The sequence below is a fragment of the Bombina bombina genome, chromosome 2, assembly GCF_027579735.1.
Source record: "Bombina bombina isolate aBomBom1 chromosome 2, aBomBom1.pri, whole genome shotgun sequence".
Taxonomy (NCBI): domain Eukaryota; kingdom Metazoa; phylum Chordata; class Amphibia; order Anura; family Bombinatoridae; genus Bombina; species Bombina bombina.
This window is the reverse complement of record NC_069500.1, coordinates 1,280,400,995-1,280,473,083: the sequence shown is the minus strand read 5'-3', so window position 1 is coordinate 1,280,473,083 and position 72,089 is coordinate 1,280,400,995.

Genomic DNA, 72,089 nt, shown 5'->3' with positions numbered 1-72,089 from the left:
ATATATATACATCGATTATTGCATTCTGTTTACCATGTATGTTTATATATCTACCGATTATTGCATTATACCTATATATCTTACTACATTTTTCAATTCTAGAAAGGACCCCTCCAATGTTAATATTATTTAACAGCATAAGTGTTCATTCACTATATTTTTATAGGTCCACTCACATTTCCCACTTTCCTCTCCTATAGTAAGTACAGAGGGTGCCTAAATACTAAGTGAGGAAACTCATCTTGTTCAGCATATGTATAGTCAATGTTGCTTGAAATATATCTTGTTAATCTACTTTAACATATACTTATAGAAAAGAGGTTCCTGACTCTTCCATAGTATAGCCTATGCTGCAGATCTTATTTATTTAGATGGAAGTAGTATATGTGAAATGTACCATTTATGCATGTTCTGTACGATATTATTTTGCATAAGCTGTATTGGTTTTTCGCACAACCTCAATAAAAACTTTAAAAAAAAACAAAAAAAATTCAATCAATTATGCCCCAATAAGGGCTAGATTACAAGTATCGCCCTAACTGTTGCACATGTGCGAAAAGAGGTTTAACATGGCTCTTTTCATGTGTCGGAAATAACAGGCATATTACGAGATGAAATTAAACACATTCACTTGAGCTTCGAGATAACTCAACTCAAGAGCTCCGGTTAACAGTTAGGCACGACAAAAAGGTTGCACATCAAAAAATACATTTAAAATACAGTAACACTCATAATAACAATAAAAGTAATTAAAAAAAATTGCAATAAAAACGTATCATGGCTCAAAGATATGAGGTCTCAGTCTTTAACATAGATATACATACATATACAGTATATGTGTGTGTGTACATATGTATTTTTATATTTAGAAATCTATTTACAGACATATATACAAATATAAATACATATGTATACTACATTCATAGACATATATATATAGTGCATTGGAGTCCTTTGCAGTCAAGTAGCTGAAAACATGAAAAATCATATTTATGCAATATTTATATTTAATTAAGGTTTTAATTATGTATCTAGTGTAAATATTTCACACTCCAATTTTCTTCACATAGGGGAATATGTTCCATGTACTTATAAATAGATATTCCTATATATCTGTATACATCTATACCTATATATAATTATATAGATACAGTATACAGTATCTCACAAAAGTGAGTACACCTCTCACATTTTTGTAAATATTTTATTATATCTTTTCATGTGACAACACTGATGAAATGACACTTTGCTACAATGTAAAGTAGTGAGTGTACAGCCTGTATAACAGTGTAAATGTGCTGTCCCCTCAAAATAACTCAACACACAGCCATTAACGTCTAAACCGTTGGCAACAAAAGTGAGCGCACTCCTAAGTGTTGTCACATGAAAAGATATAATAAAATATTTACAAAAATGTGAGGGGTGCACTGACTTTTTTTTTTTTTACCAAAAAAAAACATCATCAACATATTCTGCTATGTAAAGAACATTGGAATGTGAAATATTATTATTTTATGTCGGGTTAGCTTACTTAAGAAAACGCGATCAGGTTTGCACAACTTGTTGGATGTTAGTTTTTTCACACTCCATTGAAGTCTAGGGGTAATACGTTAACTCAGTTGTGAAATTTCAAGTTCGACTTTTTTTGTGCAACGGGTTAGCGCTTGTGCGAAAACATTTTACTTTAAACTTGTAATACACATGCTACCTGATGCATGCAAAAAGCTTTCTCCTAAGCGAGTGCAAGCACAAACTAACACTCCACTTGTAATCTAGCCCTAAATGTATTAAATGTCAAGAGGTTAGATCAAAAATTCTAAAATTTTGAAGACTCAAATTTCTTTGTTTCATCAGTTTCTTCTCTTAGATTTGGACCGGATTAAAGAGAAAAATGTAATACCATTTCTTTCCAATATTGTTTTGATCTGCCCAGGCGGGCAGAAGTCTTCATCCAGATGGCATCTTCTATCTTCATCCTTCCGACATGGAGCGGCTTCATATTTAAGACATCTGGCGCGGAGCATCCTCTTCTTTCACTGGATCTTGAAGAATGAAGGTTTGTCTGGGGTTGCTTTGTTCCTTGTTCAGAGAGGAATTGCCTGGTATTTCGGTGCTGGACTGACTGTAATAGGCGGGATCAGACTGATATACTACAGGAAAGTTCTACTCTGTGAAAAGCATTGCTGGGCTAAAAGAAGTTGCACCCAGGTGGTAAATCGCCATAGAACAGGCTAACAATGGTATTGAGCTGGTTGTTCGTTCCTGTGAGTGCATTTCTCTCTGTGTGTATTTAGTTCCTTTAAATGAAGTCATCCAAGATGGCTTTCCTTGAATTCCGATTGACTGATAGAATTCTATCAGCCAATCGGAATTAAAGGGTAAAAAATCCTATTGGCTGATTGGATTACGTAATTTAAAGGAACCTTCATTCTTCAAGATCCAGCGAAAGAAGAGGATGCTCCATGCCGGATGTCTTGAAGATGGAGCCGCTCCACGTCGGAAGGATGAAGATAGAAGATGCCGTCTGGATGAAGACTTCTGCCCTCCTGGAGGATGACTTCTTGCCGCTTGGATGAAGACTTCTCCTGGCTTTGTTGAGGACTTCTGCCTGCTTGGATGAAGACTTCTCCCAGCTTGATGAGGATAGATGTCCGGTCTTCAAAAACTGTAAGTGGATCTTCGGGGGTTAGTGTTAGGTTTTATTAAGGGTTTATTGAGTGGGTTTTATTTTTAGATTAGGGTTTTGGGCAATGTAAAAGAGCTAAATGCCCATCTAAATTCCCTTTTTAGGGCAATGAGGAGCTTAGGTTTTTTAGATAAGATTTTATTTGGGAGGTTTGGTTGTGTGGGTGGTGGGTTTTACTGTTGGGGTTTTTTTTTTACAGGTAAAAGAGCTGATTTCTTTGGGGCAATGCCCCGCAAAAGGCCCTTTTAAGGGCTATTGACAGTTTAGTGTAGGCTAGGAATTTTAATAAGTGTAGGTAGGTGGCGTTGACATTGGGGTGGTAGATTAGGGGTTAATAAGTGTTGGTAGGTGGCGGCGATGTTGGGGCAGCATATTAGGGGTTAATAAGTGTAATGTAGGTGGCGGCGATGTCGGGGGCGGCAGATTAGGGGTGTTTAGACTCAGGGTTTATGTTAAGGTGTCAGGTTTAAACATAAATTTTCTTTCCCCATAGGAATCAATGGGGCTGCGTTACGGAGCTTTACGCTCCTTTATTGCAGGTGTTAGGCTTTTTTTTAGCCGGCTCTCCCCATTGATGTCTATGGGGAAATTGTGCCCGAGCACGTAAAACCAGCTCAAAGTAGTGCTGATATTTGTGTGCGGTATGGAGCTCAACACTGCCATATTGCCCACAAATGCCGGTTTTTGGAAAACCTGTAATAGGAGCACTATTAAAGGTGAGCAGTGGAAATAACTTGCAAGTTATTTCCGAGCTGCTCATGACGCAAAACTCGTAATCTGGTCATGTATTAATAAATATGATCTATAAATCAGTTTTAAAGACTATACAGACACGTCCCAATTTAATTAAATATAGATCTTTGTTATTGAATTTGGCTATATATGTGCTTTATGTTTATGTTTAAGTGCAGGATGTTCTGAGTTTTCAGACTTTCTTTGTTTTTTTGTATCTACTTGTGTCTCATAGAGGCCCCGATATTCAAAACATTGACAGATTGGAAACTGCTTTGATGGCCTCGTCTGCATCACAGCCCGAATGTCAGAATATTCAAAAAAAGGGGAGTGTCCAAGCGATGCTGGCGAGTGTCAATGTCGCTCCCGAATAAGTAAATGGGAGAATGACATCACCGTCCACATCACCGACATTTCCGCTCGTCGGCCCTATTCGAAGTTGGCCTACACGGCGCAAACAGTGCGCTTACTGAAACAAAAAATAGTTTCCGTGTAGGCACACTTCAAATATTGCTGTGGGAACAGAAGATAGCTTGTGAGACAAACATGGCCGCTACCCTCCTTGTAAAATGCACTTTGCTGCTTTGAGCATATTGATCTTGTGTTGATGTGTCCAAAGAAAAGTGCAGGCTACTCTCACTAGCATGCCTTGCTAACCTCCCCTGAATACCTATATGTATGTCACAGCTAACCTACACTCCCCCTGCTCCGCCTCACTATCGCCCACTGACCGCCTATACCTACATCACAGCTAACCTACACCCTTCTGCACCACCAAGCTAACTACCCCTGACCTCCTACAACTATGTAGCAACTAACCTACACTCCCCCCTACTACCACCTACGCTGACGTAATGTCTAAGCTACACTCCCCTGAAATGCCCAGCTAACTGCCTAGTGTCAAACAATAACTCACTATAATAAACTAAACTATAAATCCTAAACCTCTCCATCATAACTATAAAGCTTTGTCACTAAAATTATCATCAATGTTTAAATAATGTATCACAGAGATGCGCTAAAAGGCTATAGATGAAATTCTTATCATCCAATATAAAAGGATAATTGGAATTTAAGTTTAAAAATGTTCTTGATTGGCTGATTCAAACCGGAATTAAGTCGCTGTGCCGCAGCGACTGCATGAAGAGGAGGACTCCCTGAAGAGAGCTGAAGAACATAGGATAGCAGAGAGGAGGTGGTGGAAGAGGCCACAGAAGTCAGCCTCTGCCCCTGTGAAGATGAGCCCCCAGCATCTGGATCTTGGATGAAGAGGACCCAACTTCAGACCAAGAGGAGCCGGAGTCCCCATCAACTGTGAGTAAAACTTTTTGGGTTATAAAGGGTTTTTTTGGGGTTGTTTTTCATTTTTAAGAATATGGTTTGTTATTTTTTAATTTTATTTTCTAGGCTAGGTTTTTTTTAGTTAGATTTTGTTATTTTGGGGGGTGGGGGTTTCTTTAATGTATGTGGGTATAGTTTTTTTTATTTTTTTTATTTTATGGGGAATTTAGTTTAGTGTTAGGTATAATGATTTTTTATTTTGAATACTGTAGTTTAATTTTTTTATGTAATAGCTTTTTTTTGTAATTTAGTGGGGTTAATTTAGAGGGGGGTTTAGGTGTTAGGTATAGTAGGGTTAGATTTCATTTGGGGTTTGACAGTTTTTTTAAACATTTTTACTTAGATTTTTTTTAAATATTTCTAACTTAGGTGGTTTAGTTTAGAGGAAGGGGTTAGGTGTTAGGTTAGTTTGCAATTGGGGTTTATGGCAGCATAGGGATTTATAGTTAGCAACATAGGGGTTAATAGTTGATTGCAGTGGGTATATGGCGGCATCAAGTTTAATAGTTTATCACTGTGTATGGTGGCATGGGGTTAATAGTTAGTTTATTTCTGTGGGTTTATGGCGGCATAGGGTTTTACAGTTGGTGACATAGGGTAATAGTTGTTTGTGATGGGTATGTTATGATTTAGAGGTTAATAGTTAGCAACTTGCGGTGGGTATGTGGTGGCATAAGGGTTAAAAGATAGATACTTGTGGTGGGAATGTGGTGGTTGTTATTTTTATTTATACAGTTTTAGGTTGCGATCATGGAGTACTTCGGTTTAAGGGTATTAGGATAAGCGGTTAGGCATACGTCAGTTTTTTTCTAGTGATCCTTTACTATACATTTTTGTTTTACCATCAAAAATGCAGTACAGCGATGGGGACAAAATTTGCCCCATCATATGCAAATATTTTTATGGGGCTGTTTGAAGATTGGTTTGGAATGAAGATAATGTTTTTAAAGATCATATCATATTTTACAAACGTTTCATTGACAACGTGTTTATGATTTGGGGGGGATCTGAGGTAGAGGCAAGAAACTTCTTAGAATACTTGAACTCCAATGAGTATAATATTCAATTGGTCAGTAATGTTCAGACCCAATGTATAGATTTTTTAGATTTAAGTATATTTATAGAAAATAATGAAATCTTGACCAAGAATTTTAGAAAAGATGTAGACAGTAATGGTTTACTCCATGCGAAGAGTGGACATTACAGTAAATGGATAAAAAATATACCTAAAAGTCAATTTACAAGAATTAGGAGGAATTGTTTGAAAATTACTGACTATAAACAAGTAGCTGATATTTTAAAGAATTTTTTTTTGACCAAGTCTTATAAAGAATCAGATATTTTCAAAATAATGTCTTCTGTTGAAATGAATGATAGGGATGAGTTACTAACAAATAAGGAAAAAGTTAGAGATTTGAACATAAATCCCCCAACGGTAAAATTTATAACCCAATATGGGGAAGGAGTGGGTAAAGTTAAAGGGGTCCTTAATAAATATTGTTCTATGCTCACAAGTGATCCACTACTTAATAAGGTACTAGATAAAAAAAACAAATTTAGTTTTTAAAAAGAATACAAATTTGAAGAATTTAGTGGCCCCAAGTAAACTTAGGGATGAAAGTACATTTAATAGAAATCCAAACAATAATAGTCAAAATAATTTTTTAAGATTAAATGGGACATATAAATGCAACAAATCACGGTGCCCAATGTGTAAAAGTATTAGCTCAAAGAGATCATTGATTAAATCTAATACAACAGGACAGGAATTTAAGGTAAAAATTTTTATTACATGTAAAAGTGTGTATGTTGTATACCTTTTACAATGTGGGTGTGGGTAGATTGTTAAGCTTTTTACGGCTTACAGATAGAGAGGGCGCCAAGGGCTAAAGGTATCAGACACCAATATAGTGTTAAAAATTATTTAATAGAAGTCAATATACAAACATAAAATCAACCAATATAAATAGGGACGTCTCCCTAGGTTTTTAAAATCCTATGTAACAGCTTATTGCTACAATGAGATAAACAAATGAGGTTCAGATTCAAGATATAGTGAAGGTAGATTGTTAAGCTTTTTACGGCTTACAGACTCTTGATAAAGCCCACAGGTGGGTGAAACGCGTCGATTACCTTGTGACTTTGTAGCAGTATACTAAGAGTGATTAAATTTCACCCTATCTATGAACAACATCGCTATTTTAACCCGGGTTAATTTCCTCACTACAACTCTTTTTCTTTTGCTCTCCAGATCTCGCTACATTTGGATACTTCTGCCTGGCTGTAGAACAAACAGTCAACCCCCTGTGAGCTGCACTTTTAAAGGCTACCAGATTTAAGTGTACTACGCTGAAGGGTATATTGTTATATTAACCCCATACTGGGCACAGAATTAGACACAGACAAAAAAGGACATTTTTAAGTAAGATTGATATAATTTATATGTGTCTATTAGTACTACTATTATACTGATTCCCTTGACTTTACTTTTATTAAGTGGATTTTATAGCGCTTCTAGTTTGTCTCATCTATTGCCAATATGGTCAGCAATGCTGGGTGCTGTCTAAGCCAGCCTCTGCGCTATGTCAGAAGTTTGGAATATTCCAACAAGCTCTCTCGACATAGTGGTGGACCCCTTGAAATATTTTGCTGCCTTATAGCACTTTTGATCATTGGGGCCAGTGTAAGACTTTAGTAAAGTGAGACAGGGAACACCCTTCCAACCATTACAATTCCAAAAGACATACTCATTTCCAAACTTCACAATCTCAATACAATAACTCAAACTATTTCCCCTCACAAGGGAGATCTTGGAATTCCAGAGGCTCCAGAAAATGACCTTGCAGAAGATTCTCTGTCTATAAGTCAACTATTTTCTTTTATTTCCCCAAAAAGTGGCATTTGCTTCTAAAAAATCAGCCTGAAATGAATGAGGGGTGACTAAATCTTATGACATGATCTGAGGTCATATGAGCTATCCAGAGGCAGAGGTAATGTGATCAGACTGGAGAGAGTTGAACAAGCCCAGGCTGAACCCACATCCTTGAGGGAATAGCAGTGATCTGCCATTGGTGACAGCTAGCTTTGTCACCACTAATTCAAACTTCGTGCTCAAATAAATGTGTGCCAAATTTTAGGTTTCTCCTGTTACTCTAATACATTCTTGAAGTCTGGTTATGCTTTGAAGAGCCCTTTTGTTTGTTGAATCTGAAAAGGTTTCCCCAGACTCTATCAAGAGGAGCAGACTCTTTTTTTAGCATGTTCTGGACTTTTGGTTTATTGATATAATCATCTATCTTTAATATATCTTTAATGTTGATTAATTTATTCTTGTTTCCACTTCAGTGTTGAATGCACAATTAGTCCATTTTTCTTATATCTCCTTAGCACCCCCTAGGAAACAGTGCTATTTGGGCATTATTTAGAATGATAAATCCCTGTATATCTTTAAAAATTAACTAACCAGAAATTTGAAAGTGAAAAGCTTACATAATGCTTATAGGTTCATGCCTTAATATATATGCATACTGCTTTAATATTTGTTGGATATGGCATATATTTTTATGCTGATCTTTATTTTCATCATTTTATCATTTAAATGCTCTCATTAATTTTCCTAGTTAAAAGTTAAACATTTGCTCAAAACATTACAATATTTTATGTCAGATCAAGTTTCAAAGTATGTCTTAAATCAGTTTTATCCAATGCCCAAAGCAATCTGTGCTGGGATGAACAGCCTGATAATTATGCTGACCTTGACATCTGTCATCATTATAGTGTTTTGTTAACAAAAAAAGTATTTAGATGAGGATGCTTTCAGATATTCTGGCATAATAGTACCCCTACTATTAATAGAACAAATGTATGTCCAATGACGCAATGGTTTTCATGTGTCAAATTGTAGTAATTGGTCTAAAGATTTATTTCTTTCAGTCAGCAAATGCTTGAAGATTGTGCTACACTACAACTTCATTCATTGTTATTTTGTGAGAATGCACCATCAGTTATTCTGTAACTTATCATTTGTTTTGAATAAATAAATGTATCCTTCAGTTTTACCTTACTGCAAGTATATTTTCTAACATTCTGTTTACGTTTTCTTAAATGTAGTATTATTGTAATGCTGCTATTGGGAATCGTGTCAGTATAGCTATACCGCAAGCATTTTAGCCTGTAACGCAACATCAATCCCACACTCAAAAAAATGACATTTTTGCGTGGGATTTCCATAGCGCCGGTATTACAGGTTGTGCGGTGAGGCTGAAATGCTTGCATTACAGCCTATACTGACGCAATCCATACCGCCATCTGAGAGCAGTAGTTATGAGTTTTGTGTAACAAAAATGTTTCTCAAAACTCATAACTAAACTGTTACAAAGTACACTAACACCAATAAACTACATATTAACCCCTAAACCGCCACCCTCCTGCATCACAAACACTATTTAACACGTATTAACCCCTAATCTGCCGCCCACCCACACCACGACTGTTAAATAAATGCATTAACCCCTAATCTGCCGACATGAATAAAAATTATTAACCCCTATTCCGCTGCTCCCAGACATCACCGCCACTATAATAATGTTATTATCCCCTATTCCACTGCTCCACGACATCGCCGACATTATAATAAAGTTATTAACCCCTATTCGGCCGTTCCCCTAAATCACTGCCACTATAATAAAGTTATTAACCCCTAAACCTCCGGCCTCCCACATCTCTGCAACTACATAAACCTATTATCCCCTAAACCACCGGCCCCCCACATCGCAAAACACTAAATTAAACTATTAACCCCTAAACCTAACACCCCCCTAACTTTAAATTAAAATTACAATATATCTCTATTTAAATAAATAAAAACTTACCTGTGAAATAAATATGAACCTAACATTAACCCCTTAAGTGCTAATGACGGCTCAGAGTTTCCCACTCAGGTGCTAATGATGGCTCAGAGCCGTCGCTAGCACTCTCCCACCTTGAGGGAGATCTGGGAGCTCCCACCCGCTCTTACCCCGTGTTGAAGACACGTGCAATGACGTGATGATGTCACCTCGCAACTTTATTAAAACAGACAATGACAAGTATAGGGAAAAGGGGCATCTAAGCAGCTACAGACCCCCAAGACCCACCGTTGGAAAGGTAATCGCCTAATCTGGATCTGAAAAAAAAAAAGTAAAAAAAAAATATTTAAAAAAATAAAAAATTTAAAAACCCTCAAATCAGCTTAGCACCCAGGTGGGAAAGTGCTAAACACTCAAATGGTTAAACTATAAATTAACCTAACATAACTAATCTAATAAAATAAAAAATACTACCAATTAAAATATCTAAATTACAAATTTAAAAGAACCTAACACTAAGAAAAAAAATTAAAAATCTAAATTACAATTAAAAAAAACAAATTGAAGAATTTTAAAAATCTATGTTTACCAAAAATAATTAACATTAAAATCATGAAAAATAAAAATCACTAAGATTACAAAAAATAAATGAAATTATTAAAAATAAAAACAATTACACCTAATCTAATAGCCCTATAAAAATAAAAAAGCCCCCCAAAATAAAAAGCTCCCTAGCCTACAATAAACTACCCCCAACAGTAATTCCCACCACCCAACCAACCCCCCAAAATAAAAAAACCTAACTCCAAAAAAAACCTAAGCTACCCATTACCCCTAAAGGGGCATTTGTATGGGCATTGCCCTTAAAAGGGCATTTAGCTTTTTTGCATTGCCCTTAAAAGGGCATTTAGCTCTTTTTCAAAGCCCAAAGCCCTAATCTTAAAAAAAAACACCCAAAAAACCCCCCCAAAAAACCTAACACTAACCCCAGAAGATCTTCTCATGGTTTCTGAAGTCCGGACATCCATCTCCATCCAGGTGGTGAGGTCTTCATCCAGGTTGCAAGGTCTTCATCCATACCGGGGGCATCTTCTATCTTCATTCCGGCGGTGGGGCGCATAGCGGAGCTATCCTGGAAGCCTAAGACATCCTGCGTGGAGCGTCCTCTTTAAATTCAAATCAGCCAATAGGATGAGAGCTTCTGAAATCCTATTGGCCGTTCAAAACAGTCATAACAATGGTATTGAGCTAGTTGTACGTTCCTGTTAGTGCACTTCTTTCTGTGTGTATTTAGTCTCCCTATGGGAAAAAGGGGCAACCAGACGTGGACGCCTTGCTCAGTGTGCTTAGAGGAATACTGCTACACCTCACTGATAAAGCCCAATGAAGGCTGAAATGATCGCCTGGGGTTGCTGTGTTCTTTGTTCAGAGAGGAGATGCCTGGTATTTCAGCGCTGGACTGACTGTAATAGGCGGGATCAGACTGATATACTACAGCTCTGTGAAAAGCATTACTGGGCTAAAAGAAGTTGCACTCAGGTGGTAAATCACCATAGAACAGGCTAACAATGGCATTGAGCTAGTTGTTTGTTCCTGTGAGTTGAGTGCACTTCTCTCTCTCTGTGTGTATATATATATATATATATATATATATATATACAGTGGGACCTCGGTTTACAAATTTAATCTGTTCTCCGGGACGTTTCGTATTTCGAAAAATTCGTAAACCGAAACACGGTTTCCCATAGGAATGCATTGAAAACCAATTAATGCGTTCCGGAGGTGAGAAAAAAAAGTCAAATACAGTATTTTATCTGTTCAAAACTCTTTATAAAGTGCACTTTAAAGGCATAAATACTGTACAGGGACATGATTAATCAAGCAATAACATTTCAAACATCCAACTTTATGTTTTAAAACATCACACATCAACTTTTAAAACATGGCAGACTGTTGGTAACATGGTACAGTACACTTTAACTGTACATAAATAACACGTCAACAGGGAAAACATGGAAAATAGCAAAACAATTTCAACACTGTTTGGAAGATGAGGAGGACGAGGGCAATTGGGCAGCACTAACACAAGCAGGTTCTTCTTCATGTCTAGGCTGTTTTTGTAGGAACCTTTCCATTGTCTGCTGCCTCTGGCACCTTTTAAGCATCCCTCGGAAAGTGGACATGATGTCTGTGTCAAAACTGCTCACAAGTCTGTGGGCTAGAGCCTTATCTGGGTGGTGCTGCTGTACAAAAGTCTGTAGGTTTATCCACATTTGGCATGCCTCCTTGAGTTCCGTGGAAGAGAGCTGTTCCTCACTCATTTCCTCCTCCTCCTCAAATGCGATCTGCTCCTCCATCGACTCCTTCTGCAATTCCACCAGCTCCTCGGTGGTTAGGTCACGGTTGTGTTCCTCCACCAGCTCGTAGACATCCTCCTCAGTCACCTCTAGGCCCATGGTCCTCCCCAACGAAACAATTTCCTCCGACACTGTTGACTCTGGTGCAGGTGCAGAAGCACTGGAGGCAGGTTTTACAACACAGTCTGGCCAAAGGTTGCGCCAAGCAGAATTTAGGTTTGTCTGGCTGATCAGAGCAGGAGCAACTTCTTGACCTCCTCCAGAACAGGTGGCCGTTTCTTGGAGACCCGGGTGACTCCCTTGGCTGCATCTCTCCCAGTAATCTTCTCTTTCATTTTTAGGATTGTACCGATTGTGGATGCACTCCTTCCATACTCTTTGGCAAGGTCAGTCAATCGCATTCCTCCTTCATGCTTCCTGATGATTTCCTTCTTGTCCTCAAGCAGAATCATCTCCTTCTTCCTCTTTCCAGCTTCCGCTGCTTTCTTGGGTGCCATGACACCACCGTCCCTAAGTATGCAAAAAAAATTAAAAATGCTTTACACCCACATGAGCTGGCATGGTAAACAACCCCACAATGCAAAAAAGGCATGCACAGCACATGAGCTGGCATGGAAACCACACTAAAAGGCATGCACAGCAGATGAGCTGTAACAGGCATGCACAGCAGATGAGCTGTAACAGCCATGCACAGCAGATGAGCTGTAACAGGCATGCACAGCACATGAGCTGGCATGGAAATCACCCCCAGAATGCAGAACACACAGTAAAAGGCATGCAAACAACCAAGCTCAGCTCCCTACCTTTCCACTTCTTGAGATGCACCAAAAAGGCTCCAAAACCTGCTCCAAAAGGCTCCAAAACCTGCTGCCAATGGCTCCAAATCACGCCTGGGGCAGGGGGCGGATCTATAAACCAGGACACTTTTTTTTCGTATTGCGGGAAAAATTCGTAAACCGAGGCATTTTTTCTCAGAAATTTTAATTCGTAAACCGATTTTTCGTTTACCGAGGCGCGCGTTAACCGAGGTCCCACTGTATATATATATATATATATATATATATATATACAGGTAGCCTTCAGTTTACGCCGGGGTTAGGTTCCAGAAGGAATGGTTGTAAATCGAAACCGTTGTAAATTGAAACCCAGTTTATAATGTAAGTCAATGGGAAGTGAGGGAGATAGGTTCCAGGCCCCTCTCAAAATTGTCATAAATAACACCTAATACATTATTTTTAAAACTTTGAAATGAAAACTTTAAATGCTAAAGCATTATAAACCTAATAAAATAATCACACAACACAGACTTCACTTGCATTTTTCGGCAAACAGTTCTTTCTATGCATTCCCATCTGGACTGATTTATATTTGTTCCTTTGAAATCTGCTCGATAGCTCAGGTCTGGTTAAACTGATTAATTTCAGCTTACTTGGCTTTGCTGTAACACAAGCAGACAGCTCCACGTACTGGCTATTTTAATAAATGCACTGCTTCTCAATGCTTTTCAATAGCAGTCACATGACTGGAAAAAAAGGTTGCTATTCTGAAACAGTTTAAATTGAACCATTGTAAAACGAGGGCTACCTGTATGTATATATATATATATATATATATATATATATATATATATTTAACACATATTCAGTGCAGGAGTGAAAAGCTAGATAACACATGAATCAACAAGTCAATGGCTTATCTACAAAAATCTCCATAGACTTTAATGTGATTTACTGTTAAAGATTATTAGATATATATTATTAAAGATTATTAGAGACTTTTTTTTTAAAAGAGTTGTGATTGACCCTTGTATTCTTAGTAACATTTTGGGGTACATTAGAGTAAACAACTTCAAATAAAATGAAGAGTCAATAAATGGTACTTTCTGATAACTATGAAAAAAAGGATTTGGAAATATAATCCACCATGTTAATTTGGACTTCTGATAAATCAATCACTCAAATTTACATTAAATGGTTCAACAGCGCTTCTTAATTCATTCAAACTAATAAAAAATACAAAAGAAATGTCTAAAAACAAAATGATGTACCACCTTCCCAGGTGTTTGGAACTTTATTCAACGTGAAAAATAATAATAAAATGTTTTATACTTTTTGCTTTTAAAATGATATGACACTATTTGAAGAAGACTTTGCATAATTTATTTAGCGATATCTTTACCTAATTGATGTTTTTTTGTGTGTTTACTCCTTTATAAATAAAATGTGAAAATTTGTTCACAGTGCTCAATTTGATGAATGATGTAACTTTTCTATCTTATTATCTTCTCACACCGAGAACATTTCCAGTAAAAATCTTGTTTAGGAACAACATGAAACTGACACACAGCATATGCATTCACAGATTTATTTTCCTTATTACAAAGTGATTCTCAGTTTTCATGTATCCTTTAAAATTGGTGCAGTATAAAAGCTTTTAGCATTTGGAGGATTGCATAGAAGTACCACATTTTTTATTTTATGGTGTTATTATCTTAATCTATTATTCAGCACATGGAAGTTATTGAGTAGTTGTGATAAAGTTTATTGTGTAGTACAGTGAGTGCAAATGAAAACATGTTTAATTGAAATTGGGTCCATGAGAAATAGGTTCATTAGATTTTTGTTTATGATTCATGTATCTAAGCACTTTCTTGATTATTTTATTAAAATATACTCTAGAATATTAAATGAGAGGCTTTAACTAACCATATAAGTTTTTTTTCACCCATTCAATTTTGATTAACAGTGCTGAAAAAAAAATAGAAATCAAGAAAAATGGTATTACCCAAAACTGTTGTACGTAAATGAAATGGTCTGAATTTGTTGCCATTTTTATACAATCTTTTTTTTTTTTTTTTTTTTAAATATATTTTTTATTGAGGCAATAAGTAATGTTTACATAACAAAGGTATATGTCCAGGCACAAATTGAAAATAGTAAAGGTAAACATACATTACACATACATAAAATGAAGTAAATCATTATCCAAACCTTAAAGGACAAGCATCACCATTACTGTTGTACTTAAAGCTATGGCATACCACATACTAAATATACCAAAGAGAGCTTCAGATATGTCACATCACAGGGTAATCAATAAGGGAGTAGTATCCGATAAATGTTATAAAATAAGATCTAAAGTTCTTGTTGTATTACTTGGGATATATTAAATTAAAGTTAGTATCTAATGTATGATTAGGATTAGTGTCTGGACATACCATCATGATGCCTCTATTTTGTTTTATTAGTGGTGAGAGTGGGTCCCTATACCAATCATATTGATTTTTTTTTTTTTTTAAATAAATCTTTTTATTAGAATTTCGAAAAACAAGGAAGATATACAAACATAAAGTATAAAAGTCTGTAGTGTTAACATATCGTGGTTATAAAAACTCCCAAACAAAGCCCCCATCGACATAATTTTAATAAGTTACATAGAGGGATCCCCAAGAATAATCCAGAGATGAGGGAAGGGTTTCTAAGGGCTTAAAAGGCCTCTGTATGGGTACAGCTAGAGAATTTCAAAGAGGTAAGATATGTATGGGGAGAGATATCGTTAGGGGTGAACTTAAAGACAGGAGGAGGGCATCATGCCCTCTTAACATCTCATATTCTTATGCAAGTAAGGGACAGCAGGGAAGCGGGGTTAAGAGGGGGGGACTGGGGGGAGTGGGGTTAGGGGGAAAAAGGGGGGGTGGTTAAGGCTCAGTCGAAGTCATGTTATATGAGTAGTAAACGTGGCGAGGGCACAGTCAATTGGCTACCCATCATGGGCAACAGCATTGGGTTTCCAGTCAGTATTGTGTAGCTCTTTCCAATCTGCCCAGACTAGCTCGAACAGATCAGTTTTATTCAATTTAAAAAAGATATCCTTTTCCATGGTGTATATATATGCCATGTTGTTACAAACTATCGACCAACTAGGAGGCAGCTTCTTTTTCCATGAACATGCTATGGAGTATTTAATAGTCATAAATAAGTAAGTACAAATATATGCGTGGTGTTTAGGTAGGGAATGTAGATTTAGGTGGAGAAGAGCTGAGGTAAACGATATAGGAAGCAGGATGCCAATCCCCTGTAAGACTGTAAAGCATTTTTGCCATAAAGGTTGGATCACAGGGCACTCCCACCAGATATGGTGAGCGTTGCCTCTATGGCCACAATTTCGCCAACACTCAGGGGACGCACTCGGGAAGATCTTCGCTAGCCTAGTGGGCACATAGTACCAGTGAGATATAAGTTTAAAATAAGTCTTGTACAATGTTGTACAATGAATGGCCTTCTGGGTCAAAGAGAAAGCTCGCTCCCATTCATCAGGAGGAACCTGCTTTCCTATCAATGTTTCCCATTGGGACAAATGGGCAGGTGTTTCCGGGCATTGTGCGCCACCCAGTAGCACATAATGAAGAGAGAGGGGCCTACGTAACCTATCTCCTCTAACCCAGGTCGACTCCCAGAGGGTTAGTGGCCTGGCAAGATTAGGCTTAAAACCCCAGCTGCTTAGGAAACTCTTAATCCTGTGGAATTCAAAAGATAAGTACGGAGGCATCTGGATATTCCCACCAATCTGGGACAGTTGTCTGAAAGAGTCTGGGGAAGTCGTAGACCAAAGGTCAGATACAAGATTAATTCCTAATTGGGCCCATTTATTGGGGTGGGAGTCCTGTAGACCCGAAAGAAGGCCTGCCATGGAGGTGACTGGAGAAGCGTGAGGGGCAATATGGGGATGATGCCGGATTCTATCCCAGAAGTCAAGACACTCACATACAACTGGGTTGATCAAGGCTAGTTCTCTGCGGCAATGTGGTGGGGTCCAGATTAGGTCCCGCAAACTAATTTGGTAGGGTAGGGAGGCCTGTTCGATGGCTTTCCATTTAGCATCAGAAGTCTTTACTCCCCATTGGGATACATGGGTAAGCATTGCGCCTTCATAGTACCGGACCACCGACGGAGAAGCTATGCCACCCGAAGTTTTAGGGAGTTGAAGTACTCTGTGTGCAACTCTAGGCGGTTTACCCATCCAGATAAATTTTGTAAACCTGCTCTGAAATTGTAGAAGTAAATGTTTCGGTATTTTAATGGGTAGGCAGCAGAATAAATAAGTAAGCCTGGGAGGATCGACATTTTCAGCGCCGTAATCCTACCAAGCCAGGAAACATGTTGAAGGTTCCAATCTTTTCGCAAGGAGCGAAGTGAGGTTAAGGGAGAGAGATAATTATCTTTAATTATTTGATAAAGGCTGCAGGAGAGTCGGACACCCAAATGCAAGACAGATTGACCTGTCCAAGCAAAATTAAAACTTTTAGTAAGAGGGGCCAATTGTGCGCTTGTAAATCCTTTTGTATACACTTGTGTTTTTGATAAATTCAATTTATAGTGGGAATGAGTGCCAAAGGTAGTAAGAACATCCAGAAGCCTGGGGATGCTTTGCTCAGGATGCAACGAGAAGAGGGTGACGTCGTCGGCAAATAATGCAATCTTGTGTGAAGTACCCAACAGCGTAACACCCTTGATTTGGGGGTCAGCTCTTATTTGCTCTGCCAAAGGCTCAATTGAGAGGGCGAATAGAAGCGGCGAGAGGGGACACCCCTGTCTGGTGCCGTTTGTAATGGGGAAGAGAGGAGAGTGAAAGCCTAGACCACTCACGGAAGCAGTGGGAGCCGAATAAAGGGCCTGAATGGCCACTATGAAGTCAGTAGGGAAGCAAAATCTCTGAAGGACCGCTCAGAGATATTGCCATCTGACACGGTCGAAAGCCTTCTCAGCGTCAAGAGAGATGACCGCGAGTGGCTTACGAAGTCTCCTCGTATTATCCGGGCCCTCTCGTTGGGACACAAATCCCACCTGATCTAGGTCAATTAGGGATGGTAGCAGATTGGCGAGACGGTTAGCTAAAATCTTTGAGTAAAACTTAATGTCAGTATTAATCAAGGAGATAGGCCTATAGCTAGCGCAAGAGGATGGATCCTTGTCGGGTTTTAGAATGGAAACTATATTAGCTTCTAAGAATTCCTTCTGAAAGCAGCCTTCTTTCCTGGCTAAATTATAAAATTGTAATAATAAGGGGGCAAGCTCTTGTGCGTAAACCTTATAGAAGATGACCGGGTAGCCATCTTGACCAGGGGACTTGAAGGACTTCGCATTCTTGATAACTCTCAATATTTCTGGAAGGGAGAAAGGGGAGCTTAAGATGTCTCGTTGTTCTGAGGCTAGTGTGGGGAGCGACAAAGTCTCCAGATAAGTCTGCAGAACATCCTGAGGCGGGGACCTAGGCTACTCAGCAGTGGCTATATTGTAGAGCTTGGCATAGTAGTCAGCAAACGCCTCTCCTATCTGGGACAGAATCTGAAGGAGGGAATCGGAGGACTTTATGGAGTGAATTCATGAGGCCCCCATCCTATTTCTAATTTTGTTCACTAGCAGGTTATCCGCCTTGTTGCTCTTATAGTAAAATAAGTGCTTTAGTTTAGTAAGGTTAATCTGGGTTCTGTGTAGCTCAATCTGGGAGATTTGGTCCTTGATTGTGATAATTTGGGAAGTGAGGTTTGCAGTGATAGTGCTTCTATTGTGTTCTTCTAGCTGCCTTAACTTAATGTGAGCTTGTAAAAGGGTGAGGCCGGCCTGTTTTCTAAGGTGTGCTTGTTTGGTAATAAGTAGACCTCTAATTGTAGCTTTGGCTGCTCCCCATAAGGTGTCGTCTCTAACAGATGAATTGTCATTAGTTTGTATGAAGTGAGTAATGTCTTTACGGAGTTCCTCCCTAAAGGGTACATCCCCCAGAATATGGTGAGGTAACCGCCATTTGGGTCTCACACGAGTAGCGTTAGTGGAGGTTATGTCAGTATGGACTAAATCATGGTCTGACCAGGCACAAAGAGATAACCAGGTCGAGGGTATCAGCTGTGGAGAATATGTAGTCCAATCTTGAGTATTGTTTGTGGGGATGTGAAAAGTGTGTATAGTCATGGTCGCGTGGATATAGGGCTCTCCAAATGTCATAAAGGCCTGAGGCTGACATTATTTGTCGGTATCTAGTGGATAGTTGTTTGGCTGGGGAGGGTGTTATATTTTGAGACGTGGATCTCTTATCTATTGTGTGGTCCCAAACCATATTAAAGTCTCCAGCAATGAGGACCCTGCCCTGCTGGACCTGAGAAAGGACATGAAGGATGTATTTAAGATATCTCGGCTGATTGGAGTTCAGGAGATATATAGAGGCCAGGGTATAAGTAACATGGTTTAATTTACAAATGAGTATGACATATCTCGCCTGAGGGTCTCTGATGACTTGTATAAGTTCAAAAGCAAGATGCTTGTGTAATAATATAGCTACTCCTCTGGCTTTTTTAACAAAAGAGGCAGTTTCGATATGTGTATAGGACTTGGAGGTGAGCCTGAGGGGTTCCTTGTCTAGCCAATGGGTCTACTGCAGAAATACAACATCAGGGTTATGGTGTTTTAGGAATTTAAGTAAAAGACAACGTTTATGGGGAGAGTTGAGGCCTCTAACATTATGGGTCAGTAATCTTATGGTGGACATAGCAGGTGAAAAGGATGAGGTGAGAGAACTCTATGACTCCCCTGGACTATGTCTTGAGTGAAGGGAGGTGTAGGGAGGAATATTAGGGAGGGGAAAAAGTGGGACTAGGAGGGCACAAAAAAGAGTACCCAAAAATGTGGTGGAAGTAGTCCACCTCAAAGAGTCCTGGCATGGACTTCTAAGTGGGGGCGGGGTAATAAAGCTAAAGTGCGCAGAACTGAGAACATCATCAGCCCCCCTCCGCAACATATATATACTCAAATACAAATGAATAACATAGAACTGGTCTAGAACAATAAAAATATGTAGTGCAAATATAGACCTTGCAAACGTGAGAACGTTAATTCAAGGAGTAGCTGTGGTTTGAGGTAATTTTGCCCTTTTGATCTTTTGATCTTTGACAGTCCACTCCGGTGCAGAGGCGCGTAGCTTAGGATGAGGAGGATCTCTTTGTGGGGGAGGCTCCAGTCTGAGTCCCCAGTTTGTAAGGAGAGCTAGGCCCTGGGCCAAGGTTGCTGCCACAAAAATGTTTTGATGTTGACTTGGTAAGCTTTCTGCCTGAGTGAGGCATGATGTTGGGGCTATGTGGTGGCAGTGGCCCGAAAAAGAAGGTACTTAAGGTATATTTGCAAATTACTATACAGTTCTGCTGAAAGAAAAAGGGTTAGCACATCACATGTATATAACAAGCATTACTCCAAAAAAACTGCAGGACGGGGCTGAATGATTTGTGAATTGTAGCAGTCACATACTAGGTGTCATCACCCATATCCGACCACCTTTTGAGATAGCGGGCTCCACCAAAGCCTATAAAACTGCAAAGACCCCTCTCGACTCAGGGATAAGGGATACGACCCAAAGGAAGGGGGAAGGGGGAGTAGAAGTGACCAACCTAGACTAGCTAGACCGGAAAGGAAGAGTCTTGAGGGGGCAGTGCTTAAACAAAAAAAAAAAAAGAAAGAAATACACTTCGACTCAGGGAAGAGGGATATGACCTGAAGGAAGGGGAAAGGGGAAGTGGAAGTGACCAGCCTAGACTAGCTAGGCCAGAAAGGGAGAGTCTTGAAAGACTAACACTTAGGCATACAGTAGTTTAATTTACAGCTGCGACTATTACTATAAGGAGGACCTGCAATAAATGGAAGTAGTTAGGCAAACAGTACAATAACACTACACTCCACTTTGGGCTAGAATCCCAAAGAAACATAAGCTAGTGCAGCAGCGATATTTTGACAATATGATAAACCACCGCTGGTGTAATAAGTCAGGCTATAGAGGCAGTAGAGCTAGATAGGCCTTACTTGGGATCTGTGTATTGAATTGTCCCAAAAAGACACTCTTCCACCCAACTACTCAAAGACAGTCTCAGAGGGTGCTGCTATGGCCTGGATTATAATGTCAGGGTAATTTTTAATCTAGCTTCCAAAGTTCAGAGCTCACAGACCCCTGTATAGGAGCAGGTGGTGAACGGCCCAAATGAGCCCACTAGAATATTGCAGTAATGGTTGAGTGTGGTTTATTCCCCTGTCTTTGGGAGGTAGCAGGAGTAGCCTCAGAGTACACTGTTATTTATCGTGTATCCCCAATTATCTAATAGTTATGTGTGGAGTGCTATGACACTGTCTCTTCAGCTCCCAGGAGATGCAAAGTGGTGCAGATCTCAGCTAGAGTATCCTCACAAGGACCGGCAACAAAACCCAAGAGGGAGAGGGGGTGCCTAATGAAGTGTTACAGGAGCTTACCGACGATCAGTAGACCTCCAATCCACAGTCTACCACAGTAAAGGCACCACCGGAATCTAGAGCCTGATGTGGGGAAAAAGCCAACCCCCCAGCGTCACAGGTCCCCTGAGGTCGGGTGGGCCCCACATAGAAATATATGAAGGCCCAAGATGGCCGCCGCTTGCGCCCTTTTCGGACGCCTTTAGGGTAAGCTGTGTTTTTACCTGGGCTTTAGGATGAAGCAGGGCATCCAGACTTGAGGCACTCCCAGAAATTCTGCTGCAGGTAAGCTGTTGGTCTTCGTCTGGGCCGTTCTATGCATGCCCGCCGATCTCAATCCGGCCCCAAGGGCACCACATAGGCAAAATGAACAGCCACGTGGGTTGCAGCCCGTAATCTCTCCGGCACATAAGACTGGGCTTCCGCTTAGTTCAACAGGCACGAGGCAGCAAACAAGGGCTCCGTAGCTGATCCCCGGCCCTCCGGAGCAGGATATGGTAGGTGACTGGCGGTAAGGCAGTGTCCGCAGCAGTAGGATATGTCCGGGAGCTCTGGGCATATGAAAACTGTCAGCCACACTCATGTATAGTCCCACAAAGGCTGAATCTTTTACCACAACCTCCGATCACCACCGGGGTGGACACCACAGCCTCCGGAGCGGAGCCCTGACCCTCCGGAGAGCAGGTCCCCCTGCTGTTTAGGTCAGCGTCTCTCAGAGCAAACAGGTAGCGTGAGGGCTGTACATAAAAAGTCCGCTGGAACTGCCAGCAAAGTCTCAAGAGGTCGGGGCTACAAGTGTAGATATTGAGCAAGCTAAATATATATAGATTTTATGACTTTATCTGCTTTTTATCTTAAATTTTGTAGAGTCTTGGATGGAGCTACTAACACACACATCTTGCCATTCCAGTGGCTAGTTCTGCCCCCTTTTATCCAATCTTTATCAACTTAGATAGTCCTAGATACCTTTCAATTAGAATTGCAACACAAAAACATGATAAGCAGTCTGAGTGTGTTTTTTATTCTATTGTTTTTAAACTTAGTTCAATCACTAAGAAAATCTGCTGAATTACACAGATGTAGAATTTTTTAATTCCAGACCCCTGTAAATCATAAAAGACCACATTTTTCTACAAGTAACATCTGTTGACATCATACTTTATTTTTAACATCTGCCTTGTACAAAGTGCAGTCCATTTATATAACCACAGGGCTGGAATATGATATCCGCCCTACGCAATCCATCTATCTTCATTCATATCTTCAAGTGCTCTTTCTGTGAATGGTATAATGTATGGACATAGATGAAGCATTCAAACTATATTTTAATTTAGAATGCATAAACTGTATATTGATAAGCAGCAGCACTAACGATTGTATTCAGAGCATATTAAATCATAAAAAGTGAGATGTGATATTGATTATAAAATAAAAATGGTACCTACCTCTCTTCCTAAGAGAATATTAACATGTACATAATGTAGTCAATAAATGTGCTTTGTGAACTGGATTGTTGGCCTGCCCTATTCATTCTATCTTTATGCTTTGCTCAATGTTCTTTTCACATAGTATAACATAATGAATGACATAGACTGATTATTCAAATTACTTTGTTATTTTGTTATTTTACCTTTAGAATAGTGTAGAGTAAGGCAATAATGATTGTGTTCAACGTATTGGCATTTGAAACATAAAGGTCTAGATTACAAGTGGAGCACTAAATTATCGTGAGCCCGCAAAGGATAATTAAAGGATTACTTTCTGTTATAATTTTTAAGCTAAACAACTAACATATTAAAGTTAATAAACATTAATTAAAACCTACTGACCTATATTTTCTCCAAAACGAAATTTCATAACGTTCTAAAAGTTATATCTTTTATTCGCCAATGATGTCACGTTATCCTGCCCACTATTTTCAGCACTGCATGTTCAAAATACTTAAACCAATAACTTTGCGTTTAAAGCGCCATTTTGAAACCTAGGTATTGTAAACGGATTGGTACAGAGCAAAGGGTTTGGAAAAAAATTAAATTTGCAAGATTTCTGATATACGGTAGAGATATGTTAATGAAATGCTATTGATAAAAAGCGTATTTGGGGTAGTTAGTTAGTAACAGGCATAGAAAATATTTACTTACAGTGGCCCTTTAACCAGCCAAGTGGCTGATTATTGCTAACGCGAGCTTGCGGTAGCAATTAAAGCTCAGAAAATTAACCAGAGATTTCTAAAAGTGCCCCAAATGCCCTAAAAATAGAGGGCATTATAGTTTTTAGTTAAAAAAAAATGTAGCAATTTTTTAAAAATGAAAAACAACTGCCCATGGTAGATTTTGGAATCTAAAGTCGGTAGCTGTGGGGTGCTAGAAAAAAAATGGCACTGAAAAGTCTATGTAACTGCGTGTTCCCAGTAAATATATATGTATATGATTATATACATATATATGTATGTGTTAATATGTGTATATACACATATTAACACATAAATATATATATGTATATATTCATATACATATATATTTACTAACTGCTGCCCATCGCTGCGCTACTTACCCCTTTGCTGCGCAAGGTTCTAATGCCGTCTCTTTCATGAAAGCAATATATAGCGCTCCACTTGTAATCTGGCCCCAAAGTGTGATATTGATATATCTTCCAGAAATATTATATGCAGAATCATGATATATTATGAGAATATTTAATAGAAGCCTATTTATGTATATAAGGTCAATAGTATTCATATAGCACTATTTGTAACATCATTTTAACAATGCTTCAAGAAGTAATATTGTCAGATTATTAAACTCTATTTTTTTTTGCACACTCAACAGCAATATGTGTTTAAAATCTATTTTAGTTAACTGTAGCAATTTTTAGGACCATGTTATATGTTGTATATTATCCATTTATAAAAGTTTTTATGAATGACTTTTATGATAATCATTTAATATAAAATAAGTTTTATGGATATTATGCTATAAGACGATATCTATACTATAATTGCGTTTGTAATGTCCGTTGCCGTCGGCAGTTGCGCACGCATCCTCAATGTAATGTTAGCAGCACGAGGACAAAAGAAGCTGCATCCAGGTGAATTCCGAAAATTGCAGGGTGGTGACAGAATCCACCGAAAGTGAATTCTTTCACCACCCTGCCATTTTCGGGATGCAGTGAAGGCAAACGGAGCATTACAAAAGCAACAACTAATTGCCCACATTAAAGTATTTAAAAAAAAACAAAAAACGCCTGCATCAAGTATTAAAAAAAAAAACTAACCGCCCGCATAAGTATTAAAAAAACCTACTGCCCGTACGAAATATAACAAAAAAAATCCTACACAAAGTATTAACTCCTAAACCGCAAAATGCCTATATCGCAATAAACTTATTTACCCTATTAACCCCTAAACCACAAAACCCCTACATCGCAATAAACCTATTTACCCTACTAACCCCTAAACCGCAAAATCCCTACATCGCAATAAACCTATTTAACTTATTAACCCTTTAAACCGCAAAAACCCACAATGCAAATAACTATTTAAATAACTAAGTACAGTGCACAAAACTAACACTCCCTAACCTAACAACCCCTAACCTAACACCTCATTAAATAAACCCAAATTACCTAAACTAATACATTCTAAAGTTAAAAAAAATAAAAAAAAAATAAGTTTACAAAAAATAAAAAAAGCTAACATTACAGAAAATAAAAAAATCAAATTACCAAATTTAACAAAATTAAACCTAATCCCTATGAAAATAAAAAAGACCCCCTCAAAAAACACCCCCTACTCTGATAATAAACTACCAGTAGCCCTTAAAATGACTTTTTGCAGGGCATTGCCCCAAGATAATCAGCTCTTTTACAAAATATATACAAAGTCCCACCTAACATTAAACCCGCCCACCCCCCAACATAAAAGAACCTAACACTAAAAAACCTAAACTACCCATTGCCCTGAAAAGGGCATTTCTTTGGGCATTGCTCTTAAAACTGCATTTAGCTCTTTTTCTGCTCATCCCTAATTTAAATAAAACAAATCCCCCCCAAAAAACCCTTAAAAAATTGTAAGTCTAACCCCAGGTTGGTACTCAAGGTTCCTGAGGCCGTTTCAGGCGGTAAAGTCTTCTTCTAAGTGCAACCTCTTCTTCTTCCCGGAACATCCTGTGCGGAGCGGAGCTGAAGACTGAAGACTGCGGAGCTGAAGACCGGTGACCCTGGAACTAAAGACCGGCAACCGCGGAGCCATGGAGTATGGAGGATCCTCTTCGTATGATCTCTGCCATACACTGAATAGTGAATTCAAGGTATGCAATTAAAGATGGTGTCCCTTGAATTCCTATTGGCTGATTTGATTCTTCTAATTCAAATCAGCCAATAGGATGAAAGCTACTGAAATCCTATTGGCTATTTAAATTAGCCAATAGCAAGAGAGCAAGTGAAATTCTATTGGCTGATTTGAATAGCCAATAAAAGTTCATTTGCTCTTATCCTATTGGCTAATTTAAACAGCCAATAGGATTTGAGTAACATTTATCCTATTGGCTGATTTGAATTGGAAGAATCAAATCAGCCAATAGGAATTCAAGGGACACCATCTTTAATCGCGTACCTTGAATTCACTATTCAGTGTAAGGCGGAGATCGTACGAAGAGGATCCTCCATGCTCTATGGCTCCGCGGTTGCCGGTCTTCAGTTCCAGAGTCGCCGGTCTTCAGCTCTGTGGTCGTCAGCTCCGCTCCACGCAAGATGTTCCTGGAAGAAGAAGAGGTTGCGCTTGGAAGAAGACTTCACCGCCTGGAACAGGACTTTCTCTGCCGAACTTCAGGAACCGTGAGTATCAACCTGGGGGTTAGACTTATTATTTTTTAATTTTTTTGGGGGGGGGGATTTGTTTTATTTTAATTAGGGATGGGCAGAAAAAGAGCTAAATGCCCTTTTAAGGGCAATGCCCAAAGAAATGCCCTTTTCAGGGCAATGGGTAGTTTAGGTTTTTTAGTGTTAGGTTCCTTTATTTTGGGGGGTGGGGAAGTTTAATGTTAGGTGGTACTTTGTATAATTTTTGTAAAAGAGCTGATTATCTTGGGGCAATGCCCTGCAAAAAGCCCTTTTAAGGGCTACTGGTAGTTTCTTATTAGAGTAGGGGGTGTTTTTATTTAGGGGGAGGTTATTTTCATAGGGATTAGTTTTAATTTTGTTAAATTTGGTAATTTGATTTTTTTTATTTTCTGTAATGTTAGCTTTTTTTATTTTTTGTAAACTTTTTTTTATTTTTTGTAACTTTAGAATGTATTAGTTTAGGTAATTTGGGTTTATTTAATGGGGTGTTAGGTTAGGGGTTGTTAGGTTAAGGGGTGTTAGGTTAGTGTACTGTACTTAGTTATTTAAATAGTTATTTGCGTTGTGAGTTTTGGTGGTTTAACGGGTTAATAAGTTAATTAGGTTTATTGCAATGTAGGGGTTTTGCGGTTTAGGGGTTAATAGGGTAAATAGGTTTATTGCGATGTAGGGGTTTTGCGGTTTAGGGGTTATGTATCTAAAGAAATGTACTTAAAGGGACAGTCTAGTCAAAATTAAACTTTCATGATTCACATAGGGCAAGCAACTTTCCAATTTACTTTTATCATCAAATTTGCTTTGTTCTCTTGGTGGTATTTTTGAAAATCTAAACCCAGCTGATTTCTAAAACCGTTGAAAACCGCCTCTCAGCTCAGAGCATTTTGAAAGTTTTTCACAGTTCAACAATACTAGTTCATGTGTGTCATATAGATAACATTGTGCTCACTCCTGTGGAGTTATTTAGGAGTCTGCACTTACTCCTTAAACTGCATGTCTGTCAAAAGCACTGAGGTTAGGGGGCAGTATGCAGAGGCTTAGATACAAGGTAATCTCATAGGTAATATGTATAGTAATATAACAGTGTTGGTTATGCAAAACTGAGGGATGGGTAATAAAGGGATTATCTATCTTTTTAAACAAGTAGAGTAGACTGTCCCTTTAAAGTAGATATAATTTAAAGGAAAAGTAAACTATCATGCACCACTATGCTGCAAAGCAAAGTAGATGTAAATTTAGGTGGAGTTTAATTCATGATTGTTTTTATTTTGTATTAATAAACGTAGAATTGTACCTTTTGATCCTCTATTATAAATTGCTGTCACTCCGCCTGGATCTAAAAAAATGTTTTATTTTGAAATGACGCATATCACCTTCTCAATTCTCATAGGTCCCCTAGTGGCGTCTGAATAGACTCACTATACTCCCCCAACTTAAAATACGCATGCGTGTCTTATTGAATTCAATTCCTAGAAAGAAGCACGTTCATGAGACACGCATGCGCATTGACTTCACTAGCAAAAAGTTATCCTTGACGTTCCAGCATTATAACACAGCAATCTATCGAGATCCGAACAATCAGAAAATGTAAGTCATATGCCGTAACCAATATAAATATTAATCACTACCTCAAACACCCTCAACCCATGTCAGGGACATATTCATAAATTGAAGCTGTGTCATTCTAATAGCGTACATAGCCACCCCTCTGTATTTTGCTCAAAAAAATCATCCATTAATGATCGCACAGGACAAGCTAATACGATCTCTGCTACGAAATTAAACAGTGAATTGAGTGATTCATTGTTATAATATGTATCACAGCATAGATCGTATTTTAACGCATGCGCAATACAGGATGCTTCACTGGAGCGTGCACAGATGACCACGTAAGAGCAGGTGGGACCGCTCTTACTTGTGAAAGAGAAAAAAACAGGAAATGAGCGGGTGGGCGGAGGATCACTAATGACGGTATGTGAGTAAAATAATGAATATATGAAAAATAAGAAGGCATTGTAAAAAAAAAGTTAGTGAATACATATAGGGTTATAAGATGAATCGATGGTATTAATGTTTTGTCAGAAAATTTACTTTCACTTTAAAGAGAAGAAACTTTGTATTTATTTAGGACAGTAGTTTGTCTAATTAGAGTGTCGCTATATCTGTAGTTTATTATATAGAAAATATTTTATATATATTTAAGACAGTAGTCCATTAAAATTATAGTATTGCTACACCTGTAGCTTAAATTTTTATATAAAACAAGAGTTACAAAATACGTTATTTCTACATCTCTAGTTTAAAAAATAATTAGACTGCCCTCTGGGCAGGCTTATCGACTAGTTTTACAATAAAGCACATACAAATGAGTGTATGGAATAGATTTATATTTTTTTAGGAACAGTAAAAACAAAATGCAAATACATATATTTTAAAAGTACTGCAGTAATGCTATGCACCTCTTTCAGGTAAAAGGTAAAATATAAAAGTTATCCATAACAGAACCCTTTCGGCTAGATTTAGAGTTCTGCGGCCAAAGAGGTGCGTTAGCTACGCATGGTTTTTTCCCCCCGCACCTTTTAAATACCGCTGGTATTTAGAGTTCACGGAAGGGCTGCGTTATGCTCCAAAAAAGGGAGCGTAGAGCATATTTACCGCCACTGCAACTCTAAATACCAGCATTGCTTACGGACACGGCCAGCCTCAAAAACGTGCTCGTGCACGATTCCCCCATAGAAAACAATGGGGCTGTTTGAGCTGAAAAAAAAACACCTGCAAAAAAGCAGCGTTCAGCTCCTAACGCAGCCCCATTGTTTCCTATGGGGAAACACTTCCTAATTCTGCACCTAACACCCTAACATGAACCCCGAGTCTAAACACCCCTAACCTTACACTTATTAACCCCTAATCTGCCACCCCCGCTATCGCTGACCCCTGCATATTATTATTAACCCCTAATCTGCCGCTCCGTACACCGCTGCAACCTACATTATACCTATGTACCCCTAATCTGCTGCCCCTAACACCGCTGACCCCTATATTATATTTATTAACACCTAATCTGCCACCCCCGCTATCGCTGACCCCTGCATATTATTATTAACCCCTAATCTGCCGCTCCGTACACCGCCGCGACCTACATTATACCTATGTACCCCTAATCTGCTGCCCCTAACATCGCCGACCCCTATATTATATTTATTAACACCTAATCTGCCGCCCCCAACGTCGCCTCCAGCTACCTACAATAATTAACCCCTAATCTGCCGACCGGATCTCACCGCTACTCTAATAAATGTATTAACCCCTAAAGCTAAGTCTAACACTAACACCCCCCTAAATTAAATATAATTTAAATCTAACGAAATAAATTAACTCTTGTTAAATAAATTTTTCCTATTTAAAGCTAAATACTTACCTGTAAAATAAACCCTAATATAGCTACAATATAACAAATAATTATATTGTAGCTATTTTAGGATTAATATTTATTTTACAGGTAACTTTGTATTTATTTTAACCAGGTACAATAGCTATTAAATAGTTAATAACTATTTAATAGTTACCTAGTTAAAATAATTACAAAATTACCTGTAAAATAAATCCTAACCTAAGTTACAATTAAACCTAACACTACACTATCGATAAATAAATTAAATAAAATACCTACAATTATCTACAATTAAACCTAACACTACACTATCAATAAATTAATTAAATACAATACCTACAAATAAATACAATGAAATAAACTAACTAAAGTACAAAAAATAAAAAAGAACTAAGTTACAAAAAATAAAAAAATATTTACAAACATTAGAAAAATATTACTACAATGTTAAACTAATTTCACCTACTCTAAGCCCCCTAATAAAATAGGAAAGACCCCCAAAATAAAAAAATGCCCTACCCTATTCTAAAATTAAAATAGAAAATCTCTTTTACCTTACCAGCCCTGAACAGGGCCCTTTGCGGGGCATGCCCCAAGAAGTTCAGCTCTTTTGCCTGTAAAAAAAAAACATACAATACCCCCCCCAACATTACAACCCACCACCCACATACCCCTAATCTAACCCAAACCCCCCTTAAATAAACCTAACGCTAAGCCCCAAAAATTCTTCCTACCTTATCTTCACCACGCCGGGTTCACCGATCGATTCAGAAGAGTCTCCGATGTCTTGATCCAAGCCCAAGCGGGGGACTGAAGATGTCCATGATCCGGCTGAAGTCTTCATCCAAGCGGGAGCTGAAGAGGTCCATAATCCGACTGAAGTCTTCTATCAAGCGGCATCTTCAATCTTCTTTCTTCCGGATCCAGGTAGTTCATCCCGCCTACGCGGAACTTCAATCTTCACCGACGACTTCCCGACGAATGACGGTTCCTTTAAAGGACGTCATCCAAGATGGCGTCCCTCGAATTCCGATTGGCTGATAGGATTCTATCAGCCAATCGGAATTAAGGTAGGGAAATTCTGATTGGCTGATGGTAGGTGGCGGCGACGTTGGGGGCGGCAGATTAGGAGTTAATAAATATTATGTAGGTGTCGGTTGTATTAGGGGCAGCAGATTAGGTTTACATAGGGATAACTTAGGTGGCGGCGGTGTACGGAGCGGCAGATTAGGGGTTAAAACATTTTAATAGAGTGGCTGCGATGTGGGGGGGGGCCTCGGTTTAAGGGTACATAGGTAGTTTATGGGTGTTAGTGTACTTTAGAGCACAGTAGTTAAGAGCTTTATAAACCGGCGTTAGCCCAGAAAGCTCTTAACTACTGACTTTTTTCTGCGGCTGGAGTCTTGTCGTTAGATTTCTAACGCTCACTTCAGCCACGACTCTAGATACCGGCTATAGAAAGATCCCATTGAAAAGATAGGATACGCAATTGACGTAAGGGGATCTGCGGTATGGAAAAGTTGCGGCTTGAAAGTGAGCGTTAGACCCTTTCCTGACTGACTCTAAATACCAGCGGTAGCCCAAAACCAGCGTTAGGAGCCTCTAACGCTGGTTTTCACGGCTACCGCCAAACTCTAAATCTAGCTGTTTCTAAATAAACATGTTCTTTGGTCCTCTTATATTAATAATATAATTTTGGAATATTTGAATTTATTTTAATTTTGTTTTATTCCTTTTTATTTTTTTGAGTGCATAATGTATAGTGAGAATGGATTTTTGAGGATATTTACTGTACTACTATTGGTCTTTTGACAATAATACAAATAAAAGTAGTTACCTTTTTTCTCCAGCTACCACTTAGATTGTGTGCTCTATAGGGAGCAGGGGGTTGCAATCTTTCTGTCCCAAGCTGCCTTTGCTGTTTTTTCTTTATTTATTGAACTATTTTATTATGTTGTGCAATCTTTTGGGGCATTGTGATAATGATAATAATAATTATAGCAAACACTGCATATGTTGTCAATTGGTAATATATATATATATATATATATATATATATATATATATATATATATATATATATAAAATACCAAAAGAAGTAGCAGAACCCTTATCAATCCAGCAACAGACTATTAAACAAAATATAAACTTTTACCCAGTTGTCAAGAATAAACACACTTGCAATTGTTGTTCAGAATATTTGTAATTATTATCCAAATACAGCAACAAAATAACATTTAATTCTCTCTCTGCACAGACAACAAAAATTCAACCCGGGTTGGCATATAAGACTACTCAGAGTCCAGCGTATAGATGTTGTAATCCAAATGAACTTGTCACAGATCTGTGCTTATATGTTGGTTTGTAATCCACGTATGCGTTAGATATAAACGTTAATGCAGGCCCACCACTATGCCTAAAAACTCACACAGGTGATTTCAAATTTAGCAGATCCGCATATTCAAGCCACAATAATTTCATTTTGCTCAATGACAGTTAAGATCCATTTCAGTGTGGTAATCTGTACATCGAGTATACTTGAGACTCATGGGCGTTGTAATCTTACCTGTTCAGTGAGCGGCTATAGTGTGGATAGATATTACCTGCTCGTTCAATCTTCCTCCATTGTAGTTATGCATACCCAGAACAAGGAAATCTTTGAGACTTTGTCCTCCTCTATCAACAGCAACAGGCTCTTTAAGTGCTCAGCATGCCTGTAAATATCCTTCATGCAGAGAGAAAACTTGCAGCAGTATTTAATTTTTCCATAAATTCAATTAATTTCATCTCCGTGTCCTCCCATAGGAGGAACACATCATCGATGAATCTTATCCATAATATGATAGATGCATTAGTGGTTTCATCACTATTTAGTATGTTCTCGTATTCCCACTTTCCCAAGTAAAGACAAGCAAATGTAGGGGCACAACACGTCCCCATTGCTGTTCCAAGAATCTGCTCATAACATTTATCATTGAAAAGGAAATAATTATGTTTTAAGATGAAAGATAGTAAATCCAAAACAAAATTTGTATGATCAAAAATAATAAAACATGCTTAAAGCTGTATCATTATAATATATGGATTGATTCCAGGATGTCTGGCGCTTTGCAGCGTGCGGCTCACACTCTAGTCTTTGTTATTTGTGAATTTAACAAGTGAAATATTGAGAAATAAATTGATAATGTATATATTTAACAATTGTAAATAATCAGCAACAATGTATAAGTCTTAAATATGCAAATATGTATTTCACCAAAAGGGCTTACAATATTTAAGTTACATAAAAGAGGCAGAGTATTCCATTTAAAATCCAGGGAGGTAACATTCTGATTATACACAGCCGGAAGAAGCCCGTAATGAGCACGGGTGAAACGCGTGTAGCTGCTTGTCAGTCTAACAGCGGTGTATTCAGCTGAACACCGCTGCAAGTTTTCTCTCTGCATGAAGGATATTTACAGGCGTGCTCAGGACTTAAAGAGCCTGTTGCTGTTGATAGAGGAGGACAAAGTCTCAAAGATTTCCTTGTTCTGGGTATGCATAACTACAATGGAGGAAGATTGAACAAGCAGGTAATATCTATCCACACTATAGCCGCTCACTGAACAGGTAAGATTACAACGCCCATGAGTCTCAAGTATACTCGATGTACAGATTACCACACTGAAATGGATCTTAACTGTCATTGAGCAAAATGAAATTATTGTGGCTTGAATATGCGGATCTGCTAACTTTGAAATCACCTATGTGAGTTTTTAGGCATAGTGGTGGGCCTGCATTAACGTTTATATCTAAAGCATAAGTGGATTACAAACCAACATATAAGCACAGATCTGTGACAAGTTCATTTGGATTACAACATCTATACGCTGGACTCTGAGTAGTCTTATATGCCAACCCGGGTTGAATTTTTGTTGTCTATGCAGAGAGAGAATTAAATGTTATTTTGTTGCTGTATTTGGATAATAATTACAAATATTCTGAACAATTGCAAGTGTGTTTATTCTTGACAACTGGGTAAAAGTTTATATTTTGTTTAATAGTCTGTTGCTGGATTGATAAGGGTTCTGCTACTTCTTTTGGTATAATATACTTTTAAATTAACCCTACCGTGCACTACATAGTAGGTGTATCCCGAGCGGGGAACACTATCATGAATCTATGTATTAGACTTTCAAATTTATTATACTAGGAGTGCTGGTACATTGTAATTCTTATATATATATATATATATATATATATATATATATATATATATATATATATATATATATATACAAAACATGGGTGGGGGCAGCACTCTCAGGCTGGACCGGGTACACATCCTATGACCCTGCAACATGCACAGCCCTGGGTGCAAACCAGCACTCTCAGGAAGCTGCACTGTTACCAGAGCCACAGGCAGTTAACCCCAGTCAGGCCTGGGTGCAAGGCCCAAACAGGGAAAATTACAAAAAATAATATTTTTTAATATAAACACACAGAAAAAGTCCAGCACTCACTCACAAGCTCTCAACTAAGATAAAAAGCAGCAATGGAAGAATTAGTTACCGCATCTGGCCAAATGGGAAAAGCCCAGGTACCTCGTCAAGGTTTCTTCCAAATAAACCTGGGTCCCTAAACAGCCACACAATGCAGGCTCACAATCAAACAACTGTGAAAAAATGGAGGGTGCACAGGCTTATGTAATTTCCCAAACATATACAAAACATGGGTGGGGTCAGCACTCTCAGGCTGGACCGGGTACACATCCTATGACCCTGCAACATGCACAGCCCTGGGTGCAAACCAGCACTCTCAGGAAGCTGCACTGTTACCAGAGCCACAGGCAATTAACCCCAGTCAGGCCTGGGTGCAAGGCCCAAACAAGGAAAATTACAAAAAATAATATTTTTTAATATAAACACACAGAAAAAGTCCAGCACTCACTCACAAGCGCTCAACTAAGATAAAAAGCAGCAATGGAAGAATTAGTTACCGCATCTGGCCAAATGGCAAAAGCCCAGGTACCTTGTCAAGGTTTCTTCCAAATAAACCTGGGTCCCTAAACAGCCACACAATGCAGGCTCACAATCAAACAACTGTGAAAAAATGGAGGGTGCACAGGCTTATGTAATTTCCCAAACATATACAAAACATGGGTGGGGTCAGCACTCTCAGGCTGGACCGGGTACACATCCTATGACCCTGCAACATGCACAGCCCTGGGTGCAAACCAGCACTCTCAGGAAGCTGCACTGTTTTATATATATATATATATATATATATATATATATATATATATATATATATATATATGTATATATATATATATATATATCTAGTATTAGACATTAGTGGTTATTTATGTGTTCACATCATTTTCACCTTGACATCTGATGTTACTTAACTATCAGAAAAACTTATTGATATAAATATGCAGGTCATATCACTTTTACATAGTTTTTGGCTTTCTTACATGCCTATTTATAATGTGATATCACTTTAATTGACATCTGTTAAATAGTATTATCTTTTAGTGTGTATCTTCTCTGATTTTCTGGTTCCTGAACTTGGCTTCCTTCTCTGCACTGGCTTCTAATTTTTCCTGTTGGATTGTGGTCTGACACCTAATACTGTACTGCTGGCCTGTATCTTGACTACTGTTCTTGATTATGATTCTGTTCCTGTCGCTGCTGATTGTAGTCTGATCCTTTATCTGATTTTATTATTGTACTAGATTGTGATTTGGCTCCTTGCTTCCATTGTGTTTCCCCCCTGCTTGTCTGACTACATCCCTCATAGACCTTTCATTGTGATTGTCACATAATATAATATCTTTGGGTCACGTCCAATGATCTATGAAGAGTGTTGGGAAAGTGTTTAAATATTTCAAACTACCATTGGTTTCTCAGACAGAAAATTGTCTAGTAACACCCCTAGTGAAACAATTTAGAGCAGATTTTCAAGTTAGGACATAAAATGTATTGCATCATATCTACTTTAATGAAATTGACAAAAATTAATTTGAGCAAGTTTATTGGTCTCTCTGAAGAGATACTTCTCTTGTGGATTTGGGGCCAGTGTAGTCACCGTCATCATAATAAATGTCTTGTCTCGAGAGGTTTGTAAAACAAGTGTACCTACAGCTACACACTGAGGCTGTAAGTATGTGACATGAGTCCAGATCTTCTAATTCAGTTAAATGACATGGAATTCCAAATTAAACTTTCATTAATCAGATATCATGTGCATTCAAAAAAATAAAAAATTCCAGGTTACTTCTGAGGATTACACCCACAATAGGGTTTACCTAAAGAACACGCAACAAAACAAAAGGAATAGACAACAACGCAGGCAGTACAAAGGGGGAGACACAGATCCTAAAGAGACACACAAACAACAACAGTCTTCATACAATAAGACTTTCTCAGACACGGACCCTGAGTCTAATGATGAATTTGAAGTACAAGAGTTTGTGGACTTTATGACCAGTGGGCCTTCATCAGATGAGGCCGAATTGTCTAATGATGTTGATGTGATGCATACATTAGAAACACACCATAACACCCAGTCCCAACCTCCACAAGGCAAAACTAATGAAGGCATACTTAAACATAAGAATATGCAGGCTGGTAGAAATAGGTATGGTAGAGATCTAGAGAGTGATAGACACCCTAAACAAGGGGTAAACACAGAGCAGCCGCAGGTTTTTCATGAGGCCATAGCTGGACAGGGAGGAGGTGGGAGGGGGAGAGGTGTGATACACAGACCCCAAATGACACAGGGAGAAGAGCAGCCCCAGATACAGAGGGAGAGATACACATTAAGGAGAGGGAGGCAGAACAAATTCAAAGTTTGAAAATAATCAACTTATCTTCTGCCTCATTAGAAGAATCAGAGTTGAAAGTACTTAGGCTGGGTCTTAACTTTGTACCCTCAGTTGATTTTGATGTATTCAAGACTTTGCTTGATGTGAACAAGTTGGTTCGCAAATTAACATTAAAAAAGTTTTTTTTCTGCAGAAATGGTTGAACAGGATGCTCTACAGGTTAACACTAATGTTGATAGGAGAGTGGAAAATGATTATTTTCAGATAAAAGACGCTGTGGATTTCCTAACTCTGTATCAGCTAGAAAAAGACAGCAATACACTTGAGGACATCAAAAGTTCACATACAGGTTACAGACCTAAGTCAACATTTTACCCCACAAGAAATAGAGGGAACATATGAGAACAATTTCACAAGAGAGTGGAGGAAGACTTAGTGATACTGAAGTCAAAAGGAAAAACACATAGAGAGAATCTAACAGCTAAACAGAAAATTGGCTTAAAACTTCTGAAACAAAGGGAAGATGTGGTAATAAAAAATTCGGACAAGGGAGGCTCCATTGTGGTTATGGATAGAAGCTCCTATGTCCAAGAGGCATTGAGACAACTCAATGATGAGGAGGTGTACCTAGTGTTACGGGGGAACCCGGTTTTGACTTTCCAAAGAGAGATGAGGAGTTTGCTGGACGACGGGCTGGAGCTTGGGGTAATAGATCCAGATACCTTTGAGTATTTGATGGTGGAGGAGCCGGTTCCCCCCGATCTTCCACCATTTGCCGAAGGTGCATAAGACCTTGGAGGATGTCAAAGGACGCCCAATAGTGTCTGGTGTAGGTTCTCTATTTGAGAACCTGTCCAACTGGATAGAGTCTCTCCTCCAGCCCGTCGTCTGGAAATTGCCATCATTTCTAAGGGACACTAAGCACCTGTTAAACTTAACAGAAGACTTAGTCTGGGAATCTAATTACAACTGGCTCACCATAGATGTGGTGGGCCTTTACTCAGCTATCCCCCACAAGGAAGGCCTAGAAGCTGTTAAATATATGTTGGACAGCTTCAGTGATTATGACACCAACCTCAAAAGCTTCATCCTGTGAAACCCTCCTTTTCCTATTAACTCATAACTATTTTGAGTTTAATGGTTTGTTTTATCTGCAGAGGCGTGGGACAGCCATGGGGGCAAAATTTGCCCCAGCCTTTGCAAACATCTATATGGGTTGGTGGAAGCTGTCCCACGTCTATGCAGATGACAATCCCTTTAGAAACTCAATTGTAGCATACAAGCGCTACATTGATGATTTGATAATGGTTTGGTCAGGCACGGAAGCAGAAAGTGTATCCTTTATGGAATACCCAAATTGCAATAGAGCTGGCTTACAGTTTACTTATGCTTTTGACACCAAAAAAGTACCATATTTAGATGTTGAACTGGAAGGGGATATAGCAGAAGGAGCAGTAATATCAACTTTATATGTAAAGCCAATTACTGCTAATGCGTTTCTCCATGCAAGGAGCTGTCATCCACGCCATATGAATTATGGAGTGGCAAAGGGACAGTTCATAAGGCTGAAATGCGACTGCTCCAGAGAAGCAGACTATCAAAAAGAAAGCAAGTTGCTATGGAAAAAACTTAAGGCGAGGGGTTACCCCAACGGGCCTCTACAAAAGGCCTACTTTGATGTACAAAAAATCTCTAGGGCAGATTTACTAAAGCCAAAAACATCAGGTACTAACAAAAGGTCAAGCGAGATAACATTTGTGACAAACTATTCTAATCAATATAGGGAGGTTTGTGAGATTATAAAGAGGAATTTGACCATCCTAAGGGCAGATGAAGCACTGAAAGATGTGATAGATAAAGGTTGCCAATTTGTTTAAAAAAGAAACTTAACGATTGGCAACATTGTCTCACCCAGTGCACTCAAAAAACCACAGAAGGAAAGCAGCTGGCTTAGCTGTAAAGGGCATTACAAATGTGGATCACATGGTTGTACTGCATGTGGTTATTCCACAAGCAGTAAGGTTTTCCAATCATGCTACACACAACGAGTTTTTGACTGTAACATCTGTACTAATTGTCGCTCTGAATTTGCGATTTATGCAATCACCTGTACACATTGTCAGAAACAGTATATAGGGTGCACAACAAGAGAGACACGTGAATGGATACGGGAACATTTAAACGACATTGAGAAAGGGAGGACAGCAACAGGGGCATCCAAACACTTTATCCATGAGCATGGAGGTAGTGCCAAAACATTTGCCTGGATGATTAAAGATATCATTAAAAACAAACCGAGAGGAGGCAGTAGAGTAAAGGAGCTATATAAGAAAGAGGCCTTTTGGATCTTCAAATTGAACACACGTATGCCGAAAGGTTTAAATATTGAGACCGATTTGATTAATCATTGGCATTAAATAAGTGAGAATCCAATGTATAAAAGGAGGTATACTGTTCAATTTGAGTTTTCCAATTATGGCTTTAGCTCTAGCTATTAGTGGTGAGATCAAACACATAAGAATACTGCACTAAAGGCATTATCATACTAAATATGATGGGTTAACCATCAAGAGTGATTAAAAGTTTACCTTATTTTGCACCTTACCTATTATTTCTCCCTTTCATTTTTACAACTAAAATTAATTACTGAAAATAACATCTACTAGAAACAATAACAGTAATAGGGAACATATGTGTGTATACACAGAAGTATGTACCAGATTGAGTTATGTGATACTATGACAATATGGTGACACATCCAGTTTTGGTAAAAGGCAATAGATTAGAATGGGCATTATTAAATATAAATAAATGATGCACTAAAGTTTTTTTCTAAGAGAGATTAAGGCGAATAATCTAATGCTAATGAAATTGTGCATATGTGTTTTCCTATATAATCTATGAAATAGTCTAACATCCAGTCATTTCTAAATGAAAACTACTTTTTTAGTGAAAATTGTGCTTACATGTCTTTTTAAATAATACTATGAAATAGTTTATTTAACAGGTTTCTTTCTAAATGGGGAAACAAATATTTTTCAGGCACCAGGTGAGCACCAGTAAGCTATTAGTGTCCTCTGACGAATAGGGTAACAGAATTAGGAATATCTAGCACAGATAACCAATCAATGAAGAGGGAGTGAAATAAAAGTCAGCAATTGACCTTGACAAGTAGAGTCTATGATTAAGGCTAACTAAAGCCGAAACATGTTAGACATGTCTATCAGATCTGTGCTGTGATTTTAACAACAAGTTGTGTTTTAAGAAGGAGTAATAAAGAAACATTCTAAAGTTTTATACCTGTGCCGGTTTTTCTTGGTGTTGCTGCAATACGGCATAGGAGAGTGCCGTCCGGTCAGGTTTCAGTAAAACTTTTAGCTACCAATTCCCAGTGGTATCTGGGTCATCCCACAGGACTTCCAAAGTGGACCGCCAGGACCAGTGACACCCAAATCCAAGGAGGAACCCCCCAGACCGAACGGAGACACCAGAGGCAGAGAGGAAGTCACATGACCTGGTAAGCCGGGTGACGTCAGGCGCCACATACTGGTGAGGGGAGCAGAGGCAGAGCGGCAATAGTCGGCACTTTCAAATTGAAAATTGGAGTAGGTGAGCCGTGAAGAGCCGCCGGGAACTGCCAGTGGGCAGAGTATTGATCCGGAGAGGAACCGTAGAGGACGGGGTGTCACTGAGAGCGGTAAGACTACCTTTGCTCACTACATAGTGTTTTCTTGGCATATACTTCTATTTAAATTAACATAATTGTCTTGTTTTCCATTGCTCCTTTAATAAGTTCATGAGAGCATACTGAAGTAGGCTTAAGATCATTGTTTTGCTCTGAATGGAGGGTAGCTGATAACCTTTGCCCAAAGGGGATTAGCACACCCACATTTTATTTAACAGAAATAACAAAACTCTACAATGCAAAGATATTAAATACAACACTCTGTTTAGGTTTAACAGAGATAATAACAAAGATAATAAATCATTATTATTGTACATAGCTTCAGTTAACGCTATGATTGCGGCAAGAGCATTCCGGGTAGATGGAAGTGCAGTGATGATGTGTTCCTCTCCTGTCTTTTATACACAGTTGTACACGGACAAGTATATATTGCTCTCCCCATTACACACCTCTGCAATTATAGCACATGACTACAGAATAAACTAATAAATTACAGCATGAAATAATAAATTATTTTAAAAAAATATGCATTGGACAAGGGAAGCAACCATTTTTAATTTCATCTTCTAACTTTAGAATAAAAAAAGTACCAAATCTTCTTTCTGGTGGACGATTCAAGTTAACTCCTTACTACCTCGTACAAGCATGCACTTCTCTTAAGCACTATATGACAGCAGTGTTTGTAGTAATGTTTGTAACAATGTTATACATTGTTCTTCAATAAACAAATAAAAGATATACCAGAATAAACTAGGACACAAGTTTCACCTCATGGTTGTCCTATTAGTGAATTCATAGAATACTCATGCTCATCTATACATATATTTTTATTAAGCTATATAAAGGACCCTTTTTTGTATTTGTAATTTTACTTTAGCATGATCAGATTAAAAATAAAGATGAATTGTGACAAAAAATATTTTGTATAGGATCAAAATATATATCTGAATACCAGGCAGCACTGAATATATGCTTGTTCTATTACAGCAGAACATAATACTCCACATAATTGTTAGCCATCTTTAGGTTTATATAATAAAATAGCCAAAGATACAATAATAACAACATATCTTCTGCTAATATGGTCTTTTAACTTCATTAAAAGAAAACAAATTAAACTGTCACTTTGTATATAACAAGGAACTACCTTTCTTGTTTTTCTTCATAAACGAACTGTTAACTAAGGAAAAAACAACATATGCACTGGCACCATGTTTTTATAGAAATATGAAAGAAAATATAAAGAGTAGCATTATAATCACAGGATTAATTTCACTAACAACAGCAACCAAACATAGGCCTAGATTACAAGTGAAATCTTGCAGGACCGCGCTAAAATTAGCGTGCAAATTGTTATTACAAGTCCATGGTGAAACAGATTTACCAGAGAAGATTTAGAGCATCCAACATTGCTATATATTGCTGATATTAGAAGTTTATAGTTATGGCGTTGGCTTGCACTCAAGCACAAGGTAAATTAGTGCTATTAGAATTCTTGTGACCTGAGACCTGAAGTAAAGGGTTAGAGGCCTATTTATCAAGCCGTCAACCACAAATACGCTGGAATTCCGCATCGTAATTGTGGCGAGCTTGATTCGACTTAGTTATCAAAGCCTACAGACCGGCAAAAGTTGACATTTGTGAGCGTAACATGCGATTCTGCCGGTCCTCAATCCGACACAGATCGATGCTTATGTCATTACAGATGTTCCGAATACAAATTCGGCACTATCTGACACCTTTGCAAGTTATCAAATTTCTAACAGGTATGCTCACCACTATTCCGGCCCAGTGCACCTGGTTTTCAATCGGCCACCTTGGAGGCCGCAGATGCCATAGGAATCAATGGGAGTCTGAAAGCAGCAAAAGCTTATTTTCTATGCTGCCAGATATCCCATTGATTTATATGGTAGAAAACCAGTAAACGTTTACACTTAACACCCTAACATAAGCCCCGAGTCTAAACACCACTAATCTGCTGCCCCAACCCCGCCGCCAATAAATAAAGTTATTAACCCCTATTCCGCCACTCCCGGACCCCACTGCAACTGTAATAAAATTATTAACCCCTAAAACCCTGGCCTCCCACATCACTACCATTAACTAAACCTATTAACCCCTAAACCGCCAGCCCCCCCCATCGCCATAAACTAAATTTAGCTATTAACCCCTAAACCTAACAACCTACAACTTTACATTAAAATTAACTCATCCCTATCTTATAATAAATTAAAACTTACCTGTAGAATTAAATTAAACTATATTAAACTATTAATTAACCTACCCTAACTATTATGCTAAAATTACATTAAACTATATTAAACTATTAATTAACCTACCCTAACTATTATACTAAAAATACTTTCAACTACCAATTAAATTAACTATGTTACATATTTAAAAACCTAGCCCTACTCAAATTATTTAAATCTACAATTAAAAATGTCTAAATTACAAAAAAATAAACACTAACGGCTAGATTGGAGTTTTGTCGGTAACGACCCGAAAAAACTAACGCCGGCTTTTTTCTGGCCGCACCATAAAAATAACTCTGGTATTGAGAGTCCACATAAAGGCTGCGTTAGGGCCTCCAAAAAGGAGCGTAGAGCATATTTAACGCAGCTTCAACTCTCGATACCAGAGTTGCTTACGCAAGCGGCAAGCCTCAAAAACGTGGCTCGTGCACGATTCCCCCATAGAAAACAATGGGGCTGTTTGAGCTGAAAAAAAATATAATTTATATTGTAGCTAAATTAGGATTATTTTACAGGTAGTATTTAGCTTTAAATAGGAATAATTTATTTAATAAGAGTTAATTAATTTCGTTAGATTAAAATTATATTTAATTTAGGGGGGTGTTAGTGTTAGGGTTAGACTTAGCTTTAGGGGTTAATACATTTATTAGAATAGCGGTGAGCTCCAGTCGGCAGATTAGGGGTTAATAATTGAAGTTAGGTGTCGGCGATGTTAGGGAGGGCAGATTAGGGGTTAATACTATTTATTATAGGGTTAGTGAGGCGGATAAGGGGTTAATAACTTTATAATAATAGCGGTGCGGTCCGCTCGGCAGATTAGGGGTTAATAAGTGTAGGCAGGTGGAGACGACGTTGAGGGGGGCAGATTAGGGGTTAATAAATATAATATAGTGTTCGGGGGTGTTAGGGGCAGCAGATTAGGGGTACATAAGTATAACGTAGGTGGCGGCGCTTTGCGGTCGGCAGATTAGGGGTTAATTATTGTAGGTAGCTGGCTGTGACGTTGTGGGGGGGCAGGTTAGGGGTTAATAAATATAATATAGGGGTCGGCGGTGTTAGGGGCAGCAGATTAGGGGTACATAAGTATAGCGTAGGTGGCGGTCGGCAGATTAGGGGTTAAAAAAAATTAATCGAGTGTCGGCGATGTGGGGGGGGCCTCGGTTTAGGGGTACATAGGTAGTTTATGGGTGTTAGTGTACTTTAGAGTACAGTAGTTAAGAGCTTTATAAACTGGCGTTAGCCCAGAAAGCTCTTAACTACTGACTTTTTTCCTGCGGCTGGAGTTTTGTCGTTAGATGTCTAACGCTCACTTCAGACACGACTCTAAATACCGGTGTTAGAAAAATCCCATTGAAAAGATAGGATACACAATTTACGTAAGGGGATCTGCGGTAATGGAAAAGTCGCGGCCTGAAAAGTGAGCGTTAGACCCTTTTTTTAATGACTCCAAATACCGGAGGTAGCCTAAAACCAGCGTTAGGAGCCTCTAACGCTGGTTTTCACGGCTACCGCCAAACTCCAAATCTAGGCCTAAGTTACAAAAAATAAAAAGCAGTAAGTTACAAAAAATAAAAAACCACAGTATTAAAAATAAAAATGAATTACACCTAATCTAATAGCCCTATCAAAATAAAAGGCCCCCCCAAAATAAAAATAAAAACCCTAGCCTACAATTAACTACCAATGGCCCTTAAAAGGGCCTTTTGCTGGGCATTGCCCCAAAGAAATCAGCTCTTTTACCTGCAAAAAAAAATACAAACACCCCCCAACAGTAAAACCCACCACCCACACAACCAACCCCCCCAATAAAAAGCCTATTTAAAAAACCTAAGCTCCACATTGCCCTGAAAAGGGCATTTGTATGGGCATTGCCCTTAAAAGGGCATTTAGCTAATTTATTGCCCATACCCTACTCTAAAAATAAAACCCACCCAATAAACCCTTAAAAAAACCTAACACTAACCCCCGACGATCCACTTGCAGACCGGACATCCATCCTCATCCAAGCAGCAGAAGTCCTCATTGAAGCTGGAAGAAGTCTTCATCCAAGTGGGCCGAAGTCCTCATCGAAGCCGGCAAAAGTCTTCATCCAGACGGCATCTTCTATCTTCAGCCAACTGGCACGGAGCGGGTCCATCTTCAAGACATCCGGCGCGGAGCTCCTCTTCTTACGATGGTCAACGTAGAATGAAGTTTCCCTTTAAGGTACGTCATCCAAGATGTCGTCCCTTACATTCCGATTGGCTGATAGAATTCTATCATCCAATAGGAATTAAAGGGGGAAAATCCTATTGGCTGCTGCAATCAGCTAATAGGATTGAGCTTGCATTCTATTGGCTATTCCAATCAGCCAATAGAATGCAAGCTCAATCCTATTGATAATGACTGATCATTTCTTTGTCAGTGGGCAAACGTACAAAATCTGCAGGGGATCAAATAATTTTTTCCCTCACTGTAGATATATATTTTTTTTGGACAAATTAATTCTTTCAAACATTCCATTAGACATCAGTGGAAAGATGTTCATAGACATTTGTATTCAATTCTGACTTTTACTTTTTTTATTCCTTTTTTTCTCTACAATTAGTATTAATAGCAGCTAAGTGGCTTTAATAGTTTAGTATAGGTAAGACTGTTTTTTAGCCCCACCTGCCTGTGCTAATCCATCAATTTATTATACTTGCTTGGGATTCCCTTAGTGTAGCCTTCCCTGTGGGATTTCTGATTGTATTATGCTTTACATGTGAATACCCACTGGTTTAATAAAAGGAGTTGTCGGGCTAACCTGGAGATACTTGATATTATGAGGCCTATTTATCAAATGTCTGTCGGACCTGATCAAAAGAGGTGGACAGGGTTATGAAGCAGCGGTCTTCAGTCCGCTGTTTCATAACTGCTGTTTCTGGCGAGTCTGAAGACTAGCCAGAAACACGGGCCCTCAAGCTCCATTCGGAGCTTAATAAATGGGCCTCTTAATCTGTAGTTTAAGCCTCAATGGAAAATTTTAACATAGTTTGGGAAATCCCATTTTTGGGGAATTGCTGGGAATTGTAGTCTTTCTAAAACAGGATCTCCTGCACTGCCTGTAAATGTTCTGGTGTAAAATGATGCACCTTCAGTGATTAGTTATAGAGAGTTCTGCCTGCAGAGTACATTGTCATCTCCAGTGACCTGTTAAAGAGCATTCTGCGTGCAGTGAATATTGTCAAAATCTGAACAACTACAAGACACATTGACTAATATAAATAGATATAAGTAAGGTATATACATAGCATACTTGCAAATGGAGGACAAGACTGCACGGTTTTTGGTGCTCCACAAGCTACTAGAGTGGATCGTGTTCAGACCTCATGTTATAATATGGTACTTGTTCTATTTTCTGACCTTTTTTAGTTTATAAATTACTATAAAATCTACTTGCTTGGATATTAAGATGCTACCTTTTTGTCTCTGATTTACTGTGCATAAACAGTTGCGTTTTCTGGTCTTATAATATGATGTTTCAATCTACTGCATTAATATTGTGTTCATTTTATAGGGAAACTAACGCAGTGTTCTCCACAGGACCTATTTAATGGACACACCACCTGGATTATTTTTCTGAACACCCAGCTAAAGTGTAAGCCAACATTAAATGGACAGTATACTCCAAAATGTTTATTGTTTAAAAAGATAGATAATCCCTTTATTACCCATTCTCCAATTTTTCATAACCAAAATGGTAATAACAATATACTTTTTGCCTATGTGATTACCTTGTATCTAAGCCTCTTTTGACAGCCCCTTGATCACATGGCTATTTATTTATTATCTATTGATCGCATTTTAGCCAATTAGTGCTGTGTCATGCACAACTCCACGGGAGTACGATATTATCTATATGGCACACATGAATTAGCACTCCCCTGTTGTGAAAAGCTAATAAAAAAGCATGTGAAAAGAGGCTGTCTGTTGTGGCTTAGAAACAGGCAGAAATTTAGAGGTTTAAATGTTATAAAGTATATTAATATAATAATGTCGGTTGTGCAAAGCTGGGGAATGGGTAGTAAAGTGCATTATCTATCTTTTTAAACATTAACAAATTTGGTGTAGACTGTACCTTTAAGCTAAATGTAGCTAATCTTACATTGTTTTAGTGTTTGTTGCACAAAATATTATAATTAAATCAATGTATATTAAATTATGTAATTCATTTGTGTTTTGAATAGCTTAAAGGAATATTGAAATACAAAATGTTTCCTTCATGATTCCTGTGATGAATAAGTTTTTGTAAGATGTTTTAAGAGGCACCTGATACTCAAAGAAAAATTTTCATAATGTTTTAAAGAGCTTATTAAAAAAAAAAAAAAAAGTAGAGCACCTGGAATCAGTTACGCATAATCATGCACTTTTGGGCTCCATGTACTAAGCAGCGAAAGCAGGGGCAGGTTTGCATATGTGAGTCTGCTTCCCGCAATGTAAGAAGCAGTGGTCATTTTTACACCCTAAGCCACCTCTGAGGTGGCGAGGAGAATTCACCAAGAACTCATTAGCTCTCGGTGATTGACAGTCCCTTCTCTCATGCGATTGGTCCTGCGAGAGAAGGGGCGGCTTTATGCACTCACTTGATAGTGTAATAATACATACGTCAGTGGATCCTGTTTGTCCGCTGCCCGTATGTAGAGAAGGTGAGTGGACAACTTCTCAAATTGAGAAGTTTATTCTCTCGCCTTTTAGAACATGGAGCCTTTGGGGCATATTTATCAAGCTCCGTATGACCGCTGCTCCATAACTTGTCCTCCTGCTCTGAGGCCGCGGACAGAAATTAACCCGATCGAATACGATCGGGTTGATTGACACCCCCTGTTAGCGAATGTTTGGCCACCAATTCTGCAGGGGGCGGCATTGCACCAGCAGTTCACAAGAACTGCTGGTGCAATGATAAATGCCGACAGCGTAAGCTGTCAGCATTTATCAATGTGCAGCGGACATGATCCGCTATATCAGATCATGTCCGCTCGCACCATAGTAGATAGGCCCCATAATGTTAGTTTTGCCTTAAATTTATGTAGCTTTTATTTAACCCTTTTTATGCAAAAAAATATTTAATTCTGCTCTTTCATATACACAATTCTGTTTAAACATATAAGGTATGTCATTTCTAACTCACCCAGCTTTTTATACTGTAGTGACTTTTGTTTCCATATAAACAATACTTTTTAAGTTAATTGTAAAAACACAATACATTTTAATTAATCTCAAACAGGATTTCCTTTAGGAACTATTTTTTTTTTTTATGGCAAAATATGACTAAGATCAGTTTTATTTTTTATTTACTTTATAGAACATGTTTAATTAATTTGTATTATTATGACTATTTGGTGACAAAGCGGCTTCCCAGATTCATTCACATACCAAATAATATTGGAAAAGCTATGTTATGACTTTTCTTAATTCTCTTTTATTGAATTTTCACGCTTGCTTTAATTCAATAATCAGCGGCTACCCTCCATGTACTTAGTGATGAAATCTTGTCACTGAACTAGATTAAACTGCATTCTTTATTCATTATACATATGAAGGTACAGTACATAATGATCTGTTTTTGATGATAATTATCCATTTGCCAGTAAGTTGTGAATGTTTTGAAAAAGCTTGATTACGTCCAACAGTACAGCTAGTTAAAATTATGCAATATCTTGACAGAAAAAGCAAAACTTTTGCTTCTTGTTAGTAATAAATTTAATTTCTTCACATGTACTTTTATATTTTCTTTTCAAGGCTTTAAAAACACTGCAGGATTGTAATTTTGGCTTAGTGTTAAAAATGTGTTTTTCATTGAAAAAGAAGATAATTGGGTTTTTTTTTCAGAATAATTTGTAGCTATTATTTTTACGTTTCCAGAACTGGACACCACGGAATCCATTCTCATTAGTTGATTGACAAACTTCTGTAGCTCTATTGGTGAACACTAACAAGCATTTGCAAGCACGTTTTACTTGGCACAGGAATGCAGGTTTTCCCAAATCGATGGCCAAAATTACTCCCACTGAATTTATTTTGTTGACCTTTGCAGAAACCTATAATAAAGAGCTGGATTCTGCAAAACAATGTCCCCTTTAAGAATCTTATGATCAACATTTCACTAATAAATCCTTATGGAGTTAGGAGAGAATGCCTATTTCTGAACCAATCAAACAGCCGAATACAAGGGGTGCAGCAGGCAGTAAGTATTAACATCATAATGCTGTGACATCTGTTAGATGGAAGATATTTAGTAAATATTACTTTCAGGCAAGATCAAATTACAACACCATAAACTTAGCGTTTTATATAACTCTTGGTGCTTAAATCTTAAAGGGATACGAAACCCAACAATTTTCTTTAATAATTGAGAGCATATCATTTTAAACAAACTTTCCAATTTATTTCTATGCATTTTGTGACAACCCATATATTCAAAAATTCAAAGTTGAGGCTTTGGTGCAGTAGGGTCATTACAGCCCCAAAAGGGCAATTACTATTAAAGGCCTTATTTTATCAACCAATAAAGCATGGTTTCTACTTCTGGAATGAGGCCCTCACTCCTACAATAAAAGGAAGATTTCACACATTTAATGGGGATGATACTTAAGTGCTATGGTTGTGGTCAGGAAGGGACATTATGCAACCTGTTTGTTGTTTTCATAAGGTTTTATTGTCAATATTGGGATCGCCATATTTTGGGCGATGGTTCACGTAGGGCCTGCAACTATGGCCTTTTTTATTTTTTATATAGGGACACATTTCAAAAAGGTTGAAAATTTATCACCCGATCTTGTGAAAACCCCTAGGAATATTTAGGATACCCCTGATATGTAGCTTGGAGACAAGGGACATTAAACCCAAATTGATTTTAAAGAACTTGTCCAATTTTCCTCTCTTATCTAATTTGCTTTATTTTTACTGATATCCTTCTAAAAAGTTATACAGAGAGTGTGAGCCGCAGAAAAAGCGGTCTAATAGATTGCATTAAGCAACATGAAACAGCGTTTTTGTTAAAATACTTACCTTTTCTTCTTGCAAGCCGGAGCAGCGATTCCCCGCCCGCAGGTCGTCTCTTCTTGGGTCAGCAATGACGAATCCAGCTTCCTTCAATCACGGCTTCCCCCCCAGAGCCAAACATTGCCTGAGACCACGCCGTGATTGAAGAAGCCGGATTCATCATTGCTGATGTAAGAAGAGACAAAAAAGGTAAGTATTTTAACAAATCTGGCTGAAATGTAAACTTTCATGAATGAAAGTGCCACTGTTTTTAATGGTATTTTTAAAATCCGGCACTCTCATTCGTTTACCTTCACTTTAAGGGAAGAGGGGTCAGCATAATTCCCAAGAAGCTTCCTGAAAAATATAGAAGTTTAAGGATCAGTTGAAAAAACAGTACCGTCTTAATTGAAAGTTTTGTTAAGAACAAAATAAGTACAAAATAAAAAAAATAAAAAAAAACCTGCCGAAAAATCACATGCAACAAATGGGAAGAGATGATACACCTAATCCATCAAAAGTTGTAGTATCTCAAATACTAAATACTAGATCATTGCAGAAAGTAGAAAATGGTAAGAGGGGCGAGTAAAGTCAAAATTAAACTTCATGATTCAGCTACATCATTCAATATATAACCAATTCCCATTTTATTTTATCTTTTATCTAATTGGCTTCCTTCCCTTGGTATCCTTTGTTGAAAAGCATACCTAGGTAGGGCTCAGGAGCAGTAATGCATTGCTGGGAGCATTACATTGGTTTCCCCAGATGTGTTTCAGCTAGCTACCAGTAGTGCACTAATGCTCATTCAACAAAGGATACCAAGAAAATAAAGGAAATTTATTGAGAAAGTTAAAATGGTATGTTCTATGTAGAAAAGAATGTTTTTTTTTTGTTTAATGTCCCTTAAAGAAAAGCAGCCTCATCACTTTCAGTTAAAGGTATTTTTTTAAGAAATTTTTATTGAGGTTTGCAAAACATACAAGAAGTGATAGGGCTTTAGAAACTTTCTGAAGACGTTACTTTAGGCCAATATGAAAAACCTTCACATCCATCTACATGTAAACCGACAGCATGAAACCTTAGTTACATACACAAGAGTGTAAACATTCTTCCTCTTAAATATAGAAATGTAATAAGTTAAAATCTATAATCTACAAATAAAACATGACGTGAAGATTAGTATCAAAAGCAGTACAAAAAGTAGCAGTCTATTATAATATTGAGCCTATGTAAATATAACCTCATTTTCTGTAATATATATTGCATTGGGGTAACTACTGCTCAGGTCTCTTATGGACCAGTTAGTTCAGAGCGCTAATTTTAATTGGTAGTTACATAGACAGTCACTATGGACTAATTAATAAACATAAAATTCAATGAAAACTTCAAAGTTAATGTATGGTGAGCTGAATTGTTGAGTGTGGTGTTGGGTGAGAGGGTACAGCGGGCAAGAGCCACTTTAATATTAATGGGGGGGATTAAATAGCATCTGATATTTGATGATGAAAAGATAAAGGGCGGATGAGTTGACAATTATAGCCTTAGAGTTAAATCCAGAGTGTAAGTTTTTAAAACCTGAGAACAGACTTCAATGATAAGAGAAAGACCTATATAAGCTCAAAGATAATAATGGGGAGGGGGGGTCTTCCTAACCATAGAGTGTGAGACTTTGATATCCAACTGTCATATAGGAGTGTGATCTAGTGGGATTATAAGGATTATATTTTCACATGTGGGTACTCTAGCTTTACTGATAGGGGGCAGTGGGTGACTATTAGATATGTGATAAAGGTACTAATTTTATTGGCAAAATGACGGGCAATATTAATCTGTTGGGTTGCCTTAGAATATACATTACTGGAGAATTTAGGGATGGTAGTATAGGGTATAGAACCTTCTCAGGGTAGATGAGAATATCTCACTACAAAAACTAACCTGAGGAGCCTGTATGGTTCTCTGTCCATATTTCAAAGCTATGTAATTTGGCCGGTAGATCTCTATAATCAGTAAGAATGTATGACAAGATTGAGCATATATAGCATATATAATCATGGGAGGATCACTATTGTTAACCTACTAGTAACCAGCTAGATAATCATAGAAGTTTTGGGGTGTACTTAATAACATAGAAAACAACATAAGTTAAAACATAAGTATATCCATTTTGTAAATGGATATACTTATGTTTTAACTTATGTTGTTTTCTATGTTATTAAGTTGTACAGTACACATGAGAGAGAAACAAAAGGTCCATGGTATTATTTCATTATAAGGTCAAAACGGGGTAATTTATGCTAAGACAGTAGGAACTAAGTAGGTGGGTAGCTGGGAACCTCGTAAATAGCCTTTACTAGTGGTAATACAGTCAGCCATCACCTCTCCTGGATAACGGAGCCGAGCTGAACAAACTGCATGAGAGAAATTCAGACAGATTGTAGGGAGGCCGTATCTCATGAAGGGACGACTGGTTACGGAACAATGCAAATTGTAGTTGGGTACTTAAACTGTATTTTGTGGCTGTCAGGGCATCAGCTCTACTTGTGTGGTACAAAGTGTCTCTTTGTTGCCTCTGTGTAGTAAGATCCTGGCTGATGCAGTCTCATGCTCCAACCAGTGTCTCGTTACATACCCGGAGGCCGGCCGCTCCATTACGGGTTGTGACTGAGGAGAATTCTGCATAGAGATCATTAGCACAAAGGTGTTAGAGCTGAGCCTAACCCAGGAAATCAAGGCTCTCTAGAAGGGGAGACAATTCCCTGTTTCTTCGGCAACTCTCTTGTCGCTAGCTTAAGATCCATTTTAGAGTGTAGGTAGCTTTCGTTAGTTGCTGAGGCTTCGTGCAGCAGATCGTTGCACTTGCTGTCGGCCATCTTGAGCACATCATCATCTCCCTTTTCCCTCATGGCTCTTAATGTATGAGAGAGATCTTCATAGTCGTGGCACTTCCGACGCTCTATGTTTCCCAAAAGAGCTTGTATTTGTAAGTAGAGGTCCTCCTCCATTTGTAGGCAGATAAATTAATAACGGATAAGTAGTTGTTCCACCCTGGATTAGAGTCAACAAATAGGCGCAACTCTATCCGGTTAGCCCTCAAACCGGGGTGGGGGGTAGTTGGTATTGTGAGATGGTCCGCAGCGTTTAGTCTTAAGCAGTCTGGCTTGGATCTTCTGCTTGAGGGATCTCAATAAAAGTAGTATCTTCTGAGTTAGAAATAACTCCTTGATAAGTAGGTAGGATTAATGTGCAGGAAGCTGTAGATATAGCGAGATAGCCTACTAGATTTCAAAATTGAGATCGGAGCTAAATTGTTCTGTGTCTGATCATGGCTGCGGCTTGGTCACGCCCCCCAGTTAAAGGTATTTTAATGTTTTTGCTGGTGTCTAGAAGATATGAGGCCTTTAGAGCCAAAAGAATGGCTAGAAAGTCCCAGCTCCTGAAAAGAACAATGGGGCATATATAAGAAGGTGCGAGCGGACATGATCCGATATTACGGGTCATGTCTGCTGCACATCGATAAATGCAGACAGCATACGCTCTTGGCATTTATCATTGCACCAACAGATTCCAAATATGTAACATATTTGGAATAAATTTCTGAAAAGTCCTGGCGAGTTCACTCATTCTTTTACTCTCTCTCTCTCCCTCTCTCTCTCTCTCTCTCTCTCTCTATATATATATATATATATATATATATATATATTTTTTTTTATTTATATATATATATATATATATATATATTACAGTATGTATAATAATTTGTAATAATTATTATTAATATTTTTTAATGTTTTCTAATTTACTTCTATTATCTAATTTGCTTCATTCTCTTGATATTCTTTGCTGAAAAGCATATCTAGATAGGCCCAGTAGCTGCTGATTGGTGGTTGAACATAGTTGCATTGTGTGCTTGGCTCACCTATGTCCATTGCTATTTCTTCAAGAAGGGATATTTAAAGAATGAAGCAAATTAGATAATAGAAGTAAATTGGAATGTTGTTTAAAGTTGCATTCTCTATCTGAATCATGAAAGAAACATTTTGGGTTTAATGTCCCTATAAATCTAAAGCGCATATATTTTTCTGTATGTGAAGAACACTGGAATGTGAAATATGTACCGTTAATATACAGTAAATACATATGTAAACCCATATATACATAATACACATTTTAAGACATGTACAGTGGGGCAAAAAAGAATTTAGTCAGCCACCAATTGTGCAAGTTCTCCCACTTAAGAAGATGAGAGAGGCCTGTAATTTTCATCATTGGTATACCTCAACTATGAGAGACAAAAGGTGGAAACAAATCCAGACAATCACATTGTCTGATTTGGAAAGAATTTATTTGCAAATTATGGTGGAAAATAAGTATTTGGTCAATATCAAAAGTTCATCTCAATACTTTGTTATCCTTTGTTGGCAATGACAGAGGTCAAACATTTTCTGTAAGTCTTTACAAAGTTGTCACACACTGTTGCTGGTATGTTGGCCCATTCCTGCATGCAGATCTCCTCTAGAGCAGTGATGTTTTGGGGCTGTCGCTGGGCAACACAGACTTCAAAGGTTTTCTATGGGGTTGAGATCTGGAGTCTGGCTAGGCCACTCCAAGACCTTGAAATGCTTCTTACGAAGGCAATACTTTGTTGCCCGGGTGGTGTGTTTGGGATCATTGTCATGCTGAAAGACCCAGCCACGTTTCATCTTCAATGCCCTTGCTGATGGAAGGAGGTTTGCACTCAAAATCTCACGATACATGGCCCCATTCATTCTTTCATGTACACGGATCAGTCGTCCTGTTCGCTTTGCAGAGAAACAGCCCAAAAGCATGATGTTGCCACCCCCATGCTTCACAGTAGGTATGGTGTTCTTTGGTTGCAACTCAGCATTCTCTCTCCTCCAAACACGACGAGTTGTGTTTCTACTAAACAATTCTACTTTGGTTTCATCTGACCATATGACATTCACCCAATCCACTTCTGGATCATCCAAATTCTCTCTAGCATACTTCAGACGGGCCCGGACATGTACTGGCTTAAGCAGGAGGACACGTCTGGCACTGCAGGATCTGAGTCCCTGGCAGCGTAGTGTGTTACTGATGGTAGCCTTTGTTACGTTGGTCCCAGCTCTCTGCAGGTCATTCACTAGGTCCCCCATGTGGTTCTGGGATGTTTTCTCACCATTCTTGTGATCATTTTGACCCCACGGGGTGAGATCTTGCGTGAAGCCCCAGATCGAGGGAGATTATCAGTGGTCTTGTATGTCTTCCATTTTCTAATTATTGCTCCCACAGTTTATTTCTTCACACCAAGCTGCTTGCCTATTGCAGATTCAGTCTTCCCAGCCTGGTGCAGGTCTACAATTTTGCTTCTGGTGTCCTTCGATATCTCTTTGGTCTTCACCATAGTGGAGGTTGGAGTGTGACTGTTTGAGGTTGTGGACAGGTGTCTTTTATACTGATAACAAGTTCAAACAGGTGCCATTAATACAGGTAATGAGTGGAGGACAGAGGAGCCTCTTAAAGAAGAAGATACAGGCCTGTGAGAGACAGAAATCTTGCTTGTTTGTAGGTAACCAAATACTTATTTTCCACCATAATATGCAAATAAATTCTTTCCAAATCAGACAATGTGATTGTCTGGATTTGTTTCCACATTTTGTCTCTCATAGTTGAGGTATACTTATGAAGAAAATTACAGGCCTCTCTCATCTTCTTAAGTGGGAGAACTTGCACAATTGGTGGCTGACTAAATACTTTTTTGCCCCACTGTATATGTATGTATATATAGCCTTTTGCAGTCAAATACCTTGTCATATACCATATACCTGTTAACCCTTATATACATTTTTTTGTAAATATTTATCAAATAGTGTTTATATGAGTGTAACTGTAAATTTGAATGCATTTATGTTATGTTTGGTGCATCTTTTTTTTTATTACACTACCCTTTATGCAACATTTTCATTTGCACTAACCTGATGAGCGTAAAATGCGTTGGAAATCTTGCGATTGCGTTTACTTTAAAATTGTAATACTAGCGTTATTTCTGTTGCGTGCAATAGTTAGCACACCACTTGTAATCTAGCCTTTAATTAAATAAAACATTTTTTTTATGTATTTATATGTAAGTGAAATATTTTATTTTAATATATTTCCATATGTTTTGGTATGCATATATTCTAGACTTAACACTTTACTTCAAGAGCTATTATATGTTGAGCTTGAGCAGAAGGTACATAAGTGGATTGAAAGTAGTATCGGGGAAAGGGAATAAAGTTCCTACAATCATCCCATTCCCACGCACCTGCTCCATAACAAGTTTGTAGATATTAGACTTGTGCAGCTCAAAAAAATGGGGTTTGTCCGAATCTTTCATAACACATATTTGGAAAAAATGTTTTCCCCGAATATTTGTTGGCTGCACTATTCAATATACATTTAATGTTAAATTAAATAAATATTCGCGGAACATTAATATTCATTTTGTTACTCAAATGTAAATGTTTATAAGCTAAAAAAAAGTTCACCTGTCACTTATACGTACCTTGAGCGTGCTGGAGAGCCACACTAACCTGCTTTTTTTCTTCACAGATCCCAGCCATGCTAATAAGAGGCTTAGCATGCGGCTCCCAGGGCCTGCACTAAAGGACCTTTTCCACCATGCTAAGCATCCAATGACGATGAACAAAGATGTGCTAAAACTTGGACACAATGGCTAGCTGTTTCCTAAGGATCTAGCATTGACTGACCACCACAGAGCAGGAGAGCAGCAGGGACAGCAGCAGGCAACATCATTTCTTAAATCAGACTCCAGATTATAGAACACAAACCATGAACAATACACTTCCAAGGATGGCACAAAAATATGTGCCAAAACTCTGTTGGACACAGTGGCTAGCTGTTTCCTAAGTATTTGGCATTGACTGCTTTTTCACCATATTGGCTGCTTTATCGGTGGCTACGTTCCCAACTTAGTGCCTGCCTACTTTCCTACCATCTGTGCAATCATCTTCCTAAGAGCCTACAATAGAGTGTCAGCATTATGCTGCTCATTCAACATCTTGGCATGTAGGTAGCTCTGATGATCTAACAACCTGTTCCTGCAATGAATGGAGCAGCCTGAAGCTGTGAGACCTCTAGCAGTAGCACTAGCACATCCTCATCAGATACCCTGGAGAGCTATTAAAAGGCTTCCCTTTAAGCATGGTGAAGGATGCACCACCAACAGCTACTAGCTGACCTCTTAGTTAGGTTTTTTTTTGACTGCTTCCTGGAAATCTCCCTAGAGTGAAACCCTCAAAAATGCTATAAGGTAGGCTGAACACATGTCTTCTGTTTTGTCTTCTGCTTGTAGTGTTGCTCCTAGTAGGTGGTGGTGCTGGCAGCGCTAAATATATTGCTGTGCTGCTGCTGGCCCTACTTTCTTCCCTCAATAACACAGCCTTGTGTTTCCCCCTATAACTTCTTTGCCACACAATTTGCACTTAGGAAAAAATCCATCTCCAGTGCTTAAAAGTGGTCTCACACCTTTAAACAACTTGATACAGTCGCCTCCTCTGCTTGCCCTTCTACCACTGTTGAGCTCTCATTGGCAATCTTAGATGTGGAAACTTTTTCTGTCCCTGCTCTCACTTTTTCTTCTCCTACTATTGCAACAGGTGGAACTACTAGTGGTGGTGTTAATGTTGGTGAAGCTAATTAAATGTTGGTGACAGGGATTGTACTAGTAGTGGAGGTGGCAATATGGGTAGAGGGTGACAATTTTATAGTAACTGGCTGCTTTACAACTGTAGATGATGGTGGTGATGGAGAGAGCCTAAAACTAAGAAGGTCTTTGCACTACTGCCCACTATGCACATTCCCTGTAGTGGAATCTCCTCCTCCACTATCTCCTCAAGCTCCTAATCAAGTTTCTCCTGGTGGTCCATAGTAAAGGCTATAGTGGACATGCTGGAACTCACAATAATATCCCCATTGATCAATCCAGAGGTTAGGGAATCCTGCATTATAATTTCCTTGTCTCCCTGACTGCTTGGCACAATGGGATTATCTATTATTTCCGCAGAATTTTTTCTTGCTGCTACTGCTAACAGATAACCTTTCTGATTCTGATAAATCTACTTGGCTTCAGCTATAAAATATGAATGTAATTAGGCCAGTGGCAGAGCTAGCAGTAGTAGAAATTATGGTGGCACTTTGGCAAACACAGGTGCAGGTGGCTTTGGAAGTAGGCTGTCTAAATGATGTTTACATGGATGCTGCTTGGTAACATCAGACCCCCTCTAAATCCTACAACTATGCTTGGAGCTAAACAATATCAATTCAGCACCTGCATCTTCAGTTTCCCTCCACTGTACTTCTATGGGAGCTTCTACTAATCCTGGTAGGGACAGGCCCTGCATATGTCCTACTACTAGTGGGTATGATATTGCCTGCTACAGCAAATGCTAAAGATGAGCCTACTGCTGCTGCTGCTGCTCCTCTAGATGTTTAAGCAATAGTAACAATGGCATTGAAAATATCACTTTTCTATCTTCCACTTATTAGATAAGTAGAAGCAGAGTCTACACTGGCAGTGGCAATGCTGGTGGTAGTTGTATATTGGTTTTGGTGGTGGTGGCAGAAGGAAACAGTGGGGTCAATTTATCAAGCTCCGTATGGAGCTTGATGCCCCATGTTTCCGACGAGCCTTCAGAAGAACGCTGCTCCATAACCTGTCTGCCTGCTCTGAGGTGGCGGACAAAAATCAACCCGATCAAATATGATTGGGTTGATTTACACCCCCTGCTAGTGGAACTGCTGGTGCAATGATAAATGCCGACAGTGTATGCTGTCGGCATTTATCGATGTGAAGCGGACATGATACTCTACATCGTATTATGTCCGCTTGCATATTAATTAATTGACCCCATAGGCCCCTCTTACTGACTAACAATTTTATTTCAGATTATAATTTCTAGTTGTTGTTGAGATTTCTTTGACACACAAAAAGGGGATTTATAGGATTTTTTACTGTGTTTTGGGGTGAGCTTTGAAATACTGGCATAAATGCCTACCCAAGAGTTCTTACGTTCTCTCAAATACTAGCACTAGCACTGGAACAACTACAACAAATATATTAAATGTCACTGACTGAAGCATTAACAAATAGCTCACAGAGGCACAGAACTGCACTTTCCAAAATCTCAAGTCAAAGTGATTAAAACTGGCTGAGCTTCCCTTAGTTTCCCACATCTTAATGTTAGGTTAAAATTGGATTGGACATATCTGTATGCCATTTAATAATGACCAGGCTGTCCCAAACACCAGTAATACTGAGGCAGGACTGGACAGGAGACTTTAGACACATGAATAGTCAGACCCTCTGTACATTACTGCAAACAAATAAGCTGATTAGTCAAACAATATCAGCTCCTTTCCCCATTTCTTCAGTTTCTGTCCATACACGTCTTCAATCGGATATTCAGGATTCTTCAGAATGCCTGAATCTGCATATGGTCAGACAAATCTTTATTCCTGCAAGACAGAAAGTACATGCTTCACATGTACATCCCAGTAAAAGCTCTCACTTAAGAAGGCAACAGCTTTGATCAGGAGTATTTAGCTAATACATGTGTATTGTAAAAATGCTTCTATTAAAAAGTTAAATGTAATTCCAGTTTTGGTTAGTATGTTCATTTCAATGTGTTTATATGATGGTTTAGTTTACTTATGTGTTTATATTTTGGCATTCTGGAAGTTTACTTAATAACAGTATGAATCCTACATATTTTCAGTTGTAAATTACAGCTTGTACATATAGATGGTCTATAGGAAACATTTTTTTGTTTTTTTTTTGCTTTCATTAAAACCAGTAACCCAAAAATACTATTTCTGTTTTCATGGTAAAACTGCAATATGTATTTCAAACAGCTTCATTAGTATATTATAATGATGGCTTCTACAAATGTAGCTCTTACACTTTATGTTTTCAATTAACAGGAAAGAAAGTTTCTGTAACTTCAACTTAGCTCCTTGAGGCAATAATAGTTTATCAGCATACCAACTCTTACCTCGATTTCGTGTGTATGGTGACTGCTAAAGTCTCACAGCAGGACCTTTAAATGTATTCTACCCTGCTAAGATTGCAATCTGTTAGATGCTAACAAAAGTGATTAATTCTTACACTGAGTTTTAGACTTCTGTCTTATTGCTCTTTGCATCTTACTGTTCCAGTTTCCAGATGATTTTGTTACTTTTTACCATTGACATTATCACAGTAACAAATGTGTACAATTTACAACAACTGCACATCTTTGGTGGAACTTCCTTCATCATGTCTACACCAGATGCACTTATCTGTTTCTTTTGACAAATATAATGTCAGTCTAAATCTTGTGTGATTTCATTGCTTGCTGTGTTGAATTATTGTGATAATCATTAAAAAGGAAATTAACTAGAGACAGACAGACAGACAGGCAGACAGACAGAAAGATAGATAGATAGATGATTGATAGAAATATAGATAAACTGTATATACAAGGCATATATTATTAATGTATTGTCCTGGTGGCATAAGTATACTATTAAAATGTACTGTTATGTTACAGTTTCTTTAAAAAAAAATATATATATATTTTTCAATTCTATTTTGTTTTGCCTACCAAAACATTTGTTTGGTTGCATGCAATTGTGTCCCATCTCTCGATAAAGCTCTGTCTCTTTTGAGTGAATCTCTCCCTGCATTACATTTCTTCCATGTGTGTTAATGAGCATAAGTGCATACATAGAAAGTCATGCACTCATCCTCAGCTCTGGCATACTCCTCTAACACACTTCCTATGCAGATGTTCCCACAGTGCTGAGCAACATTGGAGAAAGTCTCAGTTCAACTGACTTTATTCACTACAAGTTTATATTGAACTTCTATTATTCTGTCCTTAACCTCTCTAAGCAAGATTACTTCTCTACTCTTATCTCTACCCTTTGTACTAACCCAAAACATCTGGTCTTCACTTTCAATACCCTTCTACGTCCACCCCCATCTTCTGCTACAACTTCTCTCTCTGCTCAAGATTTTACCAGTCTCCAACCCCCTCAACAGCCTGAAATAATCCAAAACCTACCAAGCCACAAATTTAGTTATTTTGCCCCGTTACTTAGTAAGAAGTTTCTGCCCTTTCATTGTACTTTCACCTCTCTACCTGTTCCCTCAATCCTATCCCCTAATAGCTACTTCCCTTCCTCTCTCCTACCCTTAGCTCCTATCCTCACACAAATTTTCAACCTCTCCTTCAGCGCCAGTATATTTCCCACATCTCTTAAACATGCACTAATCACACCTATCCTTCTCTTGATCCAACCTCCCCATCCAACTAGCACCCTATTCCCCTACTCCCCCTTGCCTCAAAACTTCTGGAAAAGCTAGTATTTACATATTTATCACATTTTTTCACATTAAACTCCCTCCTTAACCCTCTGCAATCTGGATTTTTCCCTCAACACTCACCGGGAGGTAGCAATAGATAAAAATACTAATGACCTACTTCTCTCTGTTAATCTTTTTCAATCTATCTGCTGCATTGGATACTGTTGACCCCCTCTTTTGCTCCAAAACTTCCAATCCTTTGGCATTTGTGACACAGCCATCTTGTGGGTCTCCTCCTACCTGTCTAATCGTGGGGTACCACAAGGCTTTATCCTGGGTCCCCTTTCCTTCTCAATCTATGTATCATCATTAGGTTCCTTAGCAAAGTTCCATAGGTTTCAATATCATTTGTATGCTGATGAAACTCAAATAAACCTTTCTGCATCTGACCTATCCTCTTCCTTGTTAACTGGTGTCACTAACCGTCTTTCTCATATTTCATCTTGGATGTCCTCTCACTACCTTAAGTTAAATCTCTCCAAAACTGAGCTCCTATTTTACTGCCTTCTTCCAAAGTCTCCACCCCCCCCCATTTTTTTATAACTGTTGATAATTACATCATTACCCCAGCCTACACACCCAATGTCTTGGGGTCACACTTGAATCAGATCTCTCTTTCACTTCCAACATCTAGTCTTTGGCCAACTCCTGATGTTTCCACTCAAAAAACATGTCAGAAATTCGCTACTTCCTCACACAAGACACAACTAAGATTTGAATCGACACTCTCAGCATTTCCACCTTAACTATTGCAACTCCATTCTCTCTGGTCTACCTATCTGCCATCTATCTCCTTTACAATACATAATGAACACCTCTGCCAGGCTGATCTTCCTTACATGCCACTCTTCTTCTGTTGCACCTCTCTGCCAATACCTTCACTGGCTAGAGTCCAGAATGAAATTCAAAATTCTGCCTCTGACATTTAAGGCTTTCAAAAGCACTGCTCCCCTCTATATCTTAGATCTTGTCTCCAGATACTCTCCCTCCCATCCCCTTCACTCTAAACATGGCCTCCTCCTCTCTTGTTACCTTCTCGCATTTCCGTCTACAGGACTTCTCCATACTGGCCCCTATCTTTTAAAATTTTAAGTGCTCTTTAAAGACTGTATTGCTATTGGGTGCATACAGAATACGTTAACCTTTTCTAACCTCAGTTTCTCTCCTCCTTTTTTGATACCCTTGAACCCCCTTAGAATGTTAGCTTGTAAGCCTACAAACCCAGCTGGTTGTAGATCATCTACATGAGAGCGTATTTGCAAAAGTGCAACTCTTCGCAGGGCCCTCTACCTACTTGTTCCCTAAAAATCTTACCTGCATACTATACCTATGTTTATAGCACTGAGGAATCTGTTGGTGATCTACAAATAACTGATGATAAAGTGAGTGTGAGTGTGTCTGCTCTGGTCTACCACTTTCTCCGAGCCCAAAGCTAGCCTCTTTATATGAGATTATTCTCACTTCTACTGTAACTTTCTATTTCTCTCTTACTCCCTCTTTCTTACACTCACTCTCTCTCTCTTTCTCTCTCTCTCAATCTTTCTGTCCAACATTCTGGCTAATAGATCACTATGGCAATCCAAGGCAAAACAAATTGTATTCCGCAGCATATATTGAAAAGGTAAAGCAAAAAATGTAACTTTTATTTTAGTAGTATTATTTACGTGTTGATTCTGCAGCACTATAAATATAGGGACAATATACAAAATGTAACATTTATGAGAGGCAAAATTTGGACCACATGGTTGTGTAGTGCTCCCCACCAAGATTTGCCAACAGGACAGCTGGTCTCCTAAGCGTACAGTACATGCTAATGGAGTGATGAAAGAAGGAGAGATACTAAGCTAAAAAAGGTTGGTGTACATTACATGCATACTTAAACGGTAGTGTCTTTAAAGGGACAGTGCACTAACAAATGTTCTACCCTTTTATGTGTTCCCATTTATCCCTTTTTCCAGCTGAATTGTATAAAATTGTTCACAAAAACTTCATTACCTTTATTCTCTCATTTGAAATAGCTGTTTTGGCTTATTTTAGTCCAACCTATACTAATTCTTCAATGTCTAAGTATTGGCTATAAAAAGCTATTGGCTAGATTTAGAGTTTTGTGTTAACAGGGGTGCGGTGCTAACGAGCAGTTTATGCTCACCGCTCACTTACAGACAGCGCAGGTATTGCAGGTTTTTACAAACCCGGCGTTAACCGCAAAAAAGTGAGCGTAGAGCAAAATTTTGCTCCACATCTCACCTCAATACCAGCGCTGCTTAAGTCAGCGGTGAGCTGGTGTAACGTGCTTGTGCACAATTTCCCCATAGGAATCAATGGGGAGAGCCGGCTGAAAAAAACCTAACACCTGCAAAAAAGCAGCGTTTAGCTCCTAACGCAGCCCCATTGATTCCTATGGGGAAATTTTTTTATGTCTACACCTAACACCCTAACATGAACCCCGAGTCTAAAAATCCCTAATCTTACACTTATTAACCCCTAATCTGCTGCCCACGACGTCGCAGATATCTACATTATATTGATTAACCCCTAATCTGCCGCTCCAGACACCGCCACCCCCTACATTATACTTATTAACCCCTAATCTGCTGCCCCCAATGTCTCTGCCACCTACCTACACTTATTAACCCGTAATCTGCCACCCCCAATGTCGCCGCCACTATATTAAAGTTATTAACCCCTAAACCTAAAGTCTAACCCTAACACCCCTTAACTTAAATATAATTAATATAAATCTAAATAAAATTCCTATAATTAACTAAATAATTCCTATTTAAAACTAAATACTTACCTATAAAATAAACCCTAATGGCTAGATTTAGAGTTCTGCGGCCAAAGGGGTGCGTTAGCTACGCGTGCTTATTTTTCCCCGCACCTTTTAAATACTGCTGGTATTTAGAGTTCACAGAAGGGCTGCGTTAGGCTCCAAAAAAGGAAGCGTAGAGCATATTTACCGCCACTGCAACTCTAAATACCAGCGTTGCTTACGGACACGGCCAGCTTCAAAAACGTGCTCGTGCACGATTCCCCCATAGGAAACAATGGGGCTGTTTGAGCCGAAAAAAAAAATAACACCTGCAAAAAAGCAGCATTCAGCTCCTAACGCAGCCCCATTGTTTCCTATGGGGAAACACTTCCTAAGTCTGCACCTAACACCCTAACATGAACCCTGAGTCTAAACACCCCTAACCTTACACTTATTAACCCCTAATCTGCCAACCCCGCTATCGCTGACCCCTGCATATTATTATTAACCCCTAATCTGCCGCTCCGTACACCGCCGCAACCTACATTATACATATGTATCCCTAATCTGCTGCCCCTAACACCGCCGACCCCTATATTATATTTATTAACCCCTAATCTGCCGCCCCCAACGTCGCCTCCATCTACCTACACTTATTAACCCCTAATCTGCCGACCGGATCTACCCGCTACTATAATAAATTTATTAACCCCTAAAGCTAAGTCTAACCCTAACACTAACACAATTATCTACAATTAAACCTAACACTACACTATCAATAAATAAATTAAATACAAATACCTACAAAAAATAAAAAAGAACTAAGTTACAAAAAATAAAAAAATATTTACAAACATTAGAAAAATATTACAACAATTTTAAACTAATTACACCTACTCTAAGCCCCCTAATAAAATAACAAAGACCCCGAAAATAAAAAAATGCCCTACCCTATTCTAAAATTAAAATAGAAAAGCTCTTTTACCTTACCAGCCCTGAAAAGGGCCCTTTGCGGGGCATGCCCCAAAGAATTCAGCTCTTTTGCCTGTAAAAAAAAACATACAATACCCCCCCAACATTACAACCCACCACCCACATACCCCGAATCTAACCCAAACCCCCCTTAAATAAACCTAACACTAAGCCCCTGAAGATCTTCCTACCTTGTCTTCACCACACCAGGCATCACACCGATCTGTCCTGGCTCCGATGTCTTGATCCAAGCCCAAGCGGGGGGCTGAAGACATCCATCCTCCGGCTGAAGTCTTGATCCAAGCGGGCAGAAGAGGACATCCAGACCGGCAAACATCTTAATCCAAGCCGCATCTTCTATGTTCTTCCATCCGATGACGACCGGCTGATCTTCAAGACCTCCAGCGCGGATCCATCCATCTTCACCGATGACTTCCCGACGAATGATGGTTCCTTTAAGGGACGTCATCCAAGATGGCATCCCTCAAATTCCGATTGGCTGATAGGATTCTATCAGTTAATCGGAATTAAGGTAGGAAAATTCTGATTGGCTGATGGAATCAGCCAATCAGATTCAGGTTCAATCCGATTGGCTGATCCGATCAGCCAATCAGATTGAGCTCACATTCTATTGGCTGATCCCTTAAAGGAACCGTCATTCGTCGGGAAGTCATCGGTGAAGATGGATGGATCCGCGCTGGAGGTCTTGAAGATCAGCCGGTCGTCATCGGATGGAAGAACATAGAACATGCGGCTTGGATGGTCCGGATGTCCTCTTCTGCCCGCTTGGATCAAGACTTCAGCCGGAGGATGGATGTCTTCAGCCCCCCGCTTGGGCTTGGATCAAGACATCGGAGCCAGGACGGATCGGTGTGATACCCGGTGTGGTGAAGACAAGGTAGGAAGATCTGTTTTTTTCCAGACAAAAGAGCTGAATTCTTTGGGGCATGCCCCGCAAATGGCCCTTTTAAGGGCTGGTAAGGTAAAAGAGCTTTTCTATTTTCATTTTAGAATAGGGTAGGGCATTTTTTTTATTTTGGGGGGCTTTGTTATTTTATTAGGGGGCTTAGAGTAGGTGTAATTAGTTTAAAATTGTTGTAATATTTTTCTAATGTTTGTAAATATTTTTTTATTTTTTGTAACTTAGTTCTTTTTTATTTTTTGTACTTTAGTTAGTTTATTTAATTGTATTTATTTGTAGGTATTGTATTTAATTAATTTATTGATAGTGTAGTGTTAGGTTTAATTGTAGATAATTGTAGGTAGTTTATTTAATTTATTTATTGATAGTGTAGTGTTAGGTTTAATTGTAACTTAGGTTAGGATTTATTTTACAGGTAATTTTGTAATTATTTTAACTAGGTAACTATTAAATAGTTATTAACTATTTAATAGCTATTGTACCTGGTTAAAATAAATACAAAGTTGCCTGGAAAATAAATATTAATCCTAAAATAGCTACAATATAATTATAATTTATACTGTAGCTATATTAGGATTTATTTTACAGGTAAGTATTTAGCTTTAAATAGGTATAATTTATTTAATAAGAGTTAATTTATTTCATTAGATTTAAATTATATTTAACTTAGGGGGGTGTTAGTGTTAGACTTAGATTTAGGGGTTAATACATTTATTATAGTAGCGGCGAGATCCGTTCGGCAGATTAGGGGTTAATACTTGAAGTTAGGTGTCGGTGAGGTTAGGGAGGGCAGATTAGGGGTTAATACTATTTATTATAGGGTTATTGAGGCGGGAGTGAGGCGGATTAGGGGTTAATAACTTTATTATAGTAGCGGCGCGGTCCGGTTGGCAGATTAGGGGTTAATAAGTATAGGCACATAAGTAGGGGTACATAAGTATAACGTAGCTTGCGGCGGCGTGCGGACAGCAGATTGGGGGTTAAAAAATTTAATTAGAGTGGCGGCGATGTGGGGGGACCTCGGTTTAGGGGTACATAGGTAGTTTATGGGTGTTAGTGTACTTTAGAGCACAGTAGTTAAGAGCTTTATAAACCGGCGTTAGCCCAGAAAGCTCTTAACTACTGACTTTTTTCTGCGGCTGGAGTTTTGACGTTAGATTTCTAACGCTCACTTCAGCCAAGACTCTAAATACCGGCGTTAGAAAGATCCCATTGAAAAGATAGGATACGCAAATGGCGTAGGGGAATCTGCGGTATGGAAAAGTCACGGCTGCAAAGTGAGCGTTAGACCCTTTCCTGACTGACTCCAAATACCAGCGGTAGCCCAAAACCAGCGTTAGGAGCTTCTAACGCTGGTTTTGACGGCTGCCGCCAAACTCTAAATCTAGCCGTAAGATAGCTACAATATAACTAATAGTTTCATTGTAGCTAGCTTAGGGTTTATTTTTATTTTACAGGCAAGTTTGTATTTATTTTAACTAGGTAGAATAGTTACTAAATAGTTTTTAACTATTTAATAACCACCTAGCTAAAATAAATACAAATTTACCTGTAAATTAAAACCTAACCTAAGTTACTACACTACAGTTAAATTAATTCCCTAAATTAAATACGATTAAATACAATTAAATAAAATGATCTAAAGTACAAAAAAACAAACATTATTAAATTACAGAAAATAAATGACAGAAAATAATAAACAAATTACAAGAATTTTAAACTAATTACACCTAATCTAATCCCACTAACAAAATAAAAAAGCCCCCCCCCAATAAAATAAAGCCCTACCCTACACTAAATAACAAATAGCCCTTAAAAGGGCCTTTTGCTGGGCATTGTTCCAAAGTAATCAGCTCTTTTACCTGTAAAAAAAATTACAAATCCCCCCCAACATTAAACCCCACCACCCATACAACCAACCCTACTCTAAAACCCACGCAATACCCCCTTAAAAAAACCTAGCCCTAACCCCTTGAAGATCACCTTACCGGGAGAAGTCTTCACTCAACTGGGCCGAAGTCCTCAACAAATCCGGCAGAAGTGGTCCTCCAGAAGGGCAGAAGTGGTCCTCCAGACGGGCAGAAGTCTTCTTCAAGGGGTTAGTGTTAGGTTTTTTTAAGGGGGTATTGGGTGGGTTTTAGAGTAGGGTTGGTTGTGTGGGTGGTGGGTTTTAATGTTGGGGGGAGATTTGTAATATTTTTTACAGGTAAAAGAGCTGATTACTTTGGGGAAACGCCCCGCAAAAGGCCCTTTTAAGGGCTATTTGTAATTTAGTGTAGGGTAGGGCTTTTTTTATTTTGCGGGGGCTTTTTTATTTTGTTAGTGGGATTAGATTAGGTGTAATTTGTTTAAAATTCTTGTAATTTGTTTATTTTTTTCTGTAATTTAGTGTTTGTTTTTTTTGTGTTTTAGATCATTTTATTTAATTGTATTTAATTGTATTTAATTTAGGGAATTAATTTAAAATAAATACAAACTTGCCTGTAAAATAAAAATGAACCCTAAGCTAGCTACAATGTAACTATTAGTTATATTGTAGCTAGCTTAGGGTTTATTTTACAGGTAAGTATTTAATTTTAAATAGGAATTATTTAGGTAATGATAGGAATTTTATTTAGATTTATTTTAATTATATTTAAGTTAGGGGGTGTTAGGGTTAGACTTTGATTTAGGGGTTAATAACTTTAATATAGTGGCAGTGACGTTGGGGGTGGCAGATTAGGGGTTAATAAGTGTAGTTAGGTGGCGGCGATGTTAGGGATGGCAGATTAGGGGTTAATAATATTTAACTAATGTTTGAGAGGTGGGAGTGCGGCGGTTTAGGGGTTAATATATTTATTCTAGTGGCGGCGATGTCCGGTTCGGCAGATTAGGGGTTAATTTTTTTATAGTGTTTGCGATGTGGGGGGCTCAGTTTATGGGTTAATAGGTAGTTTATGGGTGTTAGTGTACTTTTTAGCGCTTTAGTTAAGAGTTTTATGCTACGGCGTTGTACCATAAAACTCTTAACTACTGACTTTAAAATGCGGTATCAGTCTTGACAGGAGAGGGTCTACCGCTCACTTTTTGTCAGACTCGTAATACTGGCGCTATGCAAGTCCCATTGAAAAAAGAGGATACGCAATTTACGTAACTGGATTTGCGGTATGGTCTGGCCAAAAAAGTGAGCGGTACACCTGTACCTGCAAGACTCGTAATAACAGCGGGTGTTAAAAAGCAGCATTGGGACCGGCCAACGCTGCTTTTTAAGCCTAACGCAAAACCCGTAATCTAGCCATAAGTAAGCACAGACATTAGCATAAATTACACTCCCAGTGGGAGGTTAAAGTGAAAAGAGCTAAAATGGAATTTGGTATATAGACATAAATAATATACGGAAGCCTTTGTGTATAAAAAGTGATACGATACTGAGGGTTGATCTCCTTTTTTTTTTATTGAGGTTTTACATAACAAACATAAAACATAGTACACCTTTTGATAACAAAGAAAAAAATATAAACAAAATTGAGCAAAACATTTCGACAGTTATGAAATACATTGCTGGTAGGCTGATGAAACCTCTATTTTGTAATAGGATAGCATAAATGACTGGTCAGTTGGAAACACAGTTTTAGGCCAAATGGGCCAGGAATATAACAGATAGCTGATGATCAGGTGGGTAGCTCTTTAGGAGCTTCAGGAAGAGAAAGCATAAGTATATAATGAGGGGGGGGGGGATTTCAGCGGGTAAGCACCCGCTCTGTAAATCGGAGAAAGGTGGAGGGGCGGAGCCATATATACAAAGGTGATTTAGGAGCTTGGCGAATAAAATGTATTAATCTGAAGTTAGTGGGAACTAGGTGTTGTGGTATGTAGTTAAACCAGAATAGCATTACATAGGGTTCTTTACAAAATAGAAATCATGTTTATAACAACCTAAAAAGGGATAATAATAATGATATACTTTTAATCATACAAGATCATATTATACATGTGGTACCTATAATAGCCTGTAAGAAGTAATACGTAGCCTATATAATACCTTTAACAGCACTATTATAGTAGTACTAATTAGACGTGATACCTATATGTAAAATTTTCTCTGAGGTATGATCTTATGAGGCTTAGAAGTACTAGGCCCTGAACTACATTCAAATTAGTCCTTCAGAGCTATATCAGAAGCTATTAATTTGCTATACGTTTCTCAGGTTCAATGAGGTAAAGCAAACCATAGGTGAAAGAGAGAAATAGGTGTATGGGTATTTCAGATAGAAAGCATCCCCTATAAATTTAATATAATGAACCCTGAAATTACCGGTAGGTCTAACTTGCAAATGTTTGTATACAAGGGAGGGACTAATATTTTATCCCTTTGTAAGAGCTGGTTGCATAAGTATAGGTAAAGCCATGATGGCACTATAAGGGAGGGAGTGGTCCTTTATTTGCACAAGCCAGGATAAGTTATAGAGAATGTTAGGCAGGCATTACCTGCAATAATGAAAGATAAGTTTGGTCATATGAGAACCAGATTATATATCCAATATATACCCTAGCCTGCAAAAAGACATAGCAGCTTATGAAATACCTATAATATTAGTACATTATGGTACTAGCGGGAACATATTAAGAGTATATAGTATTTTCTCTGAGTTAGACCTTAAATGGAATAGTTGTTTTAGGCGGAAATATATTTTGATTAGTCCGGACGACCTACATTTAAGCTATTTGACCTATACTTCACATGTTTACCTAAGGCAAAATGACAAAATACTAGAACTAAACAAAGAGTCGAGCAGCTGTATTTAAATGTGTCCACTAGTATTGGGTCCTGAGTTATAACCACCTTTTATATACACGTTTCACCTACATGGCATAGATGTCTAATTTTAACACAGTGTTACATTCTATATATTCATAGGTAAAGTGATAGCAAAATATAAGTATGGTATACCTCTGGTAGATTAGCACAAGGAAAGATGTTGCCAAGTAAAATATCCAGATATCCACCTTTGTCAATCAAGCCCATATTAGGCCATAGCGTAAACATAAAATATATAACAATAAATAGGTACTTTGCAGTATGCTTTACCCTTATATATCTATGAGCTATTGTAATCATACTAAGTATAAAATGCAAGCAAAATGTACAAGAAACAACAAACATCAACAGTGAACAAATAGTAACCTAAAGGATGGGGTTATCCTCTAGGCTTATATTGCTAGAGCAGGCTAAAAAACAACATATTTAGAGTGTGGTGGGATGGTAGCTGAGTATCTATAAGCCTTAAAGGGACAGTCTACACCAGAATTTTTATTGTTTTAAAAGATAGATAATCCCTTTATTACCCATTTCCCAGTTTTGCATAACTAACACGGTTATAATAATATACTTTTAACCTCTGTGATTATCTTGTATCCAAGCCTCTGCAAACTGCCCCTTTTTTTCAGTTCTTTTGACAGACTAGCAGTCTAGCCAATCAGTGCCTGCTCCCAGATAACTTCTCGTGCACGAGCACAGTGTTATCTATATGAAATACGTAAACTAACACCTTCTAGTGGTGAAAAAACTGTTAAAATGCAATCTGAAAGTGGGTGGGCTTCAAGGTCTAAGAAATTAGCATATGAACCTCTAGGTTAAGCTTTCAACTAAGAATACCAAGAGAACAAAGCAAAATTGGTGATAAAAGTAAATTGGAAAATTGTTTAAAATTACATGCTCTATCTGAATCATGAAAGTTTATTTTGGCCTAGACTGCCTTCACTATAACCCTTATAAGGTGTTAAAATTACAATGACATATTTGGATGTAATAACAATTCAGCTACATTAGCATATTATAAAAATGAAAACATAAACAAAGAGGAAACTATTCACTTTGCTTCTATGTGCATCGATATTGTACACTTCAGAATGATACATGACTCATGCTCCTTAACACATAGCAGGAGCAAGAGGTAACAGATACAAACTTTTCGGTTTTTCCATATCATCACAGGTTTAGTGGGGTTAGAATAGAGGGGGAAGAGGTTGGAGGGGCAGCGAGGGGAGGTCCGTGGCCAGGAGGGGGGGGGGGGGGAGAAAGGAGGAGAAAAAAAAAAAAAAAAGTAATATTATTAATAATCCGTTTTTTTGTAGGCAGCATGCACAGTCAGTTAATTAATTATATTGTACCTTGCCACAATGCTCTCAGGAGCTCGTATTCTTCTAGCTTATGATTTTTAAGGTAAAAGTATCTTTCCAACAGCAGGACCTCTTCAACTTGCAAGTACCATTCTCCTATCGTGGGAGGGTTTTGTTTTTTCCACTTTTTAGGAATCAGTTTCTTCGCGCTTGTAAGCATAATTAGTAACAAGGCGAGGTGTGTTCGACTTTGTGTTTTGGGAAGCACTAAGAATAATAAGGCCTCAGGTGATTTTAGAAGAGGGATATTGAGGATTTCAATCATTTTGTTAAATACTTCTGTCCAAAAAGGCATTATGAGTGGGCAAGACCACCATATATGAAGCAAGGAACCATTGCCTCCGCACCCTCTCCAACACAAATGGCTAACTGTAGGGAATATCCTATGAAGTCTGACTGGAGTCAGGTACCATCTACCTATGAGCTTAATGTGGAGTTCCTGGATGGATGACGAGACTGACGATTTTTTAATCAAGCTAAAAGCTTTTAACCATAATTGCTCATCGTTATCTAACCCCAGTTCTGTGTTCCACTGAGAGACAAAAGTAGGGAGTGTGTCTGTACCCGGGGTGGCGACTAATTTATAGAGGAGAGATATCAGGTGTCTTGGTAGGGACTTTCCCGTGCAGAGTTTCTCAAATGGGGTAAGTGCCCTGCCCAGGTTCTGCTTTTGTCTG